The sequence below is a fragment of the Myodes glareolus genome, chromosome 23 (genome assembly GCF_982192425.1).
Source record: "Myodes glareolus chromosome 23, mMyoGla1.1, whole genome shotgun sequence".
Lineage (NCBI taxonomy): Eukaryota > Metazoa > Chordata > Mammalia > Rodentia > Cricetidae > Myodes > Myodes glareolus.
In genome coordinates this window covers 45834226-45906314 of record NC_142048.1, presented here as the reverse complement: position 1 = coordinate 45906314, position 72089 = coordinate 45834226, and the positions used below count along the sequence as shown (strand labels likewise).

At 44.0% G+C, this 72089-nt stretch overlaps 2 long non-coding RNA genes across 5 annotated transcripts; one reads left to right on the top strand and one right to left on the bottom strand.

The window, feature by feature from the left end:
• Window positions 1–24599: 24599 nt before the first annotated feature.
• Window positions 24600–56806, bottom strand: LOC125414461 (uncharacterized). Of its 4 annotated transcripts, XR_014998702.2 has the most exons (5): window positions 56671–56806; window positions 55756–55861; window positions 53352–53533; window positions 52920–53057; window positions 48524–48655 (listed from the first exon to the last, which is right to left on the bottom strand). It is a non-coding gene; the product is annotated as an uncharacterized LOC125414461 (long non-coding RNA). The 4 variants fall into 4 exon arrangements; XR_014998703.2 differs by lacking the exon at window positions 53352–53533; XR_014998705.2 differs by lacking the exons at window positions 48524–48655; window positions 52920–53057; window positions 53352–53533 and adding an exon at window positions 24600–28734.
• Window positions 42567–51065, top strand: LOC146890571 (uncharacterized). The gene is made up of 2 exons (XR_014998708.2): window positions 42567–42967; window positions 45953–51065. It is a non-coding gene; the product is annotated as an uncharacterized LOC146890571 (long non-coding RNA).
• Window positions 56807–72089: the final 15283 nt, after the last annotated feature.

Here is a 72089-nt window from a genome sequence, read left to right as displayed (position 1 = left end):
TCAGAAACTGTATTAATTAAATCACTGCTTGTTATATTAGCTCTAGCTTCTTATTGGCTAGCTCTTACATCTAGGATGAACTCGTTTCCATTATTTTATATTTTCCCATGAGGTTTGTGGCCTACCGACAAGCTTACACCTGACAGCTCGTGTCTTTCCCCTCTGGTGGCTACTTGGCATCTCACTGCTTTTGTCTACTCTCTCTCTCTATCTTTTCCAGCCTGGCTATATTCTGCTAAGCCATTGGCCAAAATCAGCTTCTTTATTCATCAACCAATAAAAGCAACACATAACAAAAGAACTACCCACACATTCATCCACCTTAGTGGAACTGGAAGCTGTGGTACTTCAAGCAGTAGACCCTTTTGTCCAATCAACTTTACTTGCAAATGTTCATTGTAATGAGTTATTGATCTGGTTAAGGACTCCGGCTTCTGGTATATCATCGATACTGGACCCTCACTGAAGCTTCTCTTGGTCATCCTGCTGTTGTCCTAGCCATGGAGATCCTGCAGCTATGGTTCCACAGGACCATTCCTTATCCAAGCTCCATCAGGTCATAGATGGGGTAGATGTTGGAGTGGGCCTACACAAAGCACTGGATGTGGTCTTGGGTGAGAGTTGGTCTGCCCCTCATGGAGAGCTGGCCCCACCTCTGACCAAGGGTGCAGGAGAGTTGACCCCATGGCATGGGCACGGGAGATCTGGTTCTGCCCCTTCCCTGAGGCGGGTGGTTCCATTGGAGACCTGGACTGACCAACTCAGCTATTTTTTTATTTTTTAATTTAATTAATGTATGTAGCTCTGGCTGGTTTGGAATTTAATACACACACCAGATTGACCTTGACCTCTGAGATCTGCTTGCCTCTGCCTCCTGAGTGCCATGACTAGAGGTGTATGGCAGCATACCCAGCCTCAGATGTGAATTTCTGAAAGCCCATGATGGGTTCAGCTGTGCCTTTTTTCTGCTGATACTAATGACCGTGGGAAGGAGAGAGCTTCCGCATGGAAGACTGTCCTTGGGGCAGGAGAAGGGTTCACAGCCTAGGAAAACACAGCCCCAAGATCATTGCTTAGCCAGGTTTATATCCTGTCTGTTAAGATGTATAGCATACTTAGAAAAGACAAAATATTGTTGAGAAAGAAATAACGGTACAGTTTTCTGACATTCTAAAGTCACACACCACATATACACACAATGACACAATGTCTGACATTCTAAAGTCATACACCACATGTACACACAATGACACAATGTCTGACATTCTAAAGTCATACACCACATGCACACGCAATGACCAAGCTTTAGGATCTCAACCTCAGTTCTCCCAAAGAAAACCTAAGCTATAAATGATCTAATTTCCAGCAGAATAGAGAGATTTGAAAGAAAAGCACTATTTTGTCCAATGTTTTATAGGATGAGTACCAGAAGTCTGGCTACAGACCTGGCACATCCAATGGGAACACCCATACTGTCAGCCTCATTAAGTAGTCTGCCTGCCACTCCGTGCAACTCATCTCTCCAGTGTTTACCTGACTCCAGAGCCAAACCTTTCTCTTATAAATGGTGTTGTTTTGTGCAAGTCATCGGACCAGATCCCATGCAAATATGCTAGATAATTAGGTCACAGTTGTTTGTGTCCAGGCATCTGTACTGGTCTGCCCTGGGGGTTCTGACGGGATGTGTCCTCAACTGCAGCCACTAAGAGCACCTGTGCACATTCGCTATGTTCCCTTTAAAAAGTAGGCCCTGCCCACCTCCCATCTCCCTTCCCCCTTTCTTTTCTGCCACTTTTGTCTCAGGGACAGGTCTCTGTTCCCCTTTCTGTTCCCCTCTCTCCCCTCTTCCAATAAACCTCCCATGTGAACCCTGTTGTATGGCATGACTCCTTTGCACCAGTTTTAAATAGATTATAACAATAGTAGCTGTCACATGTTCACTCATAGTAGAACCGGTATAAAGACAGATGGAAATGGGAAAGGAATTCAACAGTTTGTAACCAATAGTCAATAATTTTTGAGGTTTAAAAGTTTTCAAAATTGAGAGGCTGGAGAGATGGCTCAGTTAAGAGCACTGTCTGCTCTTCCAGAGGACCCAGGTTCAATTCCTCACACCCACATAGGAGCTCACAGCTGTCTGTAACTCTGGGTCCAGGGAATTTGACATCCAGGAGATTTGATAGCCTTAAAAGACATACATATAGATAAAATACTAATGCATATAAAAAAATCAAAATCAAAAGAACAAAAAAGTCAAAACTGGACAAGCTACCTCTCAGAATTTTTTCTCAGAATTATTTAAATGTGCATACATTACACAAATTTTATTACATAAGTGGAATTATGGTCAGAAGACCTCAGCATCACTTGGGCTTTTCTGCAGAGATGCTTCATCCTGGACAATATTTAAAACCTTTCTCAGTTCTCAGGAGAACACTGAACAAAGATTTGGAACATGGCCTCCATCTTTGTTTATTTTACTGTAGCTGTAGATCAGGCATTGTGCCAGATGCTGAGGGTGGGATAGTGACCAACACAAATGTGATCTCTCCATCAAACACACACTTGAGTTGGAGAAAGAAGGAAGCAAAAGGGAAAGCCAGTGTGGTTAGGGCTTAATTAATAAATCATAGGGGACAAGGTAGGGAAGACAGAACCTGATTAGGACAGGTGCCACCGCTGGGTGTGATGGAGCACACATTTAATTCTTGCTCTTGGAAGACAGAAAGGAAGATCACTGCAGGTTCACGGCCAGCCTGGGCTATGCAGTGAATTTTAAACTAACCTGGGCTACATAGTGAGATTCTATCTCTTTCAAACATATATTCTAACAAATGATGATGTGACAGACTCTGAGAAATAGGTATTATCTTAGTCTAACTGCAATGAAAACCTACTTAACATTCTAAGTAACAGGGGTCGTGTTCCCAGAGATGGCTTTGGCATTTATGCTCTCAGCATTATGACTAATTGAACTCTTGTTTCTATAAATGCTACAGAATGCTAAGTAAACTATAAAGCAAGACTTTAGAAAGAACAGTGACAAAAATGATGGAATTTTTTTTTTGCTAGAAGCAAAAATGATGTTATGACCAGATGGTGAACAGTTTGTAATCGCTATCACACATAAATGAGAGCCAAGACTGAAAGTAGCCATTGAGTGGAAGGACCAGCCCATGAGGATAGAGTAATGGCCCTTTTCATTGAAAGCAAAAATATTTATCTTTGCTTAAGAATCCAGGTACATTAAAATACCTATAATGAGAAGTTGAATCCCTGTGTTTACATGACAGGCAGATGAAGTGTCCTGGTTTTCATTGTATATGTTAGTGGTTTCAAACTTAGTGAGTATACAAGGAGGAAAATATGACTATAGACCAGTGGCATTTTAATTAAAAATTAAAATAATAATAATAATCCTCATAATAATTTTGTGTGCATTTGTGTGTGTGTACATGGGCATGCATGCCCACTGCACATGTAGGGGTCAAAGGACAACTTTGTGGAGTGACTTCACCAGTTCCACTTTACATGGGTACTGAGGATTGATACAGGCTGGTATAGCAAACACCTTTATATACTGAGCCACCTCTCTAGCTCTAGGTGATTGTCATTTTGATGTGACAAATGAATAATCCTTTGCAAGAAAGATTGCTACAATTTATGGTGCACAGGTCTCCATCAGGACTCTACCACATTCCCATGCAGAAATCAGTAGTCTGTTTATAAATACATGCTAAAACATACTGATTACACTGAGAAAGAAATCATGGCAATGGTGTCATTCCCAGAAACCTCACCATACCTTGGAGTAAACGAAACCAAGGAAGTGAAAGACTTCTACAGTGAAAAGTTTAAAACATCAATGAAACAAATTGAGGAGGTCCCTACAAATATGGAGCGACTGCTCATGCTTGGAATAGAAGAATTAATATCGGGATAATAACCATCTTACCAAAGGCAATCCACAGATTCAATGAAACCCCAAGAAAAACACTTATTCCATTCTTCAAATAATAAAAACAACTGTAAGATTCATATGGAAGCACAAAAGAACACAGACAGGCAAAGCTGTCCTCAGCAAAAAGTATACAGCTGGAGGCGTGACTGTACCTGATTTCAAGTTTTGTCACAGAGCCATTGTAATAAAAACAACATGGTTCTGGCACAGAACCAGATATGCAGAACAGTGAAGCATAAAATACTCATATATATATATAAAAGCCCTTGAAATGGTAATCATCAGACTTTTGGCAAGGATGCCAAAAATATACTATGGAGAAAGGACAGCATTGTCAACAAATGGTGCTGGGGAAACTGGGTTTCTACAGGCAAAATAGGGAAAGTAAATCCTTAATTTTCACCCCATTCCCAAAATCAGCTCTAAATGAATCAAGAGTCTCACTGTAAGATCCAAAACTCTGAAACTACTAGAGAAAACAGATACATATACACAAAGGAATTCCATTTAACTGTAAAGCAAGATGAAATTATGACACTTGCAGAAAAATTAATGAAAAAATATGTGGAATAACGTAACCCAGGTTTAGAAACACCATACTTTCTTTCTCAGATGTGTGTCCTAGTTTTGAAGCTGTAGATTTTTTTTAAAATTTGATGTGAGAGTCAACAGAAGCCAGGAAGCAAGAAAAGAGCCATGGAAGAGGTGTAGGGATAAAACATACAGTATGAACGCAGATGGGAGGGACATCTAGGTGGGAGGTTTAAGATGGGATGGGCATAGAGTGATGGGGGAGGAAAGAGAAGTGGGAGAGAGGGGCTGTCAAAAATAAGGATGCATAAAAAAGCAGATAAAACACACTACTTTATGAACTAACCAATACATAATTTATTTTTAAAAAGTCGTAAGCTGCTATCATAAGCAAAAAGTTATACCATGAAAAATCCCAGTGTGAGTTACCTCTCAATGAGTTGTTGGTCAGTGAGACCCCAGAGGTGCCCCCCAAAACAATACAGACTATTGCCATTTCTCTTGGTTGCTCACCAAAACTAGGTAAGTCCCTATTACTGAAGATTCTAGACGTAGGACCGAGAGAAATCAAGCTAGAACTGAATTGAAATCTTCCTTCCTACTGGCTAGAATTTATATCGCTCAAAGGTACCGTGCAGGATGATGGGAGAAAAAAGTCAGCAATGTTCTTGCTCAGCTGCGGATCCTGCATTGTACAATATGGACCCATTAGGCAAGATATGGCTACTGGTGTATTAGTGCCATGTCCATTATGGAGGAAACCCAATTGCTTTTTGATTGAAGTCAAGGTCTGCCCTATAGGAGGGAATTCATGCCTGGTACTACAAACTTGATTAAAAGCCCATGGCTCGGGAGGGCACAGGCCCCAGTTGTTAATGTACTACAACTGTTTTACTGAATGACCATGTTGTCAAAATTTCTTTTAAATATTTATGTTTATACCATAGATTGTGGTACTCTCTGCCTTTGTCAGGGAAGTGTCTTTTTGCAGTGGGCAACAGTCAATGTAAACTCATTAGTCAAAGTGATAAGAACAGTGCCCATTGAATGTGAGATGTCTGTATTTGTTAATCTCTCTGAAAGAGAATAAAATCCATTACCTAAATTCTTTTAGTAGAATTATGGAATATTTATTTTCTGTCAGATAGGGCAGTGTCCCTTTGGTGGGATTTTAAAGAACAGCATCAAACATAGGAGAAGGTAGGGTTTATATTAGTCCCCAGTCTGCAAGGGTAGGCAGTTTCCAAGGGTTTTGGTTATTTGGTTATGTGGGAACTTGGCAGAGCATCTCAGAATTATTTGGCAGAACATCTTATCCAGGTGGAGGTCAGGCTATAGGGTAGGGAAAGTCAAATTCCAGAAAGTGGGTCAAGTCATGGTCAAAGTTAAGTTTTACAGTAAACAGGAATGAACTGATTTTGACCTTGGAATAGCATGACTTTTAATGTTAATGTCTGGTACATCGTTCTCTACTTGTCTTATGTATCCCTTTCAAAGCCTTGATAGGGAATGGTGATTTTGTCTGTTGCATAGACTAGGAATGCCAGCAGAGGGCAAGTATTTTAGTGATTTTTATCTGGTGGAAGGCAAAATTTGTATTACGATTAGGGTTTCTTTAATTATGCCTGATTGGTTAGCACAGAAAGAATAAATTTTTCTTAAAGCCGCTATCTTTGTTTTACACAGACCAAGTCACGTGCCTTATCATACTGTAGAACCATTTCAGGGAATGAACTTACCTGCTGGTAGATCTTGGTCTGTTTGTTTTAACAACGAGGAAAACAGTAGACATCATTTAGAGGTCTGGGTCACTTCTCTGGCCTTGTCATATCTGTCTGTCTGTCTGTCTGTACGTATGTATGTATGAATGCATCCTATCCCCCAGGCTCTTACTAGCTCCATTTTATGGTGGCTGTTGTTCTTGGGGGTCAACCATCATATGACACTGGTATTTCCAAAACTTCTGGGGTCCCTTTTGCAATTGGGCTGCATTTCTGCTGGTAGCCTTTCTTGGGTTGTCTTCAGGAATTCCAGTCCTGCTGTATAGAACTAAGGTTTAGCTGCTTTCCATGATCCATTCATGGTTTTAATTCTAACATCATCTAGATGATTCTTACATTACAAAGTTTGGCTGCCAGCATCAGATACATTTTTGTATATAAACTCACGCAGATGCAATTTTAACATTTTGTTAAATAAGTATAGTTTAGTCTGGACAGATGTAGCTGAACTGATTAGTTGAACAATTATAGGAATTAGGTGTTGGGCCAGTCCTTGGGGGCTGGTTTCTGTCCCAATGCCCCGGAATCCTTGTTGTATAATCCACCCATTTCTTTTGATGGGGGACAGGACTTTCAGCTAGGAGATACTCTTTTGACAGAGGACAACAAAATTAGGTGGCTTGCCTGACATAGGACAGAAAAATTTAAACAAATGTGCTTATTCTAGGGGTAGGGAAAGTCATATCCAATTCCAGGTATTAATTTTTCCTTACGATGTAGGCACTAGGAAGTTGTCCAAACTCCTGTAAATATTCTATCTATGCTCATACAAGAACCCTTAATTGAACTAGTGAATCTTCCCTACAAAGAATGAATACATCATAGTAGGAGGGGACTAGTTGAAAAAAAGAAGGGGTTTGAGCTGGGTGGTGGTGGCGCACACCTTTAATTCCAGCACTTTGGAGGCAGAGACAGGAGGATCTCTGTGAGTTCGAGGCCAGCCTGGTTTACAAGAGCTAGATCCAGGATAGGAACCAAAGCTACAGAGAAACCCTGTCTCGAAAAACCAAAATAAATAAATAAATGAATAAATAAAGGGAATTCAACAGGAGAGGTGTCTTAGTCAGGGTTTCTATTGCTGCGAAGAGATACATGACTACAGCAACTCTTATAAGGGAAAACATTTAATTGGCCTACAGTTCAGAGATTTAGTTCATTATCATCATGACAGGACATGGTGACATGCAGGCAGATGTGGTGCTGGAGAGGTAGCTGAGAGTTCTATATCTTGATCTGCAGGTGACAGGAAATGAACTATGTCCCACTCTGTGCATAGCTTGAGCATATGAGACCTCAAAAACTGCCTCCACCATGACACACTTCCTCCAACAAGGCCACACCTACTCCAACAAGGCCACACCTCCTAATAGTGCCACTCCCTATAGGCCAAGTATTTAAACACATGAGTCTGTGAGTGCCATACCTCATCAAATGACCACAAGAGGGATAAAGACAAACGAGGAACAGGAGTGAATCTGACAAACTATGCCATGCAGGTGTATGGAATTACTAAAAATCTCTCTAATTGTATACATGTACAAAGATGCTAAAAAAATACAGATAAATGTGGTCTAATTAATTATAAACCCAAGGTGCGTCCCATCAAACTGTGAAGGAGTTCAGGGAGATGGGTGCATGCTTTTCTAGGCGAGCAATAACCTATGCTCAGATTTTAAAGGCTTGTTTCTTCAGAGCAACAGCTACAAAAGACTTAGAAAGGTTATGTTCCTTCAGCTTCTGCTTTGAATGCCTATGGAGTGCTGACTGGGGAGAGAGGGAAACCCAGGGCTGTTGGGCTGAGGGAGGGAGGGAGAGGACGAGGGAGGAAAGGCCTCAACGCTAATTAGGTTTGAAAGACAGCAGGCTGGGTCCAGTCCTGGCATGTCGAGAAGATGGGAACCCTAGCAGCTGATGCTAAGTTCAGACTAAACTCACTGCCAGTCCCCAGGGAAAGTCACAAGGTAAACCTGATAGTCCCTGTCATTTACAATCATTATCAGGCAGGCTGCTTCTGTAATTTTACTGGGGAGCCAATTAACAGCTCAGGGAAGCTTGGTGGGGTGGAGGAGGGTTTCCCAGCTCTCTGCTTGTTTTGAAAAGAGAAAATCAGGGCGCTTTCAAGTGCTGTCTGCAGATGCTGTCTGCTCTAAAGACACAATGACTTCATACAAGGTGGTCACGTCTCAGGTCAGGCAAACGTTGAAGTCAATTCCTCTGTCTTAATTTCCTCTTTTCTCTGGCTTCCTAAATTAGCTCCCAGATAGGCCAGTGAGCCTTGTTTCCTTTTCGTCTAAGCCGTAGCAATGCTGACCCATCCTCTTACCTTATCTGGTATTCAAGAAAATGCCTTGTGCTGAGCGTCACCTCGTAAAGATGTTGGGAAAGGCCAGTTTAATGAACGAAGGAGATGGACAAAGATGATCACTTATTTTGACTCCTCAACTTCAAATGCTGGTTCTCTACCATCATCCTTTCTCTTGCCTTCCTATAGTAAACATTTTATTGCTGATGATTTTATTTGATGTGTTTGGGTGTTTTAACCTGAGTGTATGTTTCCTGTCTGGACAACTTGCAGACAAGGGAGAGTTTACTTTTAGTGACTTTTTACCAGCACATAAGCAGGTGGTTTCTGCTAGCAAGCCCCAGGCATCTTCCCATCTCTGCACCCCAAAATGCTGAGGTTACAGGTGTAGTCAGCCACGTCTGATTTATTTATTTATTATGATGATGATTGTTTTTTTTAATGTGGGCACCAGGGATTGGGATTCAGCCCCCCTCCCCCACTTATGCAGCAATCGCTCCCACCCACTGAACAGTCTTTATAGCCCAGGAATCTCTTCTTTATAGTCTGTTTCTGAGACTCATTTATGGTGGGACGCTTCCATTTCATTCATGCCGATTGCTTTATGTTGTTCCATTAGATGTTAGTGCAATAAGACTATTTTTTATGTCAACGGACATTTTGTTTTGCTCATCATTTTAAGCATTTACATATATTTGTATGGTAAGATGCTTGCATGAAACAGTGTAGGGATGTAAATACAGGACTAAAAGAAGCAGCTATGGAGTCACTGACTATGTGACTGTCTATCACTATTCACCCCACTCCTCACCCCCCTACACATGCTTTTAAATTCTCTCTGGGTCACTGGTGTTTCAATACTTTCATTATTGCATTTTTTTTTGCTTCTTTTTCTTCATGTTTTTATAACTAGTGATTCACCAGGCTTCTTGAATACGTGGGTCTAGAAATGTCTTCCAATTTATGAGCTTCGCTTTGTCAACTTCTCGCCTTCTCCCTCACTTCTTGGATGCTTCTTGTATGTGCTTTGAACTTATTGACTTTTCATTAAGTCTGGCAAGTCACTGTTTATGTGGCTATTATCTGTGTATCAAATCACTTGGAGCTGCAGAGACTACTCAGCAGTTAAGAGCACTGAAGGTCTTCTGGAAGACCAGGACCCACAAGGCAGCTCACAACCACCTGCAACTCCAGGTACAGGTGATGTGACCCCTGTTCTGCTCTGGGGGCACTGCATGCACATGGCGCACAGACATACATGTACGCAAAATACCCAGATATACATATAAAATAAAAAGTTACAAAAATTAAAAAAAATCATGCACACACTAATTCTTGTATACCCCCTGACTTTTGATGGGATGACAATTAGTACATTTAAAATTTTAATCACTCACTGTCTTCTGCTAGCCGATACCAGTGATTTGCATATATCAACCTTGGGAACTTCCAAATTCATCTATTAGTTATGTTAATATTTTCAGATGTCTTGGACTTTTTTACATAGATATTTATATCGTCTATGACGAAAAGCTTTTCTATTCTCTACTTTTTGCTATGTCCATTTTCTTCTGAGGGGAACAGTTAGAGCCTCCAATCAGCTCACAAAATTAGTAGTGCTGTCTGGCTTTAATTACAGTCCTTTGAGAACTGGCTCATGGTCTTCTGAGTGCCATAGCTTCTGATGGGGAGCCTGCTGTAAACTTTGTACTTGGTCTGCAGCCTGTGGTGTTTCCCCTCTGGTTACCTTCATTAAAAAGAATAATAACAGCAACTGACTTTCAGTGGTTTTACTATGATGTGTGTGTATGCGTGTGTATTGTAGGAGCCAGCCAGTGTCGGAGCCAGCCAAGATAAGCTAACCATGAACAGATCACCCAAAGGAAGTTCTTTACTTCCAACCATTATCACCTGCCAGCGTAGAACTCAGCCATTGATAAGTTTAATGGAGGCCTGAGTCTCAGTAGTTTACCCTGGTTGCAGGAAGAACCACAAACTGAGATTATCCAGGCACTACCCAAGAACAGACCATCCAAAGGAAATGCCTAAAGTTCCAACCGTTGTAGATAGGATCATCTGCCAGCACACATTCATCAGGACACCCCTAGACAAATGTCAGCCAATCAGAGGCTCTGAATCTTAGAAATCCCTCACCCTCACCTTTACTACTATAAAAACCCAACTTTACCTGAGCTCGGGGCTCTCCTACTATTCCAATATGTTGGACTTGTGGAGAGACCGAGTTTGCAAACTGGAATAAAATAAAGGCTCAACTGGGCGGTGGTGGCGCATGCCTTTAATCCCAGCACTCGGGAGGCAGAGGCAGGTGAATCTCTGTGAGTTCAAGACCGGCCTGGTCTACAAGACTAGTTTCCAGGACAGGCTCCAAAGCTACAGAGAAACCCTGTCTTGAAAAAAAATACAAAACAAAACAAAAATAAAGGCTCTTTGCTTTTACATACAGGACTCGGTCTCCTTGTTGGTTTTTGGGTGACTTTGCAGATCTGGGCATAACATGTATGCGTGTGTGTGTAAGTGTGTTTGTATATACTCTGTTTATTATTCTCCAGAATTCTTGGATGTTGTCACTCATTAGAAATTTAAACTTCTTATTCATTACTTTGTCAGAATTCCTCTGTCCTGCTTCTTCTCTATCTTTCATCCTGGATCCAATAATATGCACAGGTAATCAATCACCTGTGATTCCCAAGTTCCTTCTATAAAACAGCATCTGTATGTTACCTGCTCACATTCCTCTGTCTGCTTCAAATGACCTCTAGCTTACTCATAACACTCAGTACAGTAAGTCTGTATGTGTTCCCTGCAGATCTAATTAGCATTTTCATCCTGCGGTTAGTTGGATCTGTGGTGTGGAACAGATATGGATGGGCAACTGTTTCTGCGAGTCATCGGCCAGCATTGCCCTCTAAGTGCCTAGTAACCTATGTCGGATCTGCTCCATAGGTGCTTGGCTAAGGCATTTAGAGCAATCGTTCCCAACTTGAGGGTTGCAACCCCCACAAGGGTTACATATCAGATATTTAAAATTACGATTCATAACAGTAGCAAAATTACAGTTGTGGAGTAGCAAGGAAATAATTTTCTGGTTGGGGTCACCACAGCATGAGGAACTGTGTAAAAGGGTCGCAGTCTAAGGAAGGTTGAATATGGTCTAGGTATAGATGACTCCATAATTAGTCTCTAGACTGAGCTCCATGTATCTAATGACTTTACGCTGTGAAACCCAGAAAGAACAGTGGATTCCATGTTCCTTTGCCCCAGCTCTCTTTCATCTCATGCCCTCCTTTCTGTGCCACACCGGCAGAAAGTGACTTTATTGCTCTTTACTGAGCTCCATATCCAGGTCATTAGCAAGTCGGATCAGCTTGCTTCTAAAGCTTATCCACACATTATACGACATCTATGCATTGCCCTTTGCTTAATCGTCAGTTTGTTCATCCTGCTTCATCACGACACAGCCAGGTTCTTCTCCTGACCTTTTGATGAGTCTTGTTTTAAGTTAGTTTATCATGAGTGAGATTTTGCAAAAAAGATTCAGCCCGTATGCTACTATATTCCTTTTGTTTGTTGTTGCTCCAGTATTCTCCTTGCACAGAATAGTTCAGATATTGAATTCTAAATAGACATTAGTTGAATAAAAATCAATGTGAACTTTTACGGCAGAGGAATCTTTTAATAGTTTTATACAACATCTCTTAACTGAGTCACATGTAAATTTATAAATTCTTTATCAGAACGTGTCCTGCAGTTTTGAACCACGGACATGAACAAAAGCGGCTCCGGACAGCAGCAGCTCACCATTTTATCAAAGATAGCTGCATTTAAAGATCTGCGTGAGCAACACCCTCATAAGAGACGCGGAAGAAATCTCTGTAGCCTCCTGCCGAGGAATTAACACTCTAAGAAGTTTAAAAATATTAATGTTAGCTTTTGAAAAGATTCTTCAGAAAGTAGGTCCCTCCTAATCCGTGCATTTAGAGCAAGTCATTAAAAGTTGAGTGGTTAATGGAATTTAGTACTTAATGTTACTCTAGCATTTCCCAAAGCCATCCTCACTGCATGGATGCATTGTTATGTTTAATCCTGCCTTCTAGTAACCCCTTTGACCAAATAACCAAACCCAACCTTATTAATGTTCCAGCCAGGCGGTTGCATATGCCTATAATCCTAACTCTTGGGAGGCAGAAGCAGGAGAATTTGCTAAATTTCAGGTAAACCTGGGCTACATAGTGAGACCTTATCTCAACAAAACAAAACAACAAAACAGCAAAACAATAACAACAACAACAAAACAAAAACAAGGAGGGGAGAAGGAGAAAGGGAGCTCGGAGAGGAGGGAGCGACAGAGGGATTGAGCAGGAGGGTACTGGCTTCTGCCTGGGGCATCCAGAGGGACCCCAGACCCTGTGGATTCTCCAGTGTGAACTAGGAGGAGAAACCTGGCTTCTTTCTTTTTGTTTTCTCCACCCCGGAAAGATGGCTACCAATGCCTCACTTTCAGGGTGCTCTGGGCATCTGGGGTGGTGCAGAGTGCCGGCCCCACGCCTTGGTGGATCTCGAAAACTGCTCTGGATCTTCCCAGAAATGTTATGGACAGAAAAATAACGGAACGGGAACGCCCGCTGTGGCTAGAACACAAAGCAGGAGGGGGTGGGCTGTGAGTTAGGGATGGGCAGAGATTTGACTCTGAAGGGAAAATTCTTACTGGGTCAAGGCTGCTTTTGCATAATTCTATTATCACCAGGAAGAGGAGAAATAATCATATTAGGTGTGTGCTGTCCTGCTTGTCTTATCTTACCTTGCGTTTGAAGTCGCACAGGCTTTCTGTGAGTGACTTGCTCAGAAGCCGCCAATCAATAAGGCAGGTGCTGCCGGGAGCAAAGCTGGGGAGTTTTTGATGCTGACAATGACAGGCGTTTCTGTGTGGAAAGGGTAATCCATTTAGACACTCTGTGTGTGTGTGTGTGTGTGTGTGTGTGTGTGTGTGTGTGTGTGTGTGTGGTGTTACTTTCCGCAACAGAGGCCGTTCCATCCGGGATGTTGCCTCAGGCAAGTGGAGCACAGACCGTCTATCCACATAGTCGGGGAGATCCACGTGCAGAGGGGCTTGTGCCTTCGGGTCCTCGTATTGAAAATGGGCATTCGCGCATCGGGCTACTGAGAGCATTGACCTCACGTCATTGGCTTACAGAGCCCCAGGTGTTTCATCACCCTGCACTGAGTTTCTGACCTGTGTGCCTCTTCCTGGAGTCCAACGCAGTTCCCTGTCCACAGCAAAGTTTGCGCTCATCCCCTGACTCTCCTGATTTGAAGTGGGCCTTATCAGAAGACTCTCTTACAGTGGCCTTCGGGTGGCTAGGGAAATGTCACAGTTCTTGTTTCTGTGTGCATGTTGGGTATTTCCATGATAGAGACCAGGTGAGAGATGTCTAAAGAGAAGAGGACTTCAAGAAAGGGGGGGGGCAGAGGAAGGAGGACTGGTTGCTTCATGCTCTCCCCTTGAAAAAAAAGTTTTTAAAGGGAAAAAAACCTCTACTCTTTGTAAAAATACAAGTACTTTTTTAAAAATTAGTTTATGCTAATTTTACCTAATTTTGGGTTTGTTGTGACATCTTCACACGCATATATAATGTATTTTCTGTTCCCCTCCCCCTTTGTTGATCCTCTTCTCCTTCAACCTCTTCTTTGTTCTGTTTTCCTGTTGTTTATTTATGTGCTTGTTGCTTTACATGACCTAATAAATTTCACAAGGGTTGCTTATGGGATCCTGGGTGAGGTGTTATTTATAGACTCATGGGGTTTTTAAGCAGAACCGAATCATTGAGGAAAATGTAATGCTGCTTCAATCTTCTTCAATGTTCCCTGAGCCTTATCAGGTGATGTAAAGGTCCCATTATCACTGAGCCTTCATATTCTCAACGCTTTGTCCAGTCACAGCTGTCCAAAGTTCTCTGACCAAAGTTGACAGTAGCACAGAATGATGTATATAAGCAGAATCATTAGACAGAAATTTGGTGGGCATCGTATTGGTACCTTCTTCACTATGAGGATGCAAGTAAAAAAACCAAAACACCAAAATACTCAAAAGGTTACAAATGATCTATTTTTGTAACAATCCACCCCATCAGTCCCCAGAGTGTACCTCTGGCCATTCCAGAACACACTATGGACACCAGGCTGGCCTTGAACTCAGAGATCCTCCTGCTTCTGCCGCTTGAGTGCCGGGATTAAAGGTGTGTGCCAGGATGCCCAGCTAGCAACAGTGTTTTATCATCTAGTTCTTGGACATCTAGTTCTTGGGTAAGTGTCTGGGTCATGGATTTCCCTGAGCAATGAGTTATGGGGAATCGTCCAATCCTGGCACTGTCATTTCCACTGAATAACTTGCCATTTCTGGGAGCAGCTTTATCCATTCAAATAGGGCACTCCCATTAAAACTCTTTTTTAAACTTTTTTTCTTAAGTTTACTAACAGGTTTTCTCATGGCCTTTAACACATTTGAAGTTTGTTGATCCCCCAACCTTTTCTCTCCCTCATCCAGCTCTCTGCTCAAACATTCCTTCTTCCTCTAGTGGTCCCCCTCCGACAGCTCTCCTCTTTCCTTAAATCTGTCACAGGACACCCACAATTCCTTTTAAGTCACATGACATTTGTCACTAAGCCGCTGAAGTATTGCAACACTGCACGGCCTTTACATCCCAGACTTCACTCTGTTTAAGTAAGAGCTTTGTCCGCAAAGGCGAGAAGCTTTGTAAAAGTAACCTCGCTTAGGGGCACCATGTAACCTGAGATCTCCCTAGAGATCCTGACACTAAGTATTCTACAGACGAAAGAGCAAACGAGTAAGGGTACATACAGATGTGCTGCCGGGGCGAGGCAGGCCAGAGTTGTGGAAAAAAAAAAACCCACACATGGTCATATTCCTAGCACTGTAGACTTTCCTTATGGACAAGGCTTAGAGGATTAGAGAGTAACAGATCAGGCTAAAAAGAAAAAAAATCAGGCCTAGGCAGGGTATGGAAGACCTGTATTCTAGAATAATGAGTTCCTTGTTCTAGAAGTTGTGAATGATTTTCTAGTTGCTTAAGGCATCTTGTATTCAAATGAGCACTTGCAGGAGGCATCATAAGCATAGACACCATACATCCCCGTTATAGATTCTCACGCTCCTGGAAAACATCACTGCGCCGACCACAGCCTTGTATTCTCTGAGCAATTTCAAAATCCTTCAGCGGAACCTTTTGGACAACTATTAACAAAAGGTCATGTTATTCCCTGCTTAAAACCTCTTTATTCTGATCCGCCCATGGGGAAATCTATAGTTCAGCAGAAGGGAGCATGACTTGCTGAGACCCTGGGATGGTGCGTGAGGTGAGGACCACAAGGTGTTGAAACTGGCCTGCTCAGAGCCGCGAGAGCCACACATGCTTTTCCTTCCCAACCCACGGTCGACAAGAATTCTGAGTAGGAATTCTACCTTTAATTAGTGGCCATTTGATCAGTTCCAAGGTAGCTGATCACTGAGGGGGCTGTCTGTGCCAAGGAAATCAGTAACTTCTATAAATAAGGGTGTGTGTGCGTGTGAGTGAGTGTGTGTGGGCACATGCGTGTGCGTTTTCTGGGGGGTGGAATATTTATTTATTTACTTTTTGAACTGTTTGTTAAATGTTTGCTTATGCAACACTGACTGAGGGTGAAGTGCCAGAAAGAGGAAAATGGAAGAGGAATTCACAGTTCTTAATTACACCCTGCATTGCCGAACCACTGTTAGACCAGAATCCGAGATAGTCAATTTACAAAGCAAAAACTTGTAATTTGAATCAGTTTTGAAATGTCTAGCCTAGGACACTTGTCGTTGTTGCTTCGGGCCTGTTGTGGTGCATCATGGGAGGAAGGTATAGCAGAACAAAGTGTTCACCAAAGCCAAGGACTCAGTGCATTCTTCTGACCACCTCAGGCACCAACCATATATGTGGTGCACATACCTACATACGTGCAGGCAAAACACTCATACGCATGAAGACACTAGCAGCCCACAAGTAAATTAGAATGGAAAGGGATGGGTGTGGCATCATATTTCTTTCATCCCAGCAGGTAGGAGACAGAGGAAGGCTGATATGTGAGTTGAGCCCAACAGACAGAAGAGACTTGGGTCCCACAACCCCCTCCAGGACATGTCACCAGCCACCTGAAGAGCTCACAGTAGGGCTACCTTCTGGGCTTCTGTGAAGAGCCCACAGTAGGCCTACCTTCTAGGAGTTCTGTGAAAAGCCCACAGTAGGCCTACCTTCTAGGGTTTCTATGAAGAGCCCACAGTAGGCCTACCTTCTAGGGGTTCTGTGAAGAGCCCACAGTAGGCCTACCTTCTAGGGCTTCTGTGAAGAGCTCACAATAGGCCTCCCTTCTAGGGGTTCTGTGATTTTCCTACATCACCGAGCTGGAAACCAAACCTTCCATCCCTGACCTTTGGAGACATTCTAGATGCAAATTCTCGTTTGTCCTCTCCCTTCTCTCTCCCCATTGAAGTCCCTCAAATGGCTTCCTCAGTTCTCCCCTCTGCACTGTGAGGGCCACCACAAGCCACATCTAGCCACAGAAGATTCACATGTTTTTCTGCCTCGAACCAGATTTATACTTTGGAAAAGCAACCGTCACTATGGAGTATCAGATAGAGACAGACTGAAGTGTATGCTATCAGAGAAGACGTCACAGGCAAGGAAATCCCCTGGCAATCTAACCGTTCTCGTCCCAATAAAAAATGATAAAGCCTAAGCTAAGCCAGGAGGCAGGGATGGTGAAGGGAGGACAGATCTATCAATCATTCTAGAAACAACTGGAAGGACTTATTGATGGATTAGGTGTCAGGGCGAGGAATGAAAAAGCACACAATCTGCCCAAGTTTCAGATGATTTCACTATTCACCAAGGCCTATGGGAGGAGTGGCAGGCTATGGTGGCATACTGATAGAATCTTAGAGCAGACTGTGATGCCCAAGTGCCACGTAGGTGGGGCTAAGTCTTGAAGAAGCAGAAGGGACCAAAGTGTGTTCTGAAGGTCAGTGGATGGAACAGGACTGTAGCAGGCTTGCTTTGGGGTCACCAACCAGCTCCCAAATCACAACACAGAGGCTTACTAGTTACGAATGCTTGCCATTATATTATGCCTGTCCCTCTAGCTCTTTTCACTACATTTAACCTGTTTCTCTTCATCTACATTTTGCCTTGAGATTTTTATCTTTTTTTTTTTCCAATTCTGTGTGAATTCTGTGTGTCTTACTCTGTGTCTAGCTGGCTGGTGGCTGCTTGACTGACTGACCCTGGGCATCCCTCTTTTTTTCCCCCCTCATTCTCTCTTTTCTCAAGTCTAGATCCCCCCTCCTATTCAGTATTTCTGTTGGCCAACTCTGCCTATCCCTTTCCTGTCTAGCTTTTGGCCATTTAGCTTTTTATTAGACCAATCAGATGCCTTAGGCAGGCAAGGTGAATGCAACATAAACAAATTTAACCCATCTTTGCCTAGCTAAACAAATGTGGCAAAACAAATGTAACACACCTTTACACAATAATATTACACAATAATGTTACACAGTAATATTCCACAATGTAAACAAATGTAGCACACCTTTACATTGGTAAAGTAATATTCCACAACGTAAACAAATGTAACACACCTTTACATTGGTAAAATAATATTCCACAATGTAAACAAATGTAACACATCTTTACAAAGTTAAAGTACATAAAGCTAAAGTATGTAAAGTATGTATTGCCTAACACTGGACACTGGGTTATTCGAAGGCATCATCATGCAGACAGACTGCAGAAATATACATGGGAAATATAGTATTTAAAGGACATGCAAAGAAATAAGGGTCAGCAGGACAGGAGAAAGACTGGTCAGCGCAGTGGGAGGAGCTCTGGAAGGTTGGTCAGGATATTAAGAGAGCTGGTGGCACTCAGTGTGAAATACTGGGTCAAGAAAGACGCAGTGAGTGTGGTGGTTTGGATGAGAATGTCCCCGTAAGCTCACACATCTGAAGACTCGGTCCTCAGTTGGTGGCTCTGTTTGGGTGGGTCTAGGAGCTTTGGTCTCGATGGAAGAATAAGGTCACTGGGGGTGGGTGTTGAGGCTTCAAAGTCACCATTTTCAGTTTCTTCTTTCTATATTCTGCTTTGTGGTTTTAATGTGAGCCTTCAGCTTCTGTGCCAGTCACCATGCCCGCCTGCTGCCCTGCTCCCCCACGGTGACGGTGATGATTCTCATTCCCCTGGAAGCACAGCACCAATAAACCACCCTGTCTAAGCTGCCCTGGCCACGGCGTTTAATCCCAACACTGGAGCAGTAACAAATCTGAGGGGTGAGAATAAACGCAGAAAGGTTTTAATTAGTAGAAATGGAAGGAAGACATCCTGCTTTCTCTTGAAGTTTGACCAGTTCGACAAGAGTGGTTGTTCCAGTTAGGTTTCTGTGTCTGTGATAAACACCATGACCAAAAGTGACTCAGGGAAGAAAGGGTTTATTTCATCTTACACGTCAAGTTCACAGTCCATCATTGAGGGAAGCCAGTACAGAAATTCAAGCAGGAACTGAAATAGAAATCATGGAGGAATACAGCTTACTGACTGGCTGGCTCATGCTCAGCTAGCTTCCTTGTATATGCCAGGCCCAGCTGCTTACGAATGGAACTACTGGGCCCTTGCACACCAATCATCAATATGTTATGGATGGAACTGCTGGGCCCCTGCACACCAATCATCAATATGTTATGGATGGGGCTGCTGGGCCCTTGCACACCAATCATCAATATGTTATGAATGGGACTGCTGGGCCCTTGCACACCAATCATCAATATGTTATGGATGGGGCTGCTGGGCCCTTGCACACCAATCATCAATATGTTATGGATGGGACTGCTGGGCCCTTGCACACCAATCATCAATATGTTTATGGATGGGACTGCTGGGCCCTTGCACACCAATCATCAATATGTTTATAGATGGAACTACTGGACCGTTGCACACCAATCATCAATATGCTTATGGATGGAACTACTGGGCCCTTGCACACCAACTACCAATCAAGACAATTTCTCACAGGCATGCCCACAGGCCAATGTGGTCTTTACTTGAGGTTCCCTCCTTCTAGGTGACGCTAGGTTGTGTCTAATTGACAATAAAAACTAACTGCCATGCTGACAGAAGCTTGAAAGAAGTGGCACAGGGTATGGGGGACAGCATATACTGTTTGAAATTTTCATTCTAAGCTGAGAGTAATAGCATATGACTGTCATCCCAGTGCTCCAGAGGCTGAGGCAGGAGGATAGTGAACTTTGAAGCCATTATGAGCCCTACATGGTATTCGAGACCAGGGCGGATAACATAGTGAGATTATGTAAGTAAATAAAAAAGGTGACCCTATACGGCCTTTTAATTCAGAGCGATGTAATCACGTGACTTTATTGCATTGCCTTTTTGGTATATTCTGTGACCTCCGTGGTAGCTGTGTTGTCAAAGCCCTGTCCGGAAAGCTCACACAGCTTTGCTATTATCTAACGGAGAGCAGGGACAATACCTTTAACCCAGCAAGGCACTGAGAGCCGCTGAGTAATTCACTGTTTGTTGAATGAGTGAGCGACTGAGTAAGTGACCCAGTGTATCAACCAGTGCATTCCCCCCAGCTCCGTTGTCAACTCCAGGGTGGGCACTGCGTCTGCAGTTTGGTACTCAGCTTGTTCAGTCCACAGCGGAGGCATTAGAGTAAGTGTAGCTACATAGAGACTGCTATGAAAAGACATGACTCCTCAGACGGGCTGGATGCTTTGAGGTGAGTTTAAAAATAAGCGGAATCTAAAGAAAACACACACACACACACACACACACACACACACACACACACACACACAGAGTTATCTCGTTCCATCCAGTAATTTTCTGATGATTGATGAGTTGGTTGGTGTTTGGTGTGGTTTCCTTTCTCAGTGCAATGCCCAGATCCTGAAAAGAGATTCCCAGCATCTCCCGCTCAACATGTTCTTCAGCTGCTTGAGCCTTAATCCTTACTGAGGCCTGGAGAAAGGAGCCAATTAGCGTTGTTGCCAGGATTTGTGGTTTTCCGAGTCCTGAAGCTGCTCCCTGGCAGCCCTCTGTAGCAGTGGGCCCAGAACCTTCAGGCAAGCTGCTCCCCTCTGCTCGTCTCTGAAGTGTCCCATAGCGAATGACAGTGGCAGGGAAACGTCTTAATTTAGAGCGTTGTTAGCATAATTGATGTTCAGATGCAGCGCTGGTAGAAACAAGCTCCCTTAATTGGTCTCTCAACCTACATTAGCTCTTGCACTGCAACCAATTAGGCAGGGGCCAGAGGGCTGGAGGAGCTGTGGTTAGAGTCCTGCATGCTCAGGCTGAGACCATGATGCACCAGCCATAGCGGGGCTGCACGGATGTTGAGCTGCCTGCAGCGGCACGGCAGGGAAGCCAGCTGTCTGGTGAGGAGCATGCGCCCTTCAGTAGGTGAAAAGAGGATGGCAATGCTCAGGAGACCCAAGTCTGGCCTTCCCCAAAGGGGTGGAATCTTTGAAAGTGACCTGCTTGAAGGGTTTAAACCTAATATTAGTCTTCCAGCAACATTCCCTATGATCTAAGATCCTGTTTCTAGTCTTCCTGTCTTTCTTGAAAATGCCCTAATAAGGAAGGACAGGAGACCCCGTAGCTCCCAGCTTTCAAAGTGAGACCCAGCAACTAGCAGCAGTCACATTTTCTGCTAGCCTATTAAAGGAAGGCATAGGCTCTGACTACTGCCGAGTCTGCTGAATCACAGTCTACCCTGTCACAAGATCCACAGGTGTTTCCCCTGCGCATTACTGCCCTGCAGCCCTAGAGAGCTTTCCGTGGAAAGCCACCGTCCAGTGCATTTGCCTGTTGGCCATAGATGCTTCCTTTTTAAAAGTAGGGCTGGGATGTTGCAAGGGTGACCTAGCAGCCCATAAGGCTAAACTATTTGCTCTTGGGCTCTTTGCAGAAAAAGATTTTAGCGCCTGGACTGTGGCTTATAGAGAAGCTCAGGCGGTATTTCTGTTAGTTCTGGAGGAAGCCGCGCACAGATGTTATCTTGTCTCAGTGTTCTCACAGATCCTGTAGGCGCAGGAGTTGACCGGCGGTACCTGACAATGATCTCAATTGTAGGAACTCAGAAGGCGACTCGGACTTGAGTGGAGTCTGGCAAGAACTTTCAATTTCCTCCTATGATTGAGTCAAATGCTAAAATATCTTTTCCATCTACTTCCTACAATGAAGAAAAACGACAAGCTGGCATTAGTAAGAAAGCAGCCATCGGTTTTCTTCTGGACATGCTTGGAAGTGTAACTGGGAGAGGGGGACTAATGGTTCTAAATATTCCAAGAGGTCGCTTTCATTTTACGGACATACACTGGAATAATTTTATACTTAACAAATTACTTGAAGAGGCTACTTCCTCTGCTCTTGTTTTCCTAGCAGTGTGAAATGTCAGGGGCATAGTTTTTATTATTATTATTATTATTTCTTTTCTTTTCTTTTCTTTCTTTCTTTTTTTTTGGTAGAGGAAGATGTTTGCTAAATCAACATGGCTGAAATACTCTGATAGGAATTCCTGGTTTGTAGCCCATAAATATATACATACGAGAATACTAAAGAGGCTTCTTTTTCAAAACCCTTGGAGTTTTGCTCTCAAAGTCTCTCCTTCATACACACACACACACACACACACACACACACACACACACACACACACACACCACGTTGCATCACAAGAGCCGGGAGGTAGCCTTCTGACTCCAGACACATGCATCAATCATAATTGCACAACCGCCAGCAGTCATGTAACTGCGTAAAGACCTCAACAGCCTTCTGGCACTTAAAGGAGAAAAAAAAAAACATCTAATTAATCACAGGTGAAACAGCTTGGACTGTCTCCAAAAACCCCGGAATTTACTGCCAAGCTTTGATGCTAATTTTCTTTCTAAGTAACCCCCTAAAGAAATTTACAATTAGGTAATTAAAGTAATGAATAAAGAGATACTTAGGTAGAAGGAAGTGAGAACTGGGGAGAGAAACATCTACATTGACATCCTGTTATAAATGTATCGGGGTGCGCACCATTTGTGAACCCCAACTTAAAGGTCCTCAAATGGGTTTCTTCCGAAGAGTGTTCGAACAGTCAGTGTTTTGAGAGACGCTGAAGCGTATAAATGAAGCTGGGAGCAGGTTATTCAGCTAGAGCCTGGAAGGCAGGGAAGGAAATACGCTTGTGGCCAGATCCTTGCTCCTGACTTTATAGAAAGAAAACACCAGAGTTTGTGTGCTTTGGGATGGGGCAATGGTCTTTCCACTTGAGCTGACTGGGTAACATTACTGGGGTTCTGTGACTGGGTCTCATGTAGAGACTCCATCTTCCCCCAAATCCTCATGCTTCTGCTGGGGTAGGTGTTGTGGGAGTAACTTCCGCTGCCTCAACCAATAATCACTGAAGCAGGAGCCCACAGTGCAGCGGGGAGCGACTTCCGCTCTGTCAGCCAATAGCTGCTGAAATACCAGCCCACTGGGGCGTGGTATATTTCTCTTTTAAAAAGAGAAGCATATCCGGAATAGGCCCTCTTGGTTCCGGCTCTTGGTTCCGGTGCTCGGTCTCGGCTGTTGCTCCCGGCTCCTGCTCCAGCGACTAGGCTCCCTTCCTGACGGTTTATGGTGTATGTAAGTTTTACCCCCCCGCCAAATAAATAACCCCTTAAAACATAACTGGTGTGGGATTGATTCGTTAATAGGTAGGCTTTAGATTTCTGGTTTTGGTTGGATGGAAAGAGCTTGCATTTCTCTCTCTCTCTTTCTCTCTTTCTCTCTCCCTTCCCCTCTCTCTCTCTCTTTCTCTCGTGTGCATGTGTGTTCAGTTCGGAAATGTATGTTCGGGAGAGGACATTGGATTTCACAGTTCCAGCCCCTCTGTCTCTGATGCTCAGTATCTGACCATAGCAAGAACGCGGGGGCAGAGTTAGTTAACAGGTTATTTTCGGTTGCAAAATCAAATAGAAGTCCTCCATAGTAAACAGTGCATTAAAGACATTTCCCCAAATCTCCAGGTGCCCGGAACTCCAATCTTGCTTGAAAATTTTTGCAAGTGACTATTTTGTTTGTCTTAATAAATCAAGTGTGATGTGTGTAATGGTCTCTTAATAATTCAGCATCTTGAGTTTTTGAGTGAAAAAGTCCTTTACTTTGATTTATACCCACCTGGTGAGAGAGTTTACAAGCTCTCTGCGAGCATGCTTGAAGTAAGTCCTCATTAGGTCTCTGCCATGTCTAGCGGTTGGAGCCTGTGGGCTTATTATTGGTTGTTGTGTGTTCACATTCTGCCCTATGTAACGGAGATGTGGCGGGGCTGGGTGTGTAGCTCAGTGGTGGAGCACCTACCCAGCATGCTGAGAGTTTTGGATTTTACCTTCAGCACTGAGAAAAACTGGGGGTGTGTAGCAAAGAAGACACGGGGAGTTCTAAGGTAAGTAAACGAATTAAATCCAAACCCTGGAAATTTAGGGTTCTTTTTCCCCTACTAGGTTACTTATGAATTTTTGTAAGTTTTTTTTTTCTTTCCCGGGAAGTGGGGGAATGAAGATATTTTGGGCTTTGAACTAGAAAGGAAGGAAGGAAGGAAGGAAGGGGGTTTTATAGTCTCAAGCTTTATTTCTGAGCTGAGGGCACTGAGGTCTGGGGAGGAAAAGTGATGGATGCAACCTCCTAATGGGTAGTTAAGATAACAGGAGTTGAAGCCAGGCAGGTCTATGCTTGTAAACTGTGCCTGCTGCTTACTAGAGGCCTGCTGAGCCTCTCCTACTGATAAAAAGGAAAACTCCAACATCCTTGAAGCGGGGATTCATCTGAGACACGCAGCGTTATACCCAGGACGTGAAAACACAAACAATTGCTAAGTAATTTCATTATTCATTTATTTCAAAGATTCCTGGATTTCAATATAGTCTTACATTTATTTAATAGATTCATCTGTTGGTCACAGTTCCTTACTATTGTCCTCAGCAGGTGGGGCCGTAGTCAAAGGCAAGCATTTTGTTCTCTCCGGGACAAACGGGTTGGATGGTCCAGTCTAGAGGAGCTACGCCAGAGTTCAATTCCTCACCATGAGAAAAGTCCTTAAATCTTAGGAGGGTGCTTTTTCTCTTACAAGGCCACACACTTTGCAACTCATTTCTACAAGCGGACTAAGGATCCCGTGTCCAGAGAAAATAATATGAGACCATCAGTGAGCCCCATTAGGGCTGAGGAACATAAGAAGGGGAGCCATTCGGGGTCAGTGTAGCTCCTTGGTTGTTACCTCCTAGCTAAAGTCCAAATCTACTCTCTACTCAGCCCCAGGCTCTTCCTGGTCCCAAAAGGCCCAGGGCTTGGCTCCTCTTTAAGCCCGTATCTAAAAAGGCTGGGGGAAGTAGGAGAATCCTGCCAAATCGGAATTAAAAATGACAAAACAGCTGATTAGATCTGAGGTGACAAGAATGAGAAATAAAAGCCATTAGAGCCCATTTGCAGCGCGCCTGCAGCCCGTCGAATCTCAAGGCGTTCCCTTGAAAATTATTAACGGCACGACAGCGTTTTCCGCACCCGGAATCTGATACATGAAGTATCACACCCGGGTCCGCACGCTGCACGGGGATGCGGAGGGACCTGCCCTCATTTATTTCACTTTGCAGATTTGACGAGAAACCCTAATCAAGCTGTCAGCGTGCGCGCCACGGGAAGCAGGCTGCAGATGTCCAGAGGACAGTTTTCCTCTGTGGCAGAGGTCCGTCTGCAAGCTGTGGACAGAGGCGGAGCCTGGTCTGTCACTCAAGCCTTGAACAGCCAATGAGCTCCAAGGAGTGCTTTTATACTTTAAAAGAACTTAGAAAGACTATTTTGTACTCTTTGGCACATGCAGATGTTTGAAAATTTAGCATCAGTAGACCATAATTAGAGTTTTATTATATTATTATATTTATATTAAAAATATAGGCAGGCCCACTTGTTTACATATTATCTACCACTTTTCTTGCATCTTGGTGGGCTCAGAAGGCCTAAATTATTTGCTATTTTGATCTTTATAGAGAAACTTTAATAGCTTAGCCAAACCATTAAAACTAACACTTCTAACGTGAAAAGAAATGTAACTGGAAATCGGGGAATTCCTGAAGAAATTTTCTAGACAGAACTGTAGCCTCAGCCGAGACCCAAAGCCTGGAAAACGGTTCTCTGTCACGCCACAGGCACAGGTTAGACCCAAAGCCTGGAAAACGGGTTCTCTGTCACGCCACAGGCACAGGTTAGACCCAAAGCCTGGAAAACGAGTTCTCTGTCACGCCATATGCACAAGTTGCATAACTCTGAGAGCGGTGAGGAAGCTACTGGTGTCACAAGTCACTGGAGGGAAGATCACTGGGTCCCAGTAGGCCCTTTGGCACTTCCAAAACGTAGTGTCAACATCTCAGGCTTTCAGAAGTTGGCACAGGCTGTCAACCGGGCATCCCTTCACTGTCATGGGTAAGAGATATGGACAGCAGAGAGATGACATAAATCCTAATTATTTTCTATCTGCCTCCGAGTCAAAGATATTTAATAAACAGGACTCTCCTTCTCCCTCTCCTCCTCCCTCTCCTCCTCCTCCTCTTCCTCCTCCTGGTCTTTTGAGACAGGGTTTCTCCATGTAGCCCTGGCTGTCCTGGAACTCACTCTGTAGATCAGGCTGGCCTCAAACTCACAGAGAATAAAAATGAAGAAGGGGTGATGCTAGTGGATGAGCCACCGCCACCAACCCTCACAGGGCCAGCGGTGACATCATTCACTCCGAAGTCATGCTCAGAAAAGCTCGAAGGTTCCAGGGACCACCAGGATTAGGGTCCAACAGGACAGCTATTTAGACACACACAGGTAGTAAAGAGTGTGTAGCGTGGGTCAGACAGAAAGGATTAGACCAGGTAGAGGAGGCTTGCAGGGCTCCACGAACACATTCACTGGGTGAATTAATGGACAGGGCAAAAGAGGAATTGAGCAAAAGAGAGGGCCCAGGTTGTACTAGTTAGAAGGGGCTATTAACTGAGTTTGTATGCTAAGGAAAAAAACCACTTACCTACATTACTGAATCATTTAATTCATTCATTATAGTAATAGCTTAGCCTTGTCTAACTGCAATAACAAATACTTGAGATATTTATAAACAAATGTACATTAGTTTCTCTAACAACTGGGAAATACATAATTAAGGTGCTAACAGATTCAGGGATTGGGAGAGAGTTGTTCCCCACACATGGTGCTTCCTAATGGAGTCTTCATATTCTAAAGGAGCAGAAAGGGTGGAGGGGCAAACCCAGCCCTTCGGGCCTTTTTGGAGCAAATTTATGATCTGTCTATCATGGTGAAGGCCACATGGCCTTGCCAACTCCCAAACGCCCTGATTCTTAATTATTAACTATCGCACCGATAAGCCAGTTTCAACATAGGAGTTCTGGGGACATTCTCAGTCTGTGTCATGTGAGCTGGTGACTGAGCGAGTCTCTTTATTTTCATTGGCATTACCCTTTTAACAAAGAGTGACCAGTGTGCCCTGGCTCAGCTGCTAAAGGGCCTTATAGTTAGATACACAAGACCTACATCGTGGAAGGAGGGGGAGAGACCAACTCCCCCCGTTGTCCTCTGACTTGCATGTGAGCCCCGTGGGATGTATGAACTCACACACATATAGTATGGGCGAATAAGATAATAAAAGTATTATCTCAACTGCATAAAGTAGGTGGTTGTGTCCTTTACTGTGTTTTCAAAGTGCTCTTTGGCTCACCATACCTTTGGAGGGATAGAAGGAGGAAAATGGGATTTTAACCCTGCTCTCTTATTAGAAGAGGTAAATTTTGGACAATTTCAGCCTTTGACTAATGGAACCACAGAAATCTCCATTTTTAGGGCACTTTGTCAGTATAAATAACCTCTAGATTGGCTATGGAATGCAGGCCAGTTGCCACCAAAAGAGAAGCCTTTTTGTGAGTACTTCCTTTTCCCACAAGACTTTTCTTCCATTAAAGATTTACTTGCTTAATTTTATGCACTTCAGTGTTTACCTGTGCGCAATGCACAAGCAGTGCCCATGGAGGCCAGAAGAGGGCGCCAGATTCCCCGGAACTGGAGTTACAGGCCATTGTGAGTCCAAGCCTGGGTCCTGGGAACCCAACTTTCTTCTCTACAAGAGCAGAAAGTGCTTCTAATCAACCACCGAGCCATCTCCCCATCCCATCCTTGAAGTGTGTTTTTATTCACCTTTTCATATGGTAGGTAGCATCTCAGCCTTGAGTGCTGAGGTTCTCTTATCTCAAAAGGAAGGATAGCTCAGAAGGAGAAAAAAAGGTGATTTATTTGGAGACCTTGTGATGGCACTGGGAAAGAAACTGTGTTGTTGAATGACTTCTAATGGGACATTTTGTTTTCTCCGAATTTCACTCTTTTCAGGATGCCGTTATTTCTGAGTTTCAAACAGGGCGCATGTGTCAGGCTGGATAGGAACAGATACACCCGAGGTATCGTTTGCAAAAAAGTAAGATGTAGAGAGATCTGACAGGTGGAGCCTAAAAGCAGGGGTGGCGTCATAACACATAACACTCAACCTATGTGCAATGTCACGGTCACTTCAAAGCACTTTCCCTGGGCCGTTCCCAGCAGCTGTCAATCTGTCACACTGGAGGTGGAGGTGTCCCGGGGCTTGTGTTCCGTACAAGTCTATCTATTCAGTCCCCGAAAACCGCCGAAGACGGCTCCTGTCAGCGGCGTGCCTAGTGCTTCAGGGTGAATTCCTAGCAACCGGAACCTCTGCCCGCCCTCCCACCTGGTCATTCCGGTTAATTGAAGGCTGGCTTCGCTAGAGGTCAGCAGTAAACACGCTGCTCTGTTTAGTGTCTTCCAAATATCTGGAATGAATCTTCTGGGAAGCCCAGGACCGTCTCCAGTCCAGAAAATATCAGTGCGGGTGAGGGCGGGGTGAGTCGGAACTGTCTCCTAGATGTGAATGCGGGTCTCTGTCGAGAGGGCAGGTCCTCCGCCTCCATTGCGCAACCGTGAGTGTATGTGTTGTACAGGGCAACGACCCTTCAGGGAAAAAGAAAACAAAACCCTCATTGGCAGTATGCTACTGCTATCATTAAAAACGTCTTTTAGCTAGGACAAAGTTTATTTCTGTAGAAACTCTTGAGAGAGAAGGTGGTTGAGTTCTACCGGAAGTGTCAGCTGGTCTGAACTTTCTCGGTCTCTATTCTGGCAGTCTCTGCAAGCCTGGACCTTTTGACACTCACGGCATGATGACAGATCCTCCCCTGAAGACTCGACAGCAGCAAACAAACGCTTTGTTCTTCTTGTCAAGCCTGCCATTGAAAGGTGATCCACAGCTGAGCTGCAATCGGCCCTCATTTGTGAGTGTTAGCAAGCGGGAGGCTGAAAGCTTGTTAGCCCAGAAACTGAAAGCCGAGAACAAGTTCCTCAAATAGGGCTACAGCAACGAGGAGCTGTCAGCAGCCCTGAGGGAAGAGAGGCCCGGTCTCCAGCTGGGGATTGAGGCCCCTCACTCCTCCTTCTCCCCGACCTCATCCTAAACAGCTCCCCTTTCGAGATCAGAGCCGCGGAGGTGTGTAGGGTGAGGAACAGGAGTCTTGCCTGGCTAGTTTGGTGGGCTTCCATTGCTACACACCGCCTCACGGTGGTGTGACAAGGGCTTTCAGAAGTTCTTCAAACATGGGCCCTTATGGAAGAAAGGGTCCCCCTGAAATCAAGGCGTGACCCATTCAGCGTCCTACATTTGGCAATATGTAATAGTCGACTTAACTTTATTTGTTGATCACTAAGCCACCGGCTCCTTAAAGACCAATTGAGGGCAGGAGCATTGGCTTTGGTTGGGTCCAAGAACTGGTGTTATCTTATTTTCAGGGTCAGTTCTTATATCTTTCCACAACTCAATTCTTTACCCAGTTAAAGGGAAAAATATGTGGCCTGAACTGGATTCTGTATGCATTAAATTCGTATTTAAATGCTGCTTCTCAGTACCTCATATTTGACCGCATATAGAGATATGCTCATTAAAGAGGTCTTTACGACCAAGTGAAGCACCATGTGACAGCTAGAGACGGAGGACCCATCCACATGCAGGGGAAAGATCACCTGGCGATGCAAGAGGGAGAAGGTGACAGTTTCTAAGTCAAGGAAAGGGGCCTCAGTAGACACTTAACGTTAGACTTGGGCTTGCAGCCTCTAGCACTGTAAGGAAGTGAATCTCTGCTGTTTCCCCTTCCTTAGGGCTCAGCAGCTGATATACAGTGCTGGGAGCTAGAGCACCTTCAGCCAGAGTGAGTTGCATCCCAGAACACAACTGTGAAAAACACTTAGAAGGGGAACTGGGTGCGGTTCTCAGTGGTTAGAGCACTTGCTACTCTTGGAGAGGACCCCAGTTCGGTTCCTAGTACCCACTCAGTGGCTCACAACCATCTGTAACTCCAGTTCTTGGGGATCTGAGGCCTTCTTCTGACCTCTGTTGGCACCATGCATGCCTGTGGTGCACATATGTATTTGTAGGCAAAATGCTCATTCACATTAAAAAAAAAAAACCCACAGAAAAACAACAGCAACAATGAAACCACTTAGAAGGTGCTGGAAGCTGGAGAGTCTCTGGGAAGCATGCACACACAGAGAGAAGTTGTAAACCATCCCAGACTCCATGGTATGTCCGTGGTTCTAAATGCCCCAAGATCTTGGGAAGTTGGTTGATGATTTCAAAGAGAAAGAGAATATTACATTCAGGTGATGCTTTCTGAGAAGGTGGGCCGTTCAAAGTCTCAGGAGAGAGAGCTAAAGCGGGAGGTCTCCTCACCATTAAACAAGTCAAACTCGTGCTGTGGTATTCAGGGTATTATTCCCCTTCCTGCTCAGAGATGAAGAATGAATCCCAATTTATTTCGAGGAAAATGGTAGATGATGAGCAAGGAATGAGGTGCCTTGGGTTCTAACCCTTTCAAAGTCACTTTTACAGAGAATCATAGACTCAGATTTTGGCTATAACATTCTAGGCAATCTTGACACGTCTACCTTATTCTTTCTGCATCAAATGCTCACCCATCACTTAGAACAGCACAGCCACGGGTATTTCAGGATCTAAGCCCTCCTCTGATTCCTCTTCCTTTCCCCGTTCTCCCCCACTTCACCATTATGGAAATTCAGAAAGTTGAAAGATTTTTTTTGGTCCCTTCTGGCTTCAACTTAAACTTGATTCTCTGAATCCTAACGCTGTGGTCCCTCTAAGTTCAGGATCAACTTTAGTTCTTCACTGTAGTTGGGCTTTTCTTTAGGCTGCTAGCTCTCAAAAAATGACACGGAGACTTACATTAATTATGAAAGCTCGGCCTTAGCTTAGGCTTGTTTCTAACTAGCTCTTATAACTTAAATTAACCCATTTCTATTAATTTACTTTCTGTTTAATGGTTTTATTACCTCATCTCTGTGCTGTCCATCCTGCTTGCTCTACCTCTGGCTGAGGACTCCTCCTTCTTCTTCCCAAAGTTCTCTGTCCCTGGTGCGGGAGAATTATCTGTATTCTGTCCATCATATATTTTAATAAAATGCTGATTGGCCAGGCAGGAAGTATAGGTGGGTCAACCAGACAGGATGTAGAGGCGGAGTGATGAGAACAGGAATATTCTGGGAAGCAGGAAGCTTCCTCTGCCATTCCTGCCCAGACCACTGAAGAAGCAACATGTGAGCTGACCACTGGAAAAGGTACTGAGCCACATGGCTAACACAGACAAGAATTATGGGTTACTGTAAGATGTAAGAATTAGTTAATAAGTAGACTGAGCTAATGGGCCAATCAGTTTATAATCTTATGGAGTCCTGTGTGTGATTTTCTTTGGGGCTTGCCGGCTGTGGGGTACTGGGCGGAAGATACCCCAACAAGCCGGCCCCTCATGTTACATGTCCCCATAAGTCCTGCTTAACCTCTTTGTCTTATGGCCATTCAGCTCTGTATTAAACCAATCACAGTGACACATTGTAGAAGGCCGCAGCCACATTCTCCATCATCAAGATGGTGCTGACATCCGGCTTCACCGCCAGGAGAACGCACATGTGTTGGTATTTTTCCACTACTGTCCCCGCCTACTCCCGAGGCATTCACCTGGGATTATGGACAATTGACCAATCCAAGAGTGACACGTCCGAAGCAGGGTCTGTTTCCTTTATAAGGGATGGGTTCCATCTTATCTGGGTCTCCGCCATATGGCTTATGCTCTAGCTCCCAAGAGACATAAAGCTTTTCTACAGAAGAATCCTGTGTCCCGCGTGGTTCTTTCAGGCGAGGCCGAGCGCGGGGCAACACATCTTCCCATAGTGTAAAGGAATATTCCACAACACTTCACGTTACTCCTCAGAGCAGGTGAATGGCTTATGTTGCAAAATGCATCCCAAAGAGTCTCACCCCCGAGACCAAGAGCAGCCAACATCAAGCACAACAGTCTGGAGCAGGGAGGAACACTGATTACTGAGTAGACAAAACTTTGATTGGCCATTTGGCTATGCTGGTAACGACAAGTATGGGGTGGGGGCATGTAGACGAAGTTTAGGTTAAGAGCATTCTTCTAATGTTTTCGCCTAATTTAGATCTGTTAGGTCTGGTAGAGAGCTATGTTCAAGTTTTGAAGAGAACAAGCTAGCTTCCTCAACTTTTTCATTGCAGGAAATAGTTCACTTACCCATAACTTGGGTAAGTGAAAAGGCAAAAGACAAAAACCAAACCAAAAACACTGGCAGGGAAGTCTTCCTTGGCAGGAAATGAAAGGTCATTGGTTCACCCTTTCTCTCCTTGCAACATGACATCTGTCACTCCTGTCAGGTGGAACTTAAGGTAAGGAAAGCATGCATGCTTTATAGAATCTTTGCAAGAACCAAATGAGATCAAGTGGGCAAATATGATTAGAAGCTGCCCTAAGTCAGTGTAGTTAAGATGGGAGAAAGAGAAGGAAGAAACAGCCCCTAGACAGAAGAACACAGGCAAGTTCTGGCTTTGCACAAAGCTCTGAGGAGATCTTGTGATCTGTTCTTAAAGTCACCTTTTCCCCAACTTCAAGCCAGTAGAGACGTTGTCTTTGTATAGCGCTGACAGGGAGAGCCAGGGGTAGGCGCGGGTAATAACAGTAAGAATTGTCTTTGAAAAGGACATGGGCCACATTTTCCCAAGAGTTCAGCCTTGTCCTTGGTCTGACAGCTGTTCTTCTCGAGGGTCCCTCTCTGTGGAGCTGGCTGAGTTAAGAGTGTTCCAGTCGCTGTAGCAAATGCCATTTTCAAAGCCAAACAAACCTTTGGAATCATCCGCATGAAGAATCATTCACTCTTGGTCTCCATGGAGCTTTTTACTTTTAAACAACATCTCCAGAGAGCACCAAAAAGGCAAAGGGAGGAATGGTTGTAGTTCTGTGAGACTGAATAAAGACAATTGCAATTCCACCAGACGTGTAAATATTATAACTTTTATAGGAATATGTTGTGGAGACACAGTGCTATCAGTGTGTGATAGAATAGACTTGATTTGGGATATTCTCTTTACAGTCTATACTCTTTCTGGAGAACATACATTTTCTTTGAAAGGGGTTCTAACTATGTAAAGGCAAAACATTTTAAGCTTCATTTAAAAAAACTGAAAAAGGCCCAAGAAGAACATACACACACAGTTACACTCATGCACACACACATAAACACAAGCACATAATACACTCACACACAGACACATACAGAGACTCATGCACATACAGAGGCACAAGCAATAAGTACACACACAGTCACAGAGGCACACATAGACACATGCATACATGCAAGCACACATGCACAGACACACACACAAGTACACACAAAGACATACACACCAACACACACATGCACACATACGCATACACATACAGAGATACATGAGCATACACACACACATTTGCACACACACAGACGCATGCACATACATACATATACATGCAGGTACACACAGACACCCACAGAGACACAGACACAGTTTTAAAAAAAAATAATCCAAAGGGAGGAGCTTGCTTCCAGTGTCTAATTTCTTCACCTTCTCTCTGCAGCAGGGGCAGAGCCAAGAGCCACACCCCCAGGTCATCAATGACTTTTTCTTTTATTCCACCCTTTTAAGTGATTTCATTTGTTCTTTGTGTTGAGAAAAGAGAAAAAAGTAGCAAGAGAATGTCTTGGCCTGCTTCAAGTTCAAAGGAGAAGCACACAAGTCCAATCCTTCCTGAATACGAGCCTTGTTTTCTAGAATTCATGGCAGACACATGAGTGATTTATTGCTCCACACATCTCTTTGTAATAAAAATAACAGCAGCTCTTTTCTTTAGCTGTTGTAACCTCTGCCCCTGTATTCTCTCTCTCTCTCTCTCTCTCTCTCTCTCTCTCTCTCTCCCTTTCTTTCTCTGTGAATTCACCTTCTTCTTCTTCTTCTTCTTCTTTTTTTTTTAAACATAAGATTGACTCATAAAGCTTTCATCAAGTTAACAAGGTGGGGGCAATTCCTTTGCTGAAAGAAAGATGCATTCATCCCGGTCTGGGTGGGGGGGAAAAGAGCCACTGGGCAGAGACGGGTGGGCCAGACAAGTTGGGATGCGGAGCAAATACACACAGCTGCCGCTGCCGAGAAAAGTGCTCTGTGTAGAGAGGTGGAGTCCAGCTTGGCAGGGGCATGGCCCCTTGGTGAAAGGTCTCCTCTCCTATGCAAGCCCCAACAGCCAATGGCCAAGGGCTGACAAATCTGTCATTACAACACTAAGAGACGGAATTGATGACAGACATATTTAAAGAAGCCAAGCTTTGGCTCTAATACTCACTGGCGATGAGAATGCCTAAGCAAAACCAGGAATTCTTCCTAAGCAGGATTTTCTACTCTCTCTTCTTTCTCTCACACCCCACTCACTCGCTGGTTCCCATCTCTGGCTTGTCTTGGTCAATCTACTGCCAGACTCCCGCCTGTATCTTAGAGTCTTCCCAGCATACTTACGAATAGCGAATAGCGGCGTAACACCCTGTAGCCACGCTGGAAGGCAAATGTTGAAAGAAAAAGCATATTTGGAGAACTAATGTCTTCAGGGGTCAAGACTACAAGGAACAATGAAGTGAGCTTTCTGGTACCCTGTTTTTCTCAGAACTTCTACACATCTGTTAACACAGAGATGAAAGATTTGGAGTAAGGTGGAATATGGCCAGAGCTCAGACTTCCTGGTTCGAGGCTAATTTGACAGCTATTCCCTCTATGCCCAGGACCCTGATGAAAGGGTAAACACAATGTCCAGTGAAGCACCTGGATATCACTCCCAGCCTCTGAATTCTGACTTTCTCTTCTTACTTATGACTCCTGGTGAGCACTGAGTTCCCACTGCTGCACAGCAAGGGAGCGGGTGATGCAGGGCTGCGTGGAGGTGCATCGCTGTGCCCATCCTGTTCCTCGACTCCATCGCCACAGCGGGTCTTCCCCAAGCTAATGCTCCTGGACAGTAGCATTGCCTCTTTTACCAGTACTTTCTCTCTTCCCTTGTTTTCAGCAACTGAAATGTAAGCTACGGTTATTTTTGTTTGCTTCGTTTTGATATATCCTGTTGGAAGCATAGGTCACTCAGCTTCCTAATTCAAATTCACATATTTTGTCTTTTTTTTTCATTATGGATTCGTTTCTCTCTCCTTTTTCTCATCTTTGGGTGGCTTAATTTTGTTAAGATCTTTTGATATTGGCTTAAACGTCATTCAAATTCTATTCTATGTTTATTTTCTCAAATCCTCTTGGATAGTTGCTTTGTACTCAATTTTTTTCACTCTCTGTCATCTTCAATTGACTTTTAAGACTCGCTAGCAAATTCTTTTAATTAAAATTTTTTTATTTTTTAGTTTTTTAAAATTTGTTAGATATTTTTGTGCAGAAAACACTGTTTTCATGTCCTTAATCAGCTCTGATCATTACCATATTTTTTAAATTTTATTTTTTTGATTTTATATGAAAAACAATTATTATTATTATTATTATTATTATTATTATTTTTGGCCAGGTGATGGTGGTGGTGCACGGAGGCAGAGGTAGGCGGATCTTTGAGTTTGAGGCCAGCCTGGTCTACAAAGTGAGTTCCATGACAGCCAGGACTACACAGAGAAACCTTGCCTCGAAAACAAAAACAACAACAAAAAAATCTTTTAGTTCTTTGAGAATTTCAAACAATGCATTTTGATCATATTTATTTCCTTCTTCTCCTCCCATAGCCACCCCCCCCTTTCTTTACCCACCCAACTTTGTGCCATGAAACCTCACGACAAAGGCAACTTATAGAAGGAAGTGTTTATTTGGGACTTTTAGTTCAAGATGAATAAGAATCCATTTTTATCACATGGCAAGCAGGGCAGCAGAGGAAGGCTTGGTGACTGACGCTGGGAGCCAAGAGATGAAGGCTCACACCTCAAGCCACAGAAAGGAAGCAGAGAGAGCGAGCTCAAAATGACAAGAGTCTTTAAACACTCAAGGCCCACTTCTAGTAAAACACTTTCTCCAGCAAGGCCACATCTCCTGAGATCTCTCGATGACACCAAGTAGTCAACTACCACAATTCATAGCATCCAATGAGATAGAAGTAGTAAATAAAAAATCTCCTCACTAAAAAGACCTCAGAGTTAGATGGATTGAGCACATAATGCTATTAGATCTTTAAAGAAAAACTAACAACTATATAACAACTATAGTCCTCAAATTATTCCATGAGATAGAAGAGAACACTTCCAAATTATTTTCATGAAACCATAATTACCTTGATAACTAAGCCAGACAGAAATCCGAACACAGAAAAGAAAATCCTAAGCCAGTCTTGTTAATGAACATAGACAGAAAAGAATTCTCAACAAAATACTTGCAAATTGAATTCAAGACTATATCAGAAAGATTGTCCACCGTAATCGAGTTGGCTTTATAACAGAAGAATGGTTCAGCATATGTAAATCAGGAAATGTAATCTAACACATAAACAGATTCAAAGACAGAAACCTCATGATCTTCTCATTACACAAGAAAAAGCCTATGACACAATCTCATGGCTCTTTGAAAATCACCTTTAAACTACTTTTTGAATAATTCTAGACTTAGAGAACAGCTACAGAGATAGCATGGAGTTTTCCTCTACATTCTCATGGTCAACTAAATTTCTTCATTGTTAATTTCCTTCTTTCTCTTTGTATGACTGGGCACATGGCTTAGTGATAGAGCACCTGCTTAGCACGCAAGAGGTCCTGGGCTCAGTCCTAATACAGAAAGTACCTAATAAAGTGACATCAATATATTATTGATAGTATGATATCGGCTATTTACTGATGTCCAGACTGTATTTAGATTTTAATAGTTTCTCCATTTTGATCCTTCTAATCCATGGAACTGCTTGATATTTGGTTGTCATAGCTATATAGCCTTTTCTGGTTTGTTCTCAGTTTTTGTTCCTCCTTGTCCTTGTCCTCTTCCTCTTCCTCTTCCTCCTCCTCCTTTCTCTCCTTGTCTTCCCCCTTGTTCTTCTCATCCTCCTCCTTGTCTTCCTTGTCCTCCTCCTCCTTGTACTCCTCCTCTTCCTGGTTTTGCAGAGATTGAGCAGGAACCCCATAGAATACCCCCATTTGGATTTGCTGGATGTCTTTCTTGGACTTAGAACGGCCTTGGTGTTTGCTGAAAACAAACACAGATCAAAAAGGACCTCTAACCACACCACGTACAGATCACCTATGCTGTGCTGCTGCGTACTGACATTCATTCCTTGGCGTTTCTCCACTGTCGGATTACATTATATTTGGTCGTTTCTAGTCTATTCTTTGAAAACTAGTCATTAAATACGTTACCTTTCTAGTGTGGGGAGGATTGAACTCTATTTTTTGAATGGATAATCTACATATACTGACTGGAATGTCTCCTTAAAGGATGATTTACCTCATCTCCCCTGAACATTTATTAATTTATTCATTCATTAATATCAGTTGGAATCATGGGTGTCTATTTTAAAATTTAAGTTATAATTTGATATTTCATTATTCTGTTGCTAAATCCTGATGTGGCCATGAAGAGTCTATTTTATTAATATGAATTTATTTATGTTTATATCTAAAATTAATTAGCATTCAAAACAAGAACTAACTAATGGTTAACACACACCTTTGAAATGTTCAAAATCCTTATTGACCAAGGAAATGCAAATTGAAATTACTCAAGATTCAATCTCACGCTTGCCAAAATGACATACATACATAACTCAGATGAGACTAGATGCTGGTGAGACTATGGGAAAAGGAGGGCAAATCCTTTTCACTGTTGGTGAACTGTTGGTAAACTGGATGTAAATATCCCTCAAATATAATAGAAATAATAATAGAACTACCACACGAGCTGGTTGGTGGTGGTGCATGCCTTTTATCCTAGCACTCGGAGGCAGAGGCAGGCAGATCTCTGTGAGTTTGAGGCCTTGCTGGTCTACAGAGCTAGTTCCAGGATAGTTAGGGCTGTTACAAAGAGCAACCCTCTCAAAAAAAAAAAAACAAACAGGAAAAAAAAATCCCCAAAAAACCCCAAAACAAAACAAACAAAGAACTACCACACGACCATCTATAACCCCAGAGGAATGTGAAATCTAGACTTTCTTGAATCAGCTCAATTCTCAGAGCTTGCCACGAGCAAAATTAGTACCACAGAGGCCTTCAGCTGTCATAGAAACATTTAAGAAGGGGGAGTACAAAAATTTACATATACTTCCTCTCAGAAATTCTGTTTCCTAGTATTTCTTTCCTCATGACCACCCCAACCTCCCGCCACGCTCCCTATTAGAGTTAAGGCTAGAATTCAGCCAGAAAAAAAAAAAAAATCACCCAAGACCCGGACCTCATCTCCAGTTGATTGATTTCACTGAGATGGAGCCACTGAGCAGGCTGCTCTATTTTTCCCCTTGCTCTCTCTCCTCTAATTAACTGCTTAACAGGACTTCCTGGGGACTCGCTGTGCCTTGTGTTTTTAGCGGGCATACAGGACATAGATGTTCCCCTCAAAGAGCTTACAGAGCAATTGCATGATCCAAGGAAAAGTGACTTTCCTGTCCCCTGTGTTTAGCCCCACTTGCTCATCTGTCAATCAGAGAGCTCTCCCAGGCCCTTTGAGAGGGAAAACAGCTCCAATCGGTGTCATCGCAGCCTGGGCTGCATTGCAGTAGGAAAGTAACCCATGGGGAAATTGTCTTTACCTTTTCTTTGCTGCTTCATTTAGCAGTCAATAAGCTAGATCTAAACTATTTGGATGCATTAGGCAATTTTCTAGCAAACACTCTAAATTCCTGAGAGACCACTAACATATAATGTGATGAAATCCCCTCCCCTTCTTAAGAGAATGGCTAGATCTCGGGCTGGTGAGATGGCTCCGTGGGTAAGGGCTCTTGCTACCAAGTCTGGCAAACTGAGTTTGGGTCCCGGAACCTACATAGTAGGAGAGAACTGACTCTCAAGTTGTGCTTCATTCTCCACACACACGCTGTGGCATGCGCATGTACATGTGAACACACACATACACGCACACACACACACTTAAAGAAATGAATGTAAATATACATGGATAGAGACACAAAAGAAGAGGCTAGATTTTTAAGGTCTGGGGGAGTATTGTTTTGCAAACATACTGCGATTAGGTTATTTAGAGTTAGAGTTGTATATAACAGGGACCCCGAAGCCAGTAATTTCCCTCCAAGTGAGGTAAAATGTTCTCTTACGTAAGAAGAGGTGAGAGTGGATAAATCCAGGGGTTACATGGGAGTTCTGGAGTTGTCAGCATGGACTCAAGCCCCTTCTCCCAACTTTCTTTGCTCTCTTGGCTCAAGGCAGTTGCCATGACTGCAGCCATCCCATCCATTTCCTGGCAGTAAAACAGAAAGCTGAGAACATCTTCAACCCACTGTACCCAATCAGCCCAAACAGAAATGCGCAGCCATGCCTAGAGGCAAGAGGGGCAGGAAATCGAGGTTTTATTTGGGGGATAATGTGCTAGATTTCAAGTTACCTTTGAGAGAGGGAAAACTAAAATAATGAATACACGCACACACATATAAATTTATTCTTTGACAATTTCATAGGTATATATATAAAGTAATCAGAATGCATATACATATATGCATATATATGTACATATACATATATATGTGTATGCATTCTGATTACTTTTATTCCCATCCTTTCTTTTTACCTGGCTATTCCATTCTTTCTATCCCCCCTCTTCTATGATTGGATATTTTCAAAGACAACCCTCAACCTTTACTACAAGAGCATCAGCGAGATACTATAATGCTCCTTCAGGTCCATTTCCTTTCCTGAGCTCTGCCAGTGATTCCATGGCCCAGGAGAACCCTAATTTGTGGCAAGTGGTTTTCAGAATTCAGCATGGATCAGAATCACTCGAGGACCATGGAAACAGATTGCTTTAGTCCCTAGAGTGCCTTGTTTGGTAGGTCTGCGGCGGGACCAGAGAGTTTGCGTTTTGAAATGCTCCCAGGGGATGGCTCTGCTGGGAACCACACCTAGTAATGACAACCCTAAGCAAATGGAACCAGAGGGAACTTAAAAAAAAAAAATGGCCAGAAATTGTAAGTGTGCAATTAATGATTCAATGATGAAGCAAGCATAGAGAATAGAGTTCACAGAAATAATATCAAACCGTGCAGGTGGAGATTCTGCAACCTGGAACCTCTAATCTGTGCATAGAGCCCCGGCAATAGCCTTGCAGCATCCCAGAACGTCTTGGCACACAGTGTAGCCCAGGTGCTAATGCTCAGGAGACCTGGGTGTGACTGTGACCTGACCTGCTTGACAAAGCCCACACTTTCTTCCTCCCAGTTGCTGAGCTCTGGCTTCTTCCTTCCTTCTGATCCATCACCCGCAGCCCCGTGAGGGATTGTTGGCCTCTGACCTGCTTCAGTGACTTGGCTCAGGTTTCCCCTGGTGGGCGAAATGCTGATGGGGAAAGAGGCCTAATCTGGTTCTTCTCTGCAATGTGCCTGGAATTAGTCACCGGGGCTGGGGGCCGGGGAGCTCAGCTTCCTTTGTCATCTCTAATCATGACAGCTTCCTTTTGTGGGGCGTCCAGTGATGATAAATCAGAAGCCTCTAACCACTGATTAAGGAGGACAATTACATGTTCTGGTTGGAGGAGCGACATACTTTGATACTCAGGCCTGCTTTTTCTATTTGTTTCTCACTCCTGCTCCCCGCTCCCCCCGCCCCCACCGCCATTCAACGTGACTTTCCACACTATCTTGAACTTGCTTCCCTTATTGCTGGTTCTCTGCTACTCTGGCTATATCTGCACATCTTCTCTCCTCTGGCCAATGAGTTTCCGTGGACTTCAGTCCACTGCCCAGCATCGGGCAGTGCCTGGGTTGCTGCTTGCCTTCCTCCCATACCCCATGCATCCTCTGTCCACAGGGCTGGAAGCATCCCTCCTCCTTCTGCCCATGGGTCTCCTCTCCACCAGCAGGCTCTATCAACCACAGGTTCAATCCTATCCTCTCTAGCCCTTCTCTCACCTGAGAAGAGCGTTGCTCACAATCCTGGGCGTATCACCTTTGAAAGGGTGTCAGGCCCTAATGCAGGCTCTTGGCAGACAGAAACTAAGATAAAAGGGAGAAGGATATAGATTCGTAAAATTTTTTTTTTGTTTTGTTTTGGTTCAAGTGCCTACCCTCTCCAAAAGGACCCCAAATGAGGCCATTAAAGCAAGGATTGACCTCCTTGCGGGTGTCCATGCCCCTGTTCTGGGTGTGTCTGCTGCAGATAAAGCACAGGACTAGACCTGCCAGCTTCAATCCCCTCCTCACTAATTACGTGATGAATTGTCTCCTCCCTCACCATGGTGCCACATCGAGCACCCCATCCATGCAAATGATTTACTGAGAGATCTTTTAAGGGAAGAAAACAAAATCAGGAAAATAGGAATGCTTTCAGAAATGTGCTCCTTCTTCTTCCCCAGTTTTTTTTTTTTTTTTTTAAACTAGAAACCTAAGTCTAATCCAGAAAGCAGGAACCAATGAGGATTTAGCTGCCCATACTTCAGGTGCCAGTCTGTCCCTGGAACAGGAGATTGATCTGTTTTATGAACTTGATTGGGCTTAGGAAGATAGTTCCCCGTGCTCATTCATTTGCCTTAGTCAACTGCATTTTCTTCCAGTCTCATTTGACTTTTCTTGCCAAAGGGATAAATGAGTAGGAACAATGAAAGGGGGTGGGGGCGGGGCGGGAGTAGGGAGAGGGTGGAAGGAATTGGAGGGCTCCTGAGTGAATAGGTAATTTGACTCACCGTGTGTACTGCCCCCCAAAGATATTTAAGACATTTAAACAGTTGGCCTGCTGATGACCTTTGAAAATCAAGATTTTTAGAGAAAATTTTAAAACCAAATAATCTTTGGAGCAATAAAACGGAGTGGAATATGTTTTAGTCACCACTCCAGGTGGTCAGGGTAAGGGTAGGGCCGTGGTCATTGCTGGGGTGGGAAGTGCCAGTTCTTTTCCCTCTCTCTTTAAGAGATCATTAAAAAGTTATAGCAACCTATTATGGGCAAAATAATATACTGGGTGATAAGAAACAGAGCTGGAGGCAGATAAAGTACAGAGTCCACGGAAATGATCTGGGGGCTGAATGGTGAGCCCGGGGACAGTGTGAAATGTTAGTGAGTGAGGCATGACCGTGGGTGTGAGTCATGAAGGAGTTCATATGGTTGGCGAGATCTTAGCAAGGTCTATGTGTTGTGTTAAGCTCGGAAAGACAGAGAGGAAGTGATAATTTTGGGCAAAGAACCCACGGGATAGAGAAGAGTGTGCTAGGAAACTCCTCTGGGAACTCTAGGTAAGCCGCAACCTAGAGCTAAGGGAAGATGCTCAGCTTCTCCCTCCTACACTCTGATGGAAGAAACACAGGAGAAAGAATGGAGAGAAGCAAACACTGGGCGTCCAGACTCAGGGGTGGTCATTGTTTCTATCGCCCAAACTCAGAGAAACATGTGGACAGTCAGCGTAAGAGGTCAGCAACTCTTGTTTGCTTCCCAGAGGGCAGCCCAGTGCTATGGGTGGGTAGAGGAATTCTGGGCAGTGGTATTTAAAAGACTCTAATTCAGATTTAAGATTTTTTTATTTTTAAGTGTGTGTGTATGTGATCTGCGCATGTGTAAAACACTAAGAGAGGCTGTAAGATGACATCGGATCCCCCGAGGTCGGAGGTCGTGAGCATGTGGATGCTGGGAACCAAACTCAGGTAGGTGCTCTTAGCTGCTGTGCCACCTTTCCAGTTCTTCTAATTCACATTTATGAAGATGAAAATTGGGCATATAACCAGACTACAGGCAGAAAGCAAGCCCCATCCCCCATGCTCTTGTTTCACTGAGATCAAACGTGTCAACTCGACAGTCAGAGCATCAATTACTTTGTCTTACCATACTTTGGCTGTTTTTCTCTGATGTGACTACTTAGTGGTGACATGGGCTAACATAGCAATGAAGGCCAGCCCTCACTTACTACTGTTTGCCTTATTCCAATCCACCTTCTACGTCACAAGGTAAAATGTGTAGGGTTTAGAGGGTAGCTAAAATACATACATAGATGCCCAAAATGGAAAAACTGAGCCCATTTCAGTTGGGAAAACAGAATAGAATTTCTGTTACTGGAAAGAGTGGGCAAGAAACCAATCATCAGAGAAACCCCGGATTTTGTCAATAATTCTGCAGTTGAAAAGGCAAACACAGAGACAGAAGTGAATGCATATGGCAAATTTTTAAGTGACATTTATCATTTGAAATAAGGTGTAACTGCATTTGCAAACCGGATTCAACACCATCATAACTGAATAGGCTTCATCCTAGATTGGTTCCACATATCAAATTAGTACCATATAAGTAGACCCGAGAGCAGAGCTCACACTTCATCTTGCTAAGCGCAGAAAAGGCATCTGTGAAATTCAACCTGCCGCCCCGACAAACACCTCAATGAAGCTAGACCTGGATAGGACAGACCGGAACATAATAAGGCTGCGTCTGACAAACCCACCTCCCACCCTCTCCACATTTCTTCAGGATAGTGCTCAAGGTCCTGGCTATAAAGGGATATAGACAGGAAGGAAGAAGAGAAGCTATGCCTCTTTGCAGAAAACACGATCCCATACTTGAAAGACTTTGTGGAAACAGCCAGAAAACTTTTTTTTTTATTTTTTGAGAATTTCATACATGAATATATAAAAATTTATATGTATATAAGTAAATAGAAGCATTTGCATCACTCTCCCTCCACCCTCCAATTCCTCTAGTGCCCCCTCTCAAATTCATGGTCTCTTCTATATATGAGTGTGTGTGCACACATATAAATGTATGATGTAGGATGCCCTTCTGTATATGTGTTGCTTTTATTGGTTGATGAATAAAACTGTTTGGGCCAATGGCTTAGCAGAGTAAAGCCAGATGGGAAATCTGAACAGGAGTCAGGGAGACACCAGAACCCTATCGGTAGGCCACAGCCTCTCAGCAATACACAGATTAATAGAAATGGGCTACTTTAAGATGTAAGAGCTAGCTAGGAATATGCCTAAGCTATTGTCCAAGCAGTGCTGTAGTTAATATAGTTTCTGTGTGATTATTTGGGTCTGGGCGGCCAGGAAATGAAGGAGCAGTCTCTTACTACAAATGTATGTTTAATATATATTATATAGCCTATACAATATATTTATAAAGATAAAACATATTTAATATATTGTACAGCCTATATATAATATATTTAAAATCATAAAATATATATTTAAAAACACACCATACATAAACACATATGTGTACTTGTGTAAACACAGACGCACAAACTACTGAATGCATTTAGTGTTGTTTGTATTTATGTGTTTAGGACTGACCACTTGTGATTGGATGACCTATTATGGAGTTTGTTCTTGGAAAAGACTGAGTCTCTCTCTCTTAGCTGTAGCTCTTTGTTTAGGTCCGCCAGAATGTTTCCATATCCGATAAGCTTCCCCAAACCCAACTTTGACAGAATTATTGCTGAGGAAATGGCTGTATGACCAGAAGGAATCTACAGACCCAGTGCAGTCCTCATCAGAATTTCAGCACTTTTATCAAAACACCAGAACTAGAATAAAAGCAATCCTAAAATTTTTATGGCAACACCAAATCACATGGCTATCCAAAGCAAGCTTAACTAAAATAACACGGCCACAGGTGGCCCCACACCTGAGGACAGCTTAGCCCTACCACAGGGCCAGACATAGATAGAGACTTTTTATGAGCAAAAGCTGCACTCTCTTAAAAGTTGATTACCCAAAAGTGTGAAGAAATTTCCAAGTGCATTTCAAGAAAAGAAATGTGACCCCAGTACAGTTTTCTGACTATAGCACTATGGCAAAAGAAATACATACCAGCAGTCCAAGTGACTGACAACCTGGAATGTTTTAAACTCTAATCGAAGATCAAAGAGAAGGTCAACATCATAATTACAACAGCCAAGAAGAATCAAGCTCCAGGAATGCAAACCAAGTGCACGAGAGGAGGTTCACGGCCTGCAACTATCCCATTACTAAACAGCATTTGATTAGAAAGGAAGTAGACAAACATACAGCGAGCCACAAATTCACACGGGAAAGCCAAGCTCAAATGAGGGTTTTTTCAGCCCTGAAGAGCAAGCAGGTAAATTCCTACCAATGAGTTTAAAAAGGGCAAATATACAATACTGATAATGACAAAGGGCGTATATTCACATATTTAATAACGAAATAACTCACAGTGTAGCCACATCTCAAAAAACACATGATTCTTGAGAAGATGCAACTGTTATGATGAAAATAAATGGCAAAATAAATTTAGTTTATGCTTTAAATAATTAACAAAAGCAAAAACTTTAACCTAAAACTAAAACTTGTAGAAATAGAAGCATGAGTAACAATATCTTGTCGAAAATGTTTCAAGAAACATCTTAACAAAGTAAGAATACCTACACAGAATCATGACCTCAGTAGACAGAAATTAAGACTGCCACAGAGGCAGAAGCGAGCTCCCTGCCCTTGCAAAGACGGAGCTGCAGATGGTCTCAACATGAATCACAGGAGCTCAGCAGTTTTTGAATAAAATGCTTAGTTCTGGGAAATGAGGATTTCCCCCAGTGTTTTCCTGAGACTGGAGCCCTGGGAGAAACCTGGACTCCTGGCCAACCAAATCAGAAACAAATGTTAAAATCTTTTTTTTTTTCCTAGGCAGCATGAGGAGGCAGGAGGAGGTGGGCGATTAAACACAACATCAATTCACACCAATTAAAAGCATCAGACCAGGTCTGTGCCAATCTGGCTTGACGGAACCGTGTGGCAGGTATGCTTTGAGTGTACAGTTCCTCTGTCTTCCTGTTTAATTTGATTGCTCTGGCAGTCTTGAGGTTCCTTGGCATAGAGGCAATGTGCTTGACTCCTACTGTCTCAGCGGTGAAGCAGACAGCAGAACATCCCTTTCTCCACATGGACAGAAAGAGAATCCGCGAAGGAAGAGGCCATTGCTGTGCTCGGCTGGGCTGGACGGCACGAGGCCAGTGGCAGAAGCTGTGCCCAAGTCAAGCTTAAAAACAGTGCACTTGAAGAATTTGGGCAGTCAGAGAGACTCTCTGAGCATCACCCTGCTGAGGGTAAATACACCTCCCCAGCAGCAGGAGCAGAACTGATGCCTCTCGCTTGGTTGTAGGGTGTGCTGGGGTCATTGTGCCCGGCCTCTAGGCCTGTGCTCACCTAACTACCCCTTTCATACAGATTATGTAACATTTAACCATTTCAAGGCCATTTTCTTCTGTTCCGTAAAGGATCTGATCCGTAAACTCTATCAGCCTGCAGAACGTGCCCCCAAGTTCACACAAGCAAAAGCATTTTCTGCATGTCGATCAGTTACCTCTTGTGGCTGTAAAACTACCCAGAATTGACGCACCTTAACATCAAACAGCAAACTGTTTCGTCATCTCTACACTTTAGGAGGTCAGAAATCCGAAGTGAGTCATGTGGGCTGTAACTTGGGTGACTGCAAAACTGGGTTTCTCCTGGCGGTTCTAGGGATTACGCATTTCTTGCCTTTTCCGATGCCGGAAGTTTCCTACCTGCGCTGGCCCTGGCACCGTCCTCCACCATTAAAGCACATTTTCAACATCAGCTTCCATTGTCACACTTCCCCTCCTTATACTGATCCTTTGACCCAGCCCCCCACTCAAGAAGGCCTGTGTGACTGTATAAGGCCATCTAAATTTCATAGAAGTTCCTTCTCTAGACCCTTGACATAATCACCAGGTCATGGGTGCCCAGGTACTGGGGATAATGACCCCGACGTCATTCATGGAACACATTTTTGCCTGCTATGTGGATAGCCTGGGGTGACTGTCTCAAGAGGCATGTACCGTGGCCAGCTCTGCTCAACCCAGGCAAGAGTGATGTCATAAGGTGTGACTAAGAGCCAGTGAGGAGGCAAAAGGTCAAAGGAGAAGAGGGCGCCATGTTTGGAAGCTTTGAGAAGTCATCTCAGAAGGAGTGGCCAAGGAGCTGAAAGGGGATTTGAAGGACGAGGGAGAATTTTTCCTATATGTGTTGCAAAGGGGAATTACACATATTAAATGCCCACACTCTCTTCGTACTTCCTACAGAATAGGAGCATTTCTGGACATGCTCACACCAAGAAAATGTTTCCGGGGAGAAAGGGGTTAGAACATTTATCTTCAGACATGTCCTTCACACGTCCATCTGCACCCCTCCTTTATATCCAGTGAAATCTGTCTTTGTCCCTCAGAATGGGCTAGAGGTAATTGAACCAGAGTTACACCTACATAGAGCTCCCCACTTAGTGGAAGAGACAGCCCCTCTTCCAGTTCCTCCATTCCCTGGGAGGGGATGTGCCCCGACTGCCCACGTTAGGACTCAGGATCTTTCTCCCTGCAGCACGGTTTGTGTAAACATGAAACACAACTGGAAACTTCACAGATTCTTAGTCTGGGAAGAATCTAATCTTTAATCTCTCATTCTTTTCTTGCTGTCCTGTTGGCTGCTTCTGTTACTTGTGTCGTTAATTCCTACTTTTATTGTAATTCGACACTCTCAAAACCCTTGCCATTCTTTCAGCAAAGATTTATTGCACTAGGTCCAGAAGAATGTGTGAGTCGGGCAATTGTATATCTGGACCCCAGCCTGCCTGCTCTCAAGGGCTAGAATTCCAGGAAACCAATGCCAGAGGTGCTGGGCTTGGAGGAAAATCACTGGACCAGGTTGCTTCGCTCGAGGAGTTTGTAGCCTTGCTCAGGAGACAATAGTAAGCAAACATTCATGCTAATGCTCGCTCATAGCTGTGTATCTGGCTAAGAGTTACAGAGAGGAATGTACAGTAACCAATAAGAGCAGGCAAGGGACAAGGCTTATATTGGGGTGTCAGTAGGAACTGATGAGAAGCTGATGGGGAGAGAGGGAAGGGAGCTGCTTATGTCAATATTCGATGGCTCAGGGGTTTGAAGACCTAAACAAGGAGCAGTGTGACCCCAGGAATGCACTTGACAATAATCCTCCCTCATTTGTCACTCAGAACAGAGTTCATTTAGGCTCCTCAAGATCGTGCAGAGAGGTTCTGTAAAGAACTGTAGCCAAGAAGTCGGTATAAGGGTTCACTACTCTTTTTCCCATAATCTGCTTCCACAGGAAGAAGGTTCCTAGTCCCATGGAGCTTCTTTTGACCCTTAGGGATGAAAAGCAGCATCTGTCTTGACCCAGTTCAAGGCTTCCATCCAACTTGACCAGAGAATGCTACACCAACTCCTTCTGGACTGGGCCTGACCTCAGTCTTCCTTTGGACATTTCTCTTTGTTCTCTGAAGATCAGGAGGAAGTCCCCAGAGAGAGCCGCTTCAGATGGAGAGGCAGCCAAGGCAAGAGTGTCAGACTTCACTGCCTGTGAGAGATAACCAAGACAGGCCGCCCGAGGACGGATTTAGTTCATTTTGTGGCATTAGAGATTTTTACCTCATCATGACAGAGGTAGCCTGATGGAGAATCTCAGATCATGGCAGCAGGAAACAGAGCAGAGAGGAAGCAACAGGAAGGAGCCAGGGCAAAATGTAGCTCCCAAGGACATCTGCAGTGATCTGTTTGTACAAACAGCAAGCATAGCTGGAAACGCCACAGATTCTTAGTCTGCGAAGATTCTAATCTTTAATCTTTCATTCTTTTCTCGCTGTCCTGTTGGCTGCTTCTGGTACCTGTGTTATTGGTACCTACTTTCATTTTAATTTGACGCTATCGAAACCGTTAGGGACTTCCTCCAATTGGGCCTTCCACGGTTCCATCCCTTCTCGATAGCCTACTGAAAATATAAGCCTGTTGGCGTGTTAGTCCTGCATTACATCCGAGCTCTCCCACAGTCTCTGGAGATGATGCCTCCTACATACCCAGAGGTGTCCTTGACCAGTCTCCTAGGCATTACTCAGTACAGTCAAGTTGACCATAGTAACCATCACTTCCAGGACGAGGAAAGCTCTAGATGCGGAGGCAATGACAAGGGGAAAGAACGCTGCCTCCAGTGTAGCTGCATTTGCATTCAGTACACCCCATTAAACCCCAAACACCACACACGGGCATTCTGAACTTGTTTCACAGGTTGAAGAACCCAACGGTGGGAGTGAACGGGCAACTTGTTCATGATAACAGCTGGTACAGTTACTATGATTTTAATCCCAGGCCTGTTTTCAAAGTTCTTGCTCTTCTCTTAGATTCTGTACTATGTATCATACTTACTCATGCTAAATCATCAAGCACAAACTGAACTCTAGATGTTCTTCTATGTAATGGTTCTGTCTTCATGTGAGTAGGATACGTCACGATAGGTGTATGTGTGTGCGTGCACGTGCGCAGAGTCTTTGGCAAGTTTAGGTGTGAGGAAACTATCAAGAGCCCATGTCCAAATAGCAAGCTAACAGCCGAAGTGGAGTCTAAGCCCCTGAAGTTGTGGAACGGCAGTTGTCTGTGAGAAAGTCAAGCCTCTGGCTGCCCAGGGGAAAAGAAGGCTGTCGCTCAGTGGGCTGTCAGGACCAGGTCTCCCATGTGACACTAACACTTTTCCTGTAGACACTGCTGCCCAGACTCCATGCCAGTGACGAAATGCCCCAGGGCTCTATCACATCTTGCCACCAATGGTTTGGCAGAAAAGGCTAAGTGTTAGCCAGCAGCCGAGCAGGGCTGGGAGCGCGAGGGTCTAGATGGGGCTGAAGTCTGCATTTGGAGTCAGTTCTCCCATAGATTCCTTGAGAATAGAATTACATGTCCCCTCCCCCAATATCTATGTAGATACTTAGCATTGTAAATGGTACTGCAGCAGGAAGAATAGATAGAGGTGGCCTTAGAGATGGCTCGGCCATTATAGGCTAGGCTCACGACCCAAACTCAAAGCATAGATGGAGATGCCAGGATACCTCCATGTGTGTGAAGGAAGAAGCTTTTATCTAGGTTGGCAGTGACATTGCTAGAGTATGTGAAATACTATTGAGTCCCTTCCAGATGGGGAGACCACGTCATCTGAGATCTTCTCATCTTCGTCTAGATTTTAAGCGTGGGCGTCCATCTTACAAAGTTCTTTTCTTTTTCTTTTTTTTTTTTTTAACTCTAGAACGTTCTCTGCTTATAGAAATGTTTTGCAACTGTGCTGTTATACACGGCAAAAACATGTGGCTGTTGAACTAGTGTGATAAAAAATGTAAATTTTAAATTTTATTTCATTTTAATGAATTCACGTGTAAATTCAGATGGCTGCACACGGCGAGGCTACTGGATTGCAAGCTCAGTTCTACAGAGCCAAGCTGCGTAGAGACAACAGCAGCCTGGCTCATTCAGCCTGCATCGCCAGTGTGGTCACAGTGGCTGCCACACGTTTTTTCACTTAAATATTCCGTAGGTGACTAAATGAATAAAGGTAATTACACTGACATGATCCTACCCTGCGACGACGGAGAGACTAATCCCTCGTTTGAACTTTATCTGTGTCTTACTAACCTTGTACAAATTTTGTAAGTCCTGGCTTTAAATGGCATTCTTACAGTAACACTGACAAGAAAAATAACTTAGCACGCATGAGGTAGTGAGCGCATAGACTATTTATGCAAATTAGTTTAATTCATCCTTCCAATAAGCCTGTTTTTCATTGGAAGAAACAGACCACAGAGAGGTTAAGCCAATGATTTCAAACCGAAGGCCATGGCCTATTTCTGAGTGGAAAATTAAGTTGCTCTCAATCTATGTATATAGAACACGTGTATGCATATGCATGTATACACATATATATACTTATGAACACACCAACATGTATCCAAGTTATGCGTTTGTGTGGTGCATGTTTTCTTATTCAACATTTTGAAAACCAGCGGTTGAAGTCAAGTCTGTTGGACTTGCAAACGATGGGTGAGGTTTATGCTCCCCCTGCCCGGTTGATTTTAAGCTTTATGTCTGAACTACTGTGCTCTACAGCTAGTTTTGGGAGGGGACTGGGTTCAGGACAGACCCAGACACCAAGTCCTCACCCCTAAGGAAAATAATTACCCCAAAGGGGCAATGGGAGTTGCGGGGTTGCCTCTGGATTGGCCAAAAGCAGACAGCAAGCGGCAGGTGTCTCTGTAGGAGGGGTTTCAAGGAGACAAGGGGAAGTCTGTGCTAGCCTGAGGTGGTGCGATCTGCTTGGGCAGGTTAGCCAGAGTAGCCAAATGATGACTTATGGTTGCTGGATGTTGGTGTTTGGTCAGGAACGAGTCAGTGGCCAAATAAAGGAATGGACCTGGGGGCTAGCTTTAGAAATGTATTCTAACATTTTGCAGTAAGAGAGAGAGAATGGGGAAGGACAAGACCTGTCTGTAATGCTTGGGACTCTTAGAGAGCCCATCAACAGCAGCCCATGGTTTTGTAAGAGATGCATTTAAACTAAAACAAAATAAGACAAAACAAAACAAAACAAAAAAAACCCCAACCCCCCAAAACAAAAATACAAAAAACAACCCAAAAACTAAGACACACCTAAATCTTAAAGACATCCCTCATGCATAAGGCACTGCATATGAATGTACACACACACACACACACACACACACACACACACACACACACATTTGCTTTGAGTAATGCCTAATATCTCTTAGATTTAGTCCTTTGTCTTTGGCTATAGACCAAGGAAAATTGATCCTGATTTAAAGGTTTCTAAATCAGCCTGAAGGAGTCTGCTTTGGCAGGGGGTTGCTGAAGCACCCGTGTGTAAGCGTTTGCTTTGCATGCTGACTCCACAGCTAGGCTGCATTTTCCACTTGTCTCAAAGCCAAGTAGGGCCGTGGATTGAGTTCAGGCCATTAGATGTGGGCAGGAGAGCTGCACACCACTTCTAGGACTCGCCTCTAACCGCCCACTTGACTCTAGACTCTCTTTTTACCCCACAGGCTGGGGTGGATGGGATAAGAGGATGTCAGAGCCACAAGAGCGAGAAAGCCTTTTTAAAAAGCCACACACTCTAATATTCTTCATTGCAATCCAGTAGCTGTTTGACTAGCAGAGGTGGGGGAAACACACAGCGACTGTCAGGCAAATGTGTGGGATCAATGATAACTAAAGATGCTTTGGGGACAGAAAAAAAATCACAAATATCTTTAGTTAGTGATTCAATTCGAGAAGAAATAGCAAATCCTATTAAAGGGACAGAAACAGAAGGTGTGGTTAAGGCAGGGCAAACCGAGATGGTATTGTAGCTGAACGGTGGCCCCACTAGGTTCCAACTCTCAGAACCTGTTAAGAAGTTGACTCATTCAAGGATCTCGGTAGGAAAAGCTATGCTGGGTTATTTGGGGATTCCCCAAATGCAAGCGCACGTGTTTGAGAGAGTGGGAGGCAGTTTTGAGTTAGGTGCTCAGAACAGAAAGAGAGAGACACAAAGAGAAGGGACACAGGAGTGACAGATGAAGCCAAGCCAAACGGGCAGCTCCTAGCAGTTGGAGGAGACACCAAATGAACTCTTTCGTGGAACCTATGAGGGTGGGGGCAAAGGCTTGCAGACTCCCAAAGGTCTGACTTCTGGCCTTCAGCAATTGGAGAGAATACATTTCTGGTGTTTCAAGGCTACCAAGATTGTAATTTACACATCAGCTCCAGGTAGCTGGTTTTAAGACAGATCTGACAGCAGAGAAACAAACCCTGGAGGCTCTCGCCATGTCGACGTCCAGGTTGTGGAGGGAGCAGGACCATCCCGTGTGCAGACCAAGTGGACGCCAGTCTCAGAAGATGCAAGCTGGGCCACACAGCAATTCCAGGCCAACGCGGAAGCTACGACACTTAATAACAGAGGACCAAGTAACCACGAAGCTCTGGAGGCTTTGGACATAATGAAACTCTGGTCTCCACAGCTCCGCCCCCACCCAGCGAGGCACAGCCACACGCAGCCTGTGATATTATATACCCTTCAGCAACTAGGAGAGACGTGCAGGAACCTGAACAATGTAGATTAGTAAGAAGGAAATTTGAAATGCGATCCACAGTGTATAGGCAAAGCTTGCGGATAATTGTGCCTTTAGCACAATAGGGTTGAAATTAAATGAATAGCAAGGAGACTTGGGAAGGAGACTTACTTTATGCAGACGCAATGAAGTTCTTTGGGCAATGGACTCATCCTTGCACAATGAGACTTGACTCTATTTTTAATATATATTAGTGGTAAAAATAAGCTACAGCCTAGAGAAAGTTCCTCTGTGTGGTGTGCCCTTCTCCACTCCCTCCTGCCATAGACGCAGAAGTTTGTGCAGCAATAAAACTAGAGAGGAAAGGAAAGATATTAGAGTCCCAGTCATCACTGGAGACAAACGATGCGATTATCGATTTCCAAAGCAGGGGGAGTGTTCAGAGTGGGCAGGAAGGTATGTGTGTGTGTGTGTCTGGGGGTGCATTTAAAAGGCCATCAGGGGATGCATTTGTCCTTGGGGGAGGAGCGTGCATTCATCTGTCTTATCCCCTGGAAGCCCAGGACATGCCCAAGTCAGATATCTAGGACCTGAATGGTGAATCTTGGCTGTTTCCTACACTAAAGGGAATACAAAGACCTTTTTATAAGGCCCTCAACTCCTGGTTCCTTCCCAGGCTCGCCTCTGTGCTGCACAGAGACCAGTATCTCTGAATGAAAAACACCTGAGCCATCTAGAAGGCGTGCATATGTTCATGCAGGGTGGTCAGGTCAGTGTCTACAATAGGAAGGGTATTAACCCTCCACAGCTTATAGAGTAGGAGTGGACAGGGGCTGCGGGGAGGGAGTTCAGCTCAAAATGAGTGACTAGTGGGAGAGCCTGTAAGGTTGTTGCTTCGACATTGCTCGAGAATAACCCGAAAGAGTCATTGTCACAGATTGCACGGAAGTCGAGTGCTTAGGGCATCTGCCTGTGTTCTTGTGGATACCCAGCAGAAAGGAACAAGCCCTGGACTCAGACTGGACCCTACGCCCGGAGCTACACGACACTCATTCTCCTGTTCCCACTTTTCCCTTCCCCAGGAAGAGCCGGTGAGCATCCTGCAGTGTGGGAACTAAGGGAACGAAGGATTCAGTTTATTTAATATTGAGACACCTGATCAATGCTAAACCCACGGAAAGCAGCAATATTGGCATGGATATCCTGCAGCGTCCAGCTGATGCCCAAGATGGCCTTCCTTTAAATGAAGAACTCAGAATCGACTCTGCTGGGTTCGGTCATCAGCAACCACTTCCTTCAATCTCCTTGCTCCTGATGCCGACCTAAGTGTACCCATCCACATCCTAAACTACCCCTCACGGGAGGTTTTCCCGACTGCCAAGAAACTCCGGATTTAACACAGGATCACATAGCCTCTCCATTTAACGTTTGTATCAAAATTTTATATTTGCCCACAGCCTCAGAGTTACTCAAATAGGGGCATGACACAGGGAACTCACAACCTCCTGTTAGGGACTCTCGGCATAGCAGAGTCAGGGAGAGTGGGGAATCTTAAGGGCCCAGAATACCCTGTGGCTGCTCTGCCTGCCCCTCCCACCAACCTTTCCGGCTGCCAAGGAACAAGCAGAGCTAACAGGTCACAGTGGGCTTCCAAGCTCAGCTTCCAGCACAAAGAGAAAAGCCCAGCAAGATGACCGATTCTGCCAACTGTCCCTTTCCATCTCATTAGGTCACTGAGAAGCAGGACCAGAGAAGAACAGATTTTTTTTTCTTTTAATTTTAAATTGTCAATTGTAATAAATTCAATGAAGTTACACCAGTGGGCTCCCCCACCCATTTATTCAGGGAAATTAAGGTGTAGCCTTCAAACCCTGTCTCACTAGACGCTTGATTTTGGAATCAGACTGTATTTTAATGAACTCCTCAGGATGCTAAAGACCTGGAGTGATGTTGATTGGGTGGGGCCCATGTGATGCCTTTAGCAATCCCATATGCAAACACAAGGGTAAACTCCTTCTGAGGTAAAGGCAGCAGAATACTTAATGGCATCCGACAAGATAGAGCAAATTTTTTGGTGCAGACTGTGTCTAAACAGACACACGTATATTTACATAAACACACAGTGAAGACCTTAGCGTTTCTCAAATAGCTGAGATGCAAGAGTGTACTGCACCGGGGCTGAGCCTTGGGCTGCTATAGGCAGCTTTTGTTTCCAGCGATCCCCCTGACTTTCCCCAGGCTTTCCTAACCCAAAGGTGCTCTCTGGACTGGTGGCCTTCTTGGAGTGACAGTTATTGATGGGTGTCATAGACATGTATCAGTCAGAACGAGAGTAGGGACATAATCACCACTGTCAACACATTTCTGGGTGGAAAGAAACAGTGAAGTGCAGAGGAATCTGGGCCACCACAGAGTCACAGCTTAATGAAGCACTTTTACCCCGAGACGAGGGGTGGGGACACGTGGGCTCATAAGACATCACACGTTTTGCCTGTAGTGAACTTTTGACCCATGGTATTCAAAACCACTGTATCATCAAGTTCCCCACACAGCTGATGTGAGTCGAGGCTCTTACCTGTTGGTCTATGCTTTCCCTTACTCTAGTGTGGTTGAAACTGGTGGTCTCCAGTCGCTCCGTCTGTGCTGGAGGCCAATGGTAGGAAGAGAGAAGGAAAGACACCCTGCATGAGAGACAGGTAGTTTCATTCCCTGGGTGCTATAACAGGGTCCCAGATCTTAGCACACCTGACTCCATGGTGGAAGCACCATTCAGGCTATAAAACTCAGCACGTAGACAGCAGCACTTCCAGCCAAAACTAAAACAAAGGCCGAATCCATCAAAATCCAGAGTTCGTGGAAAGTCTCTAAATGTACCAACCCTGCCTTTTGGCTTCTCTTTTTCCATATCTGGCTAGTTGTTTTTGTTAACTGAAGTGTATCAACCCAGGACATGGTTTTTGCGCTTAGAAGCTCAGAAAGGTTCAGTGGGATCCCCAATACCTAGTGTAGTAACCAGTTAGCCAATAAAGACTTTCTATTGGCTTAAACCCATCCCAAGCCATATTCTCTGGTGAATACCCCACAGTAGGCACTAGCTAACTCTTTATTACCACAGGCTTTAAGATGACTTATTTTCAATTTTGCATTTTCTAGCACTTTTGCTGATAGTGGTATTTTGCTTATCTCTATGTCTGTGTTCCATTTGTATGTTTGGTGTCCATAGAGTCCAGGAGAGAGTGTTGTATCCCTGGAATTGGGGTCACAGACCCCTGTGGGCCGCCGTGTGGGTACTAGGAATTGAACCCAGGTCCTCTGAAAGAGCAGCAAGTTCTCTTAACCTCTGCGACATCGCTCCATGCCCGCACCAGGCTTTTGAGCCTTTGCAATATGAATGTGGAAAGACTTCTCCAGTTGTGTGAACTGCCTTTGAGGACGAAGCAGCAACTTTCCACCACCTCCACCTTCAGGAACACACAGGTATAGTCCTTACCTGTCTCAGCTCAGGATCCCCTGTGGCAGACCACTGCATCTCTACCCGCTGCGCTTGGGTCCCCTCTGCACAGTTAGCTGGATTCTCTCCATGGGTTCAGCTCCTGAGTTTTTGGACCTGGACTCTTATTTTTTTGGCTTAGGCTGAGCATGCAAAATTTTCCCTTCATCAGGCTAATGAAGTAAATGTCTTATGTCATCATTAGTGCTGGTGCTAATCCAAGCAGAACTAATATTGGTGCGGATCCAAGTAGAATTAACCAGGTCCAACCCCCAACAAGCCAGATGTTTGTCAAGCATTTCGTACTGATGTTAATGAATAACTCCCCGAGGTTCAATAAACAGCTGAGTCCACCAAATGAACTTCAGGGACCCAGAAACAAACTGCTTGCCTAATTGAGGTTTGTCCTAGGGGGCTACCAAGGCGGTAGAATATTAAAGCAGAAAGCAGGGAGGTTCCTTTGATGGTAAAGGCCTGAGACTGTCATAGCTGTCTAGAGAGCTGGCCATGTGGGGACAGCTGACAGACACAGAGGAGCATCCCTTTGGAGACCCTTTTCTCTTGTGTCTGCACCATCAGTTGGGTTCTGCATGCATCTTTCTCTGCTGGAGGGTGGGAGCAAGGACTCTCTTACCATCTTTATCTCTGGAGCTTGTTGAGAAAGGGGCTAGCTGTTGTTTGGGCATACATCCTGGTAGAATGTCTTTCTGAGATGGTTGGCTGCATTTCCCAGCATCGTGTGGATTTTCTCTCACTCTTCATCAGGTACAATGCATCCACTTTAGACCTTGCTCTCCTTGTTCTGGATCAATGCTCCCATAGGAATATGATGCCATTCATGTCCTGTCACTTTACAGAAACATGTGTGGGGATAAAAGCCATATATGAGGACTGAAAATTTTTGCTTCTCCCTTCCTCCCTCCTTCCTTCCTCCATTTCTTCCTTCCTTTCTTTCTTTGTGGTTCTGTAGATTGGGTCTAAAGAGTTCTACCACAAGCTACACCCCAGCCCCATATCTGGATGCTTTAGGGGATAGGGACTTGCAAGCCATGTTTAGGATACCAAGCGTGGGTCAGAGAAGACCCAAAATTGGAATAAAGGCTAGCTGGTGACACAGTTTACCAACCATGAGGTCACATGATGAAGAGGAAGTCACTCACTAGTCTATCGGGAAAAATAAAACAAAGGCAGATGTCTATAATATTTCCTAATTAAACCAAAGTATCCACATGGCCGAAAAATTTACAAATGAGAGGCTTAAAATATCATGAGAAAGATTAAGTAAGAGGACAAAGCACACACAGAGAGCTCTAAGGGAATTTTTGGGTTTGTTAAAATAATGAGGACAGTTCACTAAAGATATTATTGAAAAACCATTTGAAGATGCTTAATTATTACAATTGGCTGCTCGACAATGAAATTAATCCGAACTGCCCCCCTCTACCATGCTGGATTGCCTTGCCTTCTCAGTTACACTGAGATGCATACACATGCCTTATAATTACCGCCTTCTAATGTGGATACCAAGAGAGGTTCCCCCCTTCCCTTCCCTGTGGCTGTTCTCCCATCCAGATGTTCAAATACTGTTTAGGGTGACTCAGAGTTACTGGCTGCCTACTCCTGGGTGCTTCCCTCCCTGCAAGCCCCACCGTGGAGCTAGAGATGAAGCAGACCTTGGACTCCTCCACCGGGACAACTGAGGCTTTCTAGGCCACTCCCACACTGCAGCCTTGCCCCACCTTAGATGACTTCATACAAGTCCCCAGGAGAACACGATGACCTGACCCTGTTCTTGCTCAAGTCCTAACTCCCACCTTGCCTTGAGCACAAGAACGTGCTCCAGGGCCGAGTTGGTCTGTCTCTATTTCCCTTTCTTGCAAAGCAGCACTAAGCAAAGCCTACTCCGGCTGTTACCTGCTCTACTTCATATCAGCTGTTACCTATTCTACTTTACGTCCATTCTCTCTCCCCAACCGCCACTTTCCTCTCTCTCTTTGTTCAGAGCGACTGAAACTCTTTGTATACTCAGATTGGAATATTCGGCTGCAGAGGGAGTCTGTGAGAGCAAATCCAATCTGTACCAGGATTTTCTTATAGGATATTTGGTCTGAGTTTCCCCTCCTGAGTCAGTGCTGCATCCATTTGTGCAGACATGTTTCCCATAGCACTAACAGTAGATGCCCAGGCATCCTTCTGTGTCAGACACTTTCCATATGAGATCTGAAATCTGATGACCCTCTTAAGGAGATATGATCACCTCCAGTTTGGAGGAAATTGAAGTGCCTGGCATCTGCAGGGCACCCCTACAGCATGTGCAGTCCTGGAGAGAAGGCGTTCAATCCCCTGCAGGACATCGAGGACCGTGCCCACACTCAGCTACCCAGAGAGAAGGCATTCAACCCCCTGCAGGACATCGAGGACCGTGCTCACACTCAGCCACTCTGTCCTGTCTCATGTCCACCTCCACACTTGTGTGACCTAGTGAATAACAAGAGTAGGAGCTTTCCCACAGAGGAAAAATCTCTACTGTGTCTTTGGTTTTCATAGCTACCTTAAGGGCCGTCTCTTTTTCTCAGCTCCTCCAATACTTGATCTTTTACTCTTAGTTAAATTGAGACATAGTCTATAATGCCACATGACACTTTGTGCAGATAATTAAAAGATCAGGAATTTTTTCAAAGGTCTTATTTCTTGTGTAGGCACAGAGAACTAATCATATCTTAAGAAACCCTAGCAGGGATTTTTTTTTAAGGTTGAGATGTTCTTTGTGCATCTATATGTGCCAGAATTTTCGTGATGTAATTTACATATGTCATCACATTTAATCTTCACAACTTGAATGAGTAATTATAACTATCCTTTTTTAATTGATAAGAACACAGACACTTGAAAGGCTAAAAGAGACGGAGCTGACATTAGAGCCCAGGGTTGACAACAAAGTCGGTCGATGGGGTAGCTCAGGGGGGTCTAAGCTCCAGCCAAGAAAACCTAACAAGGGCCTCTAAGAGAATTCTTTGTCATGCTTATTCTGCTTCACTTAGCAGCTGACATCAGCTTCTTGACTTGGCTACTTGCTGGCCACTGTTGTTGATATAGACATTGGATTCATTCTGGCTGGGGGCATGTGATGCCATCATAAACATTTGGTTATCCTGAACTAGACGCTCTCTTTAAGACTAATCTCATCCTGGCTTAGAATAGACTATGTGATGGGACATTTTGCAGTCTGATGCCATGTTGCATGATATCTTAGGCCTTAGGCCTTCTTCTCATCTTCCAAGGTCACTATCTAGAGCTAACAAAACCGACGGGGATGCAGAAAAACAGACCGCTAAGTAAAAACCCATATACCCGTCCCAGAAAAGGGGAACAAGTACCAGAAATGAAGAAGAATGCTTATTGGGCTTGGCATCCACAGGAGCAGTAGGTTAGATCCCCTCCATGGCTGATGGACAAAGAAGGGTCCCACTCTGCTGTCTTGCCTGGGAACGGCAGAGTGCTACAGCAGCCCAGGGTGCTCCAGGAGGATGTAACCTCGGGGGAGAAGGTATGATGATGTATGTCAGCAAGGCAAGGATAGGAAAGAGCAAAGCAAGGATTAGAAGGGATTTTTTTCCCCTCCATGTTATTAATTTAAAGGAAATGATGCATTCTGGCTGTTGGGCCCCGAAGCAGATGTCTGTAGAAAGTATAAGTTTCTTCAAAAACACAGAGTTATAGATAAAGGTTATAAATGCGTGTTGCTGCTGTATCTTAGTTGCGTACTTTATTCCTCTCTCTCGTGTCCTATGCTAAGCTGGAAGAACAGAACATGAGAAATGCTTACTCTGTAGCCCGGTCTCTTTCTCACCTAATACTCTGAGTCGTCCTACACATGTTCATGCGCCCATAGCAGTAATTTTAGCCGTGGGAAGGACGCTGCCTTCACTTGTTATTTAATGTTTGACATGCACTAGGCGACAGCATCGCCAGCTACACTTATGAAATTGTGATTGCATGCAATGCTTCAGGTCATGGAAGTGACCACTTATTGTTCCTTCCCACTTGTGTGGTGTCTTGGTTCTAAACACTCAAGCACATCTTTCATTTTCATCTCTTTTTCAACAACACATTTCAACATGGTGATTAACCCGTGCTTAACTTAATATGGAAACCTTTAGGATCCCTAACCTAACCACACAGGAGAAACACTAGTCACTGCCTCCACACACCTGCCTGGAGTGTGACATCCACCCTCACCCCCGTAGACTCTCCCACTAAGATGCCCTTGGTCCCTCTCTTGTCTCTGGAGACTGTCAGCTCACCAGCCTTCTCTGATCTCTGCCCTCCTTTTGCTCCAAATTAAATTTCAACTTTTTGTAAACCTCTGTGAAAATGACAAGTCGGTGCCAGAGCTGTCTTTTAATACACAAAAGCATAAATAATGCCATCCATCAGGGCTGTCACTCAGAAAGATGGATTGCTAGTTGTCCAGACCCCTGAATGACACCAAAGCCAAAGTTAGAAAGTGTCTCACTTCTTTGTATGTTCTCTCTCTCTCTCTCTCTCTCTCTCTCTCTCTCTCTCTCTCTCTCTCTCTCTGCTGGACTGCTTGATTCTGATTAATGGTCCTGTCAGGGTGGGATTCCACTTGCTCGGATAATGAGTCAAGAATGTATTCCCTGTCACAGGCACAGCAGATGTCAGGGGCAGAAGGGCTCAGGGATGCCAGAAACAATATACAGTTTCCTCCTAGTCCCCTGACAGGCCAATATGCTACACAAGGTCTAATTTATGTAGACAAAATGCAGGCAGGGCCGTAGCAACCAGAACTGCCCCTGAAAGTCCCAGCTACAATGTTGCTTGCAAGCAAGGCCCACTGACCAGGGTGGACAGCAGTAACTGGGTACTGAACGCCATGGGCAGACTTGGTAGTGTTGCTTCCAAAGGCCTGGACACACTGAGAGACTCAGGACCCTTTGACTTCATTAAACTGCCCTTTATATCATTATAGGGAAAAAAATCAAACAGGGCAGAGGGCTTCTGTTTCCTTTAATAGCTTGATTAGGTTATTCACTGTTGGCCTTGCTCATTATCATACTGGAGCTGCTGAGAAATGTCAGGTGCTCCAGCCAGATGCCCTCCTTGTTGTGGGCGTACTAGCTTGATCTCTGAAATGTGTGCACTCACCCCATCAGGAGTCCCCATCGTTCTACCGGTGCTTCAGGAAGCAGAGCGACTCTGCAGCAGAAACAAAGATGCACCTTCTCCACCCAGCGGGGCTCTGCTTGCACAAATCAACCTGTCCACATGGATTTTGTGCACATGCACATATTGCTTTCTTGAGAAAAATCTCCTGGGCCGTTTCATGAGTTATGACATTAAAGCCGTATGTGTTTTCCTTAGATATTAAAATATGATCACATTCTCTTGACAAACAACATGAGCAGTTAAATGCGAAGAATATGCAGAAATCAGATAAATCAAAGCCCAGGCAGGAGAATGTCAAATCACATAGATTGGGAATATGAGACTCTTGTGTTTACCAATCTCCATTTTAATCTGAGCCGTGTCTCAAGAGTCTTCTATTAAAACAAACCTTCAAAGACATGCTAAGACTAAAACTCCACATATCAAGGCTTCTATATTTCATCTCTGCAGTGGGCTTGTGTGATTACGTCTCTGGCTTCATGTCTTACATTGTTATAGGTCCCGCACATTAAAGCAGGCAAGCCTCATGACTGATTTCAAAGCCTGATCAAACTCTATCTCTTTTTTTTTAAACAGGGTTTCTCTGTGTAACAGTCCTGGCTGTTCTGGAACTCACTTCGTAGACTAGGCTGGCCTTGAACTCACAGAGATCTGCTGTGTCTGCCTCCCGAGTGCTGGGATTAAAGGCATGCGACACCATGCCTTTCTAATAGCGCTTTTACTTTTCTCCCTGCAGATCTCCATCCTTCCAAAGTTCCCATTATAAATTTAGAAAACGTGCTGCCAATATGGAAATTGAAGTAGCGTGGCACAAAAGGGATGGATTCTACAGGGTGTTTGATGAAGGCTTTGCCTGGAAGGAGGGAAGATCAAGCTTCCAGGCTTTCAAGTCTCTGAGCTCTGTCTTAGTGAAATGTGACTGACACTTGTTACCTGGTGGCACTTGAGATCATGCATATATATACCCGGCAGAGTATCTGGTCAGCTTTCTGTTGGTGTATCTTGATAGCCAGATGGTAAAGCGAGGGCAACATTTTGGGTATTACGTTGCCCATTGTCTAACATTGATTTTCAAAGGACAAGAAACAGAGCGAGCTGAAGGCACTCTGCAGCTCTAAGACAGCTGTCTTGAGAGAGTGACCGTCTCATTCCTACTAGGACCTTCTAAAGCCCACCTCAGTTCCAGGCATACTCCCCACTTCCTCCTGTGGGCCTACAGATATAACCAAGCCCCTTCCTGATCCAGAGCATTAGTGGGATCTACACACCGCACACCACTGAAAATCTCAGTTACTTGAGATTTTCATTACAGAAGATAATGGGGGAAGAATCAAAAGGAACCTCCCAAGGTATCCATCTCTAGCAAGGTGAAAGGCATAATGGTTTGTGGTCCAAAGAGGAAAAGCATGCTGCCTTGAAATGTGTTCGATAAAATCCACTTTTTAATGACATATGTACTAATTTAAATTAATTTCTGAAAGGGCACATAAAAGATTTGACAGTACTGACCTCTGGATAGCCTCCTACGGAGGTATCACAGTTATCACGACCTTGTATTGTTTTTATACTAAAAAAAAACCATAATTTTTTAAAAATAAAGAAGTTGGAAGCACAAATTCAGAAAATAGATTTTCTGAATTCACCCCAGTGTAAACACTCACTAGGTTGAGGGGACGCTCGGTATCCGAGTACTTTTTCTTGTATGCCCTGGGTTCCATCCCCACTCTGCAACAGAAGCGAGCAAACACCTCTCTGCTGCTCTAGAATTTAATGGAGAAGAACCATCCGACGGAAACCAACGTCACAGTTTAAATGAGCCCCACTCGGTGAAAATCCAGTGTCTAAAAGCCAAGACATCAGATAATACTCGGACAAGAAGGAATTATGGTAAAGGACCTTGCGGTAAAGGAAGGGCAGATGTGGAAAGGGTTGACAGTGCAGAGAAGTCTCTGGGAGAGGTCACCCAGCAGATGCGTGCAATGTTTTATGATTATCAAAGGATTTTCATGACACAGACAGTTCTTTCAGCTTCAAGTTGCGGCACCGTGTTCCTGCATTCGGATGCCTCCCCGAGGGTCCGCAGCAGGGCAGGGAAATCAGCATTTGTGAGGGTAGAGGTGTATCGCCACATGGTGAATAATTCGGGAGCTTAGGTCTGCAGCCAGCGGCTGCCTCCTTCAAAAACAAGCCACAAGAAGCAATTTATGCGCGCTGTGTGGGAAACCACTTACTCTGTAAAATGAACAGCTCTTGCATCGGCTTGGCCTTTGAGCGTGCCTGCTTTGGTTTGTCTAAGTGGAGGTCATTCATTACAGACTATGAAATCCCAGCGCAGAAGCGCTAAGCAAGGTCAACAGAAAGATGCCAGAGTGAGCACATTGGAATCGAAGCCGAGAGCAGCAGGAAGGAAAATTCATTTGAAGTCCCAGTTTCTGTGCTATTTCCAAAGCCCTGCCTGTCCCAGGGTTGAAAAGGATGGTGTAAAAGCTGCCCCCGTGGGCATCAGGCCCCATCTACTCTGGGCTAAATGCTTTGGACCAGCTACTGTGTGCTGGAACCATACAGCTACTGGATTGACTACCAAGTGTGAAGAATTACAGGGAGGAGGAGCAGTCTGCTATACAGTCATTTCCTCCCAATCTCTGAAGTGTCCCTCTGAAGTCCTAATGAGAGGAACAGCTGGCACCAATAACTGGCCCGTCCCTGGCCACCAGTACGTGCACACAGGTCCTGACCCACAGTTTTGCTTTCTGCAGTTTCTGGTACCCAGAGTCAAGTAATTGTTCAAAAGTCTTACGTGGAAAACTCCACAAAGAAATAGTACTTTTTAAAAAAATTGCTGGCTGTGCTGAGTAGCATGATGCCATCTTGATATATTTTTCTCTGTTCCTTCGACATGAGCCATCTCTTTGTCCAGTGTATCCACGTCTGTAAACTATCACCCATCCGTCACTTAGTAGCCTTCTCGGTGACTTGACTGAATCATGATAGCACATGACTGTGTTAAAAAAAAAACAACCCTAATTTTGTTTAGCAAATAGTCCCAAAAGATGTAGTGATACTGAGAATTTGGATGTGGAGAGAGAATTTGTAAAATGTTTTTTCTTTAATTAAAAAGATAGAAGTGTAAGAATACAATTTGAAAAAGATGTCAAGATCAACTAATTTTTGTTATAGGCGTTGTTTATAATGGCTTCATTTTATCATTTTTATATTGGTAGAGTTTTAAAATTAATCTTTTATTAAACAAACGTACCTGCGAGTGCACAGAAGAAAGCTAGTTAGCACACACAGGGTTCAGCCTCCTCTGGGCGTCTTGGAACACACGCCCTGTGGATGACGGGGGATGCCATATGGTGTTTTCTGTCTCCACATCATAGCTGAGGTCCTTAGGATTCTGCTGCACTGCTTTAACAAGTTGCCCATTCTGTCCTCCAAGCTGGTTCAGATCCAGCCATCTCTGTCTCTTGGAGAGCCTCAGCTCCCCTGTGGAAGGTAAAAATATAAACTGTGAAGCCGTCCTAAGGCTTCCTGTGTGTTCTATAATGTCTGATTCATGATTAGATGTACATTTTAAACACCAACATTTCCTGTCCTGGGAAAACTGCACTCATTTAGAACCTCATACCTTTCTTCTTACCTACTGGTTCTACCCTTTACAGCCTCTATCATCCACTCCTGCACAGTTTTTACTCAGTGGACCACAAGGCTTCCCAGCTTACAGTCCTTCCAAGTATCCATACACGACCTCTGAGCACAATTAGGACTGATTTCTTAACACAGCACACGAGGACACCTGAAATCATATTCAGTCCCCATTTCCTATATACACTGCAGCCTCATTGCATAAACCCTATGTAAGTCCTGAATTGTTTTTCCATGCCTAACTTTATGCCTGCTTGAAATGTCCTTTCTCCTCTTTCCTACAAGCGTGTATTATTTATTTAGACCCTGCCCTATTACATCCCTAATAAAAACTCTGCTGTCTCACGGAGTCCATGCTTCACTAGAAGTAATTTCTTTCTTTCCTGCATTTCTATAGGATGCCAAAGTGGCGCCCACCACTTGATTGTTAACTGGCTAATGACAGGCTGGCCCATCCATTGCTCGGGGTCTTATTTGACCACCGTGTCCCTAGCTCCTAAAACCATATACAAAATACAGAAGGTTATCAACGAACATTTCAGACTGTAAAATTGATTGAGAACACCATGCTCTAAGCCCCATATTTACCCTGCCGATCCCCACAAGTTGGTCAGATATCTTCCATCCATCCACAGTCATCTCCCGGATCTATAAGAGAAGTTCACCTGGGGCTGCTACCTAGAGTACTAACCAAGGCCAGGCTTACTTCAGTCGGGGGAAAGAGTTAAGACTCATCTCAGCATCAACATGGGACGGTTTGAGGTCCCTGGTCCTTGGATAAAGCAGAAAGAACCTGGGGGAGAAAGATTCCCAGCATTAATCACTGCCTGCCTCAGTTTGGCCTCTAAAATCCAAGGAGTCGTGAACACTGCCAAAAGACAGCGTGTTTCTCTACAAAGTTCCCACTGTGATTTCTTAATCAAAAACAGTGATCAACTCTTAAACTTAGAATAAAAGAAATCAAATTAAGTATGCCAATTTCTTTCCAGTTCGGTCTTTGGTTTTAGTTTATTACTTTCATTAGAAGCCTTGGGCTCCTGGAAACACCTTCCAGGGCTCCAGGGCTCTAGGGCCCCAGCCCCCAACCTGCAGTGGTGTAGGGGTGCAATTCCCAGCAAGATCGGAGAGGCTGGTTCAGTTCCCCAAACCTAGAACAGGCAAGGGTGACCAGAAGCATCAAATTCCAAAACTTAAAAATAATGTGTCTGGTCCATAGTCAGCAGACTGCTACCTGTAGTCTCTACCGACAGAGGTGGCCGACGCCCCAGAGAAACAGTGCTTTAAGATCCAGCGGGGAGATTCTGCCAGCTTAGACCTCTTTGAATGGATGCCAGCTATCTTTACGCACAAGAAGCCACACAGTGGTTTGCCTTTTTGATTTCACTGTAGAAGCACTCAGATTTGATTTCACTGTAGAAGCACTCAGAATATGTCCATTCAGTTACAGCCAAGACAAAGAAAGTTTCAGAAACAATGAAAGAAAACAATAATAAGAAGAGGCACTCACCTTTGTTAGGACTAGGAGGCACCTAGTTCATTGTGTACATTATATAAATGATGAGGGTGGGTTGCGGGGATATCTTGGACCCAGAAAAGAAGGTGAGAATTGTTCCGTGCCATTTTGACCTTACTGGGTGGAGGAGGTATGACGGAGCAGGCAGGATCAGAACTGGGCACAGACCCTGGCACAGGGTAAATAACACAAGCTCCATGAAAGAATGCTCGCTCGAGGCGGCTCTCAGTGGGATAAAAACAGCCCAGTATTTGCACTGCCTTCTGCAAGGTCTGACCTTTTTAATGTTTTATTTTGAAATACTTTCATATTCATAGAAGACATAGGAATAGTACGAAGACTCACCCTTTACCCTTTTCCCTTTTTTTGTGGATTTGAATGTTCTTTCCTTTTGGTTGTTTTTTTATTTATTTTTGGTCGTTTAGATTTTTGGGGGGAGGGTACTGGTGGTGGTATCCCTTGCACTTGCTCAGCAAGCCTTCTGGCACTGAGTTATACCCTAGCCCCTGGATTAATCAGTTTTTGAATAGTTACCATATTTATGAGCTCTCTATACCTGCATGTGTACACACGTGTACCGTGACCTTTTAGCCTTATGTGAATAGATCCCTTTGAATCTGTTTCCACTCACTTCTGCAAGCTGTTAAGTACAAAGAACTCTCATTTCAAATCCAGGGAAGTGGGGGCTGGAGAGATGGCTTAGAGGTTAAGAGCACTGCCTGCTCTTCCAGAGGTCCTGAGTTCAATACCCAGCAACCACATGGTGGCTCACAACCATCTGTAATGAGATCTGGTGCCCTCTTCTGGCCTGCAGGCATACATGCAGACAGAACACTGTATACATAATAAATAAATAAAAATATTAAAAAAAATCCAGGAAAGTTAACGTTTTTGCACACTTCTTTCCAATCCACAGCTCATGTTCATCTTTCAGCCACTACCCAACAATGTCCTCTGTGGATGTGTCTCATCTAAGACCCAGTGCGGGATCACATCTCCCTCTCTGTTGTTTCATCTCTTTCCCCTGCTGTAATGCACACAGCTCCTCAGTCCTTCATGGAATTGGTCCTACTAAAGAGCACAGCCCAGTTCTTTTACAAAATGACGCCCCTACATGATGCTGCATAGAGTAATGTAGCACAGGTCACAGAACCTCAGGACACGGAAGGTGGAGGCAGGAGGATCAGGAGTTCGAGGCCATTATGATGGTTACGTGTTAGCTCGCAGAATCTAGTTGTTGTTGGATGACATGACCCCCCCCTCAGAAAACAGGATAAGCTAAAATGGCCCTCCTATCTCCTATTTTATTGGCCTGGTGTTTCCAGGCAGTTAGACGGAGGCTGAGCCCCGTTGTCTGAATTGCTGTCTGAGAGATGTTGTGTTCTTCTCAGGGTACCATTTCTGGGATGTAGTCTGCTTGCCCCTTAGTGCTGATGGTAATTCTGATTTGTGGCTTTTCTGCCCTATGACCGCTGTTTTTCCTTTTGTAATTAGTGAGTGATTTACAAAGAACATATTGAGGACCAGGTAGACAGCCATTCTCCATAAAATTTCCCCTTTTATCCCCTGAGTTAGAGTACACGCAGGAGCACACGTGCCTGTGGAGGTCAGACATCAACATCAGACTATTATTTTTTTCATAGAGTCTCTCACTGAACCTGGAGCTCACCAATTTAGTTGGATGATCTGCCCCGAATTGCTCTGCTTGTATGAGGGTGCTGGAGATAGGATTCAGCTATTCTTGCCTGGTGTTTGAGTTACCTCAGAGTTGCCCGGAACTATGCCCTTCTCGTGTTCTCTGTCTTCTGGCCAGCACTTTGAAAAGTTATTTCTTCCTTTTTGACAGTTTAATATGTTCTGGGGTTTTCTTCCATTTCATCATGCCCCTGAAAACAGTTTTTCTCCAGTGATTCTTGTTGTGTGTGTGTGTGTGTGTGTGTGTGTGTGTGTGTGTGTGTGTTTACGTGAGGGATCCTTTCAAGAATCCACCGTTTTGGTGTTTTCTATTATTATGATGGCTCAGAGTTAAGGGACTCTGGGTAGACAGACTTGATCAACACAATATTATTGCAATAGTCTGCTTCTATTGATTAGACATCTTTCATCTAAGTCCTCAATGATGCTTCTGGCTTTTTTTTGTTTATTATATGTATCTTTCAGAGTGAAAAACTGAAGCTCACAAAACAATTAAATGATGTACTAGTTTTCTCAATCTGAAAATTCTCAAAAGAGAATTTAGAAGTGGCTACTTTCATACTATTACAAAAAGTGACGAAGAAGAGTAAAAGTGAGATTTTGTTTTCTTCAGATGGTACATGCTGACACAGAGCCATGTTGCAAAGTTATCTAGTGGCTTCTTTCTTCCCTTCCGTGTGGGTATAAAACTCTACTTCTCATCTTTCTTAGCTTTTCATTTTACAAACTTCAGGAAAAAATGTGACTCACCAGGCATTGTGGACCATGTCTGTGATCCCAGACTCAGGAGGCTGAGCTGGGAGGATCACGAGGTTAAGGCCAGCACATTATAGGTCAGTCTGCCCAACACAGTAAGAGCTGGGAAGATCACGAGGTTAAGGCCAGCACATTATAGGTCAGTCTGCCCAACACAGTAAGAGCTTTCCTTTAATTCAAAGTAAACATCCTAAAATATTATTCCAAAAATCAAAACTACGTAGGAAAGATACTCAAAAAGCATCATCCTGGTGCTGGCCTCATTTTTACTCCTTACAGCTAATTTCAGTGTTTTCTGACATTCTACCATTCTGAATATCATTTTCCCAAGTAAATAAAAAAAGTGTAAATCATTTCAAGATAAAAATTATACTCAGATTATATTACTACTCTTTCTTTCTACCCAAAAGTAGCATATAATTTCTGCATTTTTTGTGCATTTTCTATTAACAAGGTATCTTAAAATTGATCTTTTAATTAGCTTCCTAATTCTTTTCTGTCTCAGGTTCTTTGTTCTCACATGTATGGGTATGGGAATTTTATACAACTAACTTCCTATGCGGGGGCATTTATAGAATTCCCAGGTTTTTGCAATGACAGCAGAACTTTTGCAAAGAGCCCGCGAGGTGTTCTGCTGAAGGAACATCAGAGGGGATGCTTCTCCCCAGTGGTTCCCACAGACGCTGGAGTAGGCCTATCACACAGGTGCCAGACTGGTGATGTGAGCATCTCACCAACAGTCTGCAAGCCTGCTTCCCCTGCAGCTTTGCTGCCAGAGTATAGATGCTTGTATGTGTGAATCTGGATAGCTTTCCAGGGTTTGTGCATGTGTATCTACATGTATAGCATCTCTTTGTACCTTGTTCTTTTATCTATAGGGTTATGGCCACATCCTCCTCAATTTTAAGTGCTCCTTGTATGTTTATTCATTTTTGTAGTGTATATTCCAGATATTTTCTGCCAGTTTTTTTTGACTTTGCTCTTAATGTGTTTTGTTTGTTTTGTGTTTTTTCATGCATTTTGATTCTGTTTGGGTGTTTTTGGTTTTGATATTTTGAGATAGGATCTCACTATTCAGTTCCCGTTGGTTCAGAACTGCCCAACTATATAGGAATAAAACACAGAGATACGGTCTTGTTCTAATGGAGTTTATTACAGACAACTGGGGGAATAAATAATAGGTAAACAAACAACCTCAGCATATTATAGATGGTACATGAGAGACAGAAAGAAAGAGTATTGTAAAAAAATAAAAGTGAAGATGCCCTAAGTACAGCTTTCCTGACACATACAGAGGACACTAGTTCATACTAAGCCTCCAATGTCCCCTTAAGGACATACACTCAATGATCCCCTTCCTCCAACTACACCCTACCTCATAAAGGTTCCACAGCATCCCAATAGCACCACAGGATGGTGGCCAAACCTTTATGGTGTAGGAGGTTCTTCTGTTCATGTCTTGCTTTTATTGGTTAATGAATAAAGAAACTGCTTTGGGCCTGATAGGGCAGAACTTAGGTAGGTGGAGAAGACAGAACTGAATGCTGGGAAAAAGGGCAGAGTGAGAGACACCATGGATCTTCTGCCTGAGACGGATGCTGGTTAGAATCTTGCCAGTAAGCCACAGTCACGTGGCGATACACAGATTAATAGAAATGGGTTAAATTAAGATGTAAGAATTAGCCAATAAGAAGTTAGAGCTAATGGCCAAGCAGTGTTTTAATGAATACAGTTTCTGTGTGGTTATTTTGGGTGTAAGCTAGCTGGGTGGCAGGGACAAACAAGGGGACCTACTCCTTAAAACACCTTTAACTCACAGACAGTTTGAGAGCATCTGAGAATGATCTGTTACATTGTTATTAGCTTTTCTTGAAATTCTGCAACCATGTCTAGAGGCCATTCACTCTGAGATTCCTAGAAGCCCCAGCTTAAAGGTCAGAGCTCATCTGCAATGCCTGAAGACATGAGCAATGTCGAAGACATGAGCTTTAGCCCAGCTCAGCCCAAGTTCCTGGCCACTGGGCCCTCGTGGGAACCTGCTCAAGCGCCTGGCTTCACAATATAATGAATGTGAGCTGCAATAGCTTTGCTGTTGTGAAGATCAACCCCATCCCGGCTAGGATGCAAATCAGACATGCTAGAGAATTTCTTCACAGCCTTCCATAATGTTCAGTATAAAGGCATCCCAAATGGCAGGTGGCTATTAGCTCATTGTGACCTATATAAATGTCAAATGCAAAACTACTGCCCTAGCAAACATCTTAAAATAAATAACAACAGGAGGGATGAGAGTCTGTTGTCATCAATATTTACAGTTTATGTGTTCTCAAGCTGGTAAAGAGATGCATTCATCCCACTGGGGAATTCAATTAGTGAGTGCAGCCCAGGAAGTGGACTCTCATGAGGACATTACACGCAGATGAGGAATGTCTGTCGGCCTGTATAAGGCAAGCCAGTGATGGGGAAGGATGGGGAGGCCTTGGGGCATTGCTTAGCCCATATTTGGAGGTTTTATCTCCAGATCTGTGTTCTCATGGCCAGGCTTACTAAAGCAAAAGGAAGGTTAGCGTCTCCGTCATCACTCCTAGAGTACCCGAAATGGGAGTGTGCTTTGTCATCA